The 72,089-nt window shown below is 40.1% G+C and overlaps 1 long non-coding RNA gene across 1 annotated transcript in view; it reads right to left on the reverse strand.

The window, feature by feature from the left end:
* LOC126416699 (uncharacterized) overlaps positions 1–312 on the reverse strand; it is a 13,340-nt gene extending 13,028 nt beyond the window's left edge. Inside the window, exon 1 of the long non-coding RNA XR_007575499.1 lies at positions 1–312. This exon is cut by the window's left edge and continues 1,273 nt beyond it. This is a non-coding gene — a long non-coding RNA (uncharacterized LOC126416699).
* Positions 313–72,089: the final 71,777 nt, after the last annotated feature.

A 72,089-nucleotide genomic window follows, 5' to 3' on the forward strand; every position in this document is an offset into this window, starting at 1 on the left:
CAAATGCAGCAATTCGTGAATTATGAATGGAAAATATTTATGCAGTCTACCTGTAACACAATTAATGGGAGAGAAGTGCAGTAACATTTTTAGTCATCCATTAATTCACCACCAAGTGCCTAAAACACAATTACACGGTTTTACAATACACAGCAGCAGGGTGCCACTTTTTACAGTCCAGTCCCTTTCCCACCAACACCACATAAGTAACTGACAACATAATAGCTCACTTAACACCTTCAAATAAATAGGCCTACTCCCTTTCCAAACAGGAAATAACTTCACTATATAAACACAAGTTCTGGTTATCACTGTTAGCATTGAACCGCGATTCTTATACATATATTTTAACAACGCGTTTCAAGAGACAATGCTCTCATCATCATATCTTGAAACGCATTGTTAAAATATATGTATAAGAATCGCGGTTGAATGTTAACAGTGATAACCAGTATAACGAAAACTGCTACCTCGACTCCATAATGGATTATATTAAACACAAGTTCATCAAAGCTATTTTGTCTATCAGCAAAAGATAAGTGGACACGAAACACAAGGCAGTTACAGCCTGTCTGTAAACAGAGAAGTGAGCATTACTCACAATGGTGGAAGTGATCTTTCTTAGAAGAACACTACGTCTTCTGAACAGAACCATAAAGAACCAATTTCTCCTGTAGCAGTGTAGCACAGTATGCAGAGATTAAAGTAGATTCTGTTCACATTCATTACCTGTATTAGTGTTATTAGTACCTTATATTCACATTCCATGTAGTGTTAATGCACGTTGTGCAAACTAAACCCTCCTCAAGCGTGTCTGTGCACTGTGTCGGCAGTGATTCATATAGTGCACTACAGAGGGGCCATATAAGTTTGTGATATACTCTGTAGTTGCTTCTTGTGACGCAGTGGACGAGATAGAGTGGAGAATCACCAGCTCCACCTTCAGATTTGCAGACCTATGGAGGTGGGAAGTGCACAAACACAGTGCAGTGAGCTACCTTCACTCACACTCTACTCCACACACCTCCCACAGCCCAGCCTGTTTCACCCCTGGAACACAATTTATCCATTAGTATGCCTCTACTGCACTTAGATATGGTACACAATTTAATAGTTGTTTTTAACCCGTTCCAAATTATTGGTCCAAGAGGAAGAAAAGTACAGACCCTTTTTGTAGGAAATTGAATGTAGTGTAATTTTGCACTGGAGAACAATTTTGCCAGAAGCCGAGGTTTTCGATTCGTTGGAGAAAAAATAACACACAGGTAATGAATATGAAGGAAGGTGATCCGGAAATCTAAAAGTATGTATCTAAAAAAAGGAAATTGACAAATCAAATGACAAAATGAAAACCATATGGAAATATGTTAAAAGCGAGACAGGGAAAAGCCTGTCTGCCAAAGAAGTGATTAGCTTAAGAACTGGGAGCCTTTCGGTGGATGCTCCCGAAATGGTGGCTAATATCTTTAACAATCATTTCCTAACAGTCACCAACCAAATGGGATGCCAGGGTTCTGTAAAGAATGCTACAGAATACTTGCATAACACCTTAACTAACAAAATAGATGAGAAGCATCTTCGAAAAACTACAGTGATAGAATTAGAAAAAATGATTGTCTTTAAAATGTAAAAATTCTGCTGGAGTTGACAACACTTCCAGCAAGTTACTGAAATATTGTTGTAAAGAAATAAGTACAGTCCTCTGCCATATTAGTAATACATCATTGGAAGCAGGTGTTTTTCCCGACAGGCTAAAATATGGGCTTATAAGACCAATTTATAAAAAGGGAGAAAAGACTGAGGCTACAAACTATCAACCAATTTCATTACTCTCAGTTTTCTCCAAGGTACTAGAGAAATTGATGCATAGCAGAATGGTTGAGCATCTTAGTAAATATAATATCCTCAGCAGTAGCCAGTTTGGCTTTTGGAAAGGGGTATCAACCGTGGATGCAATACATGCCTTTGTTGACAATGTTATGGAAGCCATAAATAATAATATGACGACGGTTGGAATATTTTGTGACCTGTCAAAAGCTTTTGACAGTTTAAGTCACCATATTCTCTTGAGTAAAGCCAAGACCCTAGGAATGGGTGGAACCGTAGGCACGTGGCTTGAATCCTATCTGTGTGGTAGAAAGCAGAAAGTAATCGTGGAAGGACTGCATGGTGGCCAGGTATCTTCAGAATGGGGCTCCATTACTGCAGGAGTACCTCAAGGCTCAGTACTGGGCCCACTGCTCGTTCTAATATTTATAAATAACTTAGCACTATGTACAGAATATGGGAAAATACTCATGTTTGCTGACGACACCATGTTATCAGTTAATAATCTCTCAGGGAATATGTCAAATGAGGCTGCAAATAAAGCTTTTGCAGATTTGACAAACTGGTTTGGAACCAGTGGCCTTACAGTCAACCTAAAAATGACAAATTACATTCACTTCTCTTCTAACACAAATGTTACTAATGAAATGAACCTAAAAATGGGTGAGCACGAGATTTTGAAGGTTGAGTCCTCCAAATTCTTGGATCTGCATATAGATAGCAAAGTGGCACCACCATATTCAAGATCTGTGCAAAAGGCTAAGCTCAGCAACATTTGCCTTAAAAATAATTTCAGACACTAGGGAAATGAGCACAATAAAAACTGCATATTTTAGCTATTTTCACCAACTTATGGCCTATGGTATAATATTTTGGGAAAATCAACCAATAGCAAAAAAATGTTCCATGCACAGAAGCGAGCAATCAGAATTATGTGTGGAGTACACCCTAGGCACTCGTGCAGGGATCTGTTTAGAGCTCTACAAATCCTTACAACACCTGCCCAATATATTTTTTCCCTGATGTGCTTTGTTTCAAAAAATAGCATCTTATTCAAAATCATACCACAGTTATAACACCCAAAGAAAACTGGATATCCATTATGAGCTAAAAACGAAAAGCATGGTCCAGATTTTTAATGCCCTCCCACCGCTCATTAAAGAACTGGTTGGAAACATGCCAACGTTTAAAGAAAATCTGAAGCAGTTCCTTTTAGATGAGTCTTGTTACAGTATTGATGAATTTCTTAGCAAAATCTCTTGTTTGTGCTTAAAACTTACTGTGTGACCTTTACAATTGATTAATCATACTCCGTAAGTACAGTGTAACTTAATACAATACCCAAATTTATGTATGTCTGTATATGACGCCTGTATAACTTAAGAACAATACCCAAATTTATGTATGACTGTATATTCTTTCAGATGTCTTGTATCTTAACTAATATTAAGGGTATATGGTAAACTTCACAGTTTCTTTAATCTAATGATAAGATCAATGTATATGTGCACAAAACAATAATCTGTAAAAACCTTGACTCGTTCTATATCCAGGGATATGTTCCCATATGGATCTATGGAACACGAAATAAATAAATAAATCCACATCCACCCCAACGCTCACACCGCACCGGCCACGATTTTTTGTGTTCAACACACTACCTCCTAGCACTGTGCAACAATATGCGAATGCAAGATTTTTTGCCTTCACTTTGCTTGCTTAACGACGGGCGACAGTTAAAGGAACGCGATGTCATCACTAGCCCTGTGCAGGAGGGGGAATAACTGCCAGTAAGCGGAAATAAAAATGAGTAGACTGGCTGATTCACTCTGCAGTACATGATTGATAGCTTTTCAGGTGAGAATACTTCCGAACATATTACTTCTTGTTACGCATGGTTAAGGTCAATATATGGTCTGTAACTAAATTTAAGAATTACTAATATATTTTATGTAAAGGGTATGTAACATGATAATGCTCACAATGGCAGTTATCCGCTGATATCGGATTACCTTCGGCTAGAGTGAAAATTGATAAATTTCAAATGCTTTCAGCGTTATTGTCCTGACAACGGAGTGTGAGAAAACATTTGAATACTAGCATTGCCAACACGATAAATGAACACACATGATGTATGTACTATACGATAGTTCTATATAAATTGCTTAACAACTCATGTTTGAATACCGATTAATTGAATTATTGTGTGCGTAGTTGACATGCTTTACAGAACTTTTTTCAAAAAGAAAGGTTTGCAAAGCGGTGTTTCACTTTCTATCTCTCGCTCTGTTTCTCCGATAATATTGTATATACTATTCGTTACTGTCAAGGTGTGTTTACTAACTACTAAGGCAACTCACAGTTGCGGGATGTGGTGTGCATAACAAATTATCTTGTACGTTATTTGTTGAACCTCGCTATTTCTGCAACTATAACAAATATAGTACTCGCTCAAATTGCGGTGCTGCTGATGTACTGAAAATGGTCAACAACATGTTCCTGTAACATGCATAACTTTGTAACTGTAATAACGAAAACGATTCTCGTAGCAGAAGGTTATTTCTTCCTTACAAACAAAAATATTTGGGAAGTTTTAAATTTTTGAGTTTTTAAAGCGTGTTGCCAATCCTTGCACCACTTCGAAATCTTATTAAGATGTGACAGAACATGGGATTATTTTTCAGATAGTAGACCTATTTCATAATTATTTATTCACCCATGGATTATTTAGTACAATAGTATAGAACCTGTCGAAAACATAACAGAAGTAATATACTCTACATAAGGCATTAACAAAATACGATACTGCATAAAGTCGGCCAGGACCAGATCAAAGGAAGCATCCCAGCATTCATGTTAGCAACAAGGGGAAAGATGAAAAAACAAGTCAGTATGGCCCGATGAGAAACAAATCCCAATGTTTTGAATGTCAGTCCGGTACAATAAGGGTAATCATAAAATACATCGCGTATATTGTGACTGCAACAGCTACAAAAAGTGAATCAATGAACACGAAATGTTGAAAATAAAAACACCGTCGAAAAATTGAAAATAAATGACCAAATTATATGAAAGAATGACGTATTGTGTATTTTGCATTTTTCTGCAATCAATGATGTAGGTAAATCATTAAACTTCTATTCAAAACAATGCTCAAAAAATTGAGCACATTATGTAACACTGCTAAAAGATGTAATGCATGAACACTCGAAAACCTACCATTATAATCATCACAATTAGGTTAGTACCATATCTCTCCTCAGCAGAGGTGTATTACACAGCATCTGAAACAGAAAACCAACAGCAGAAACATCCTTGCAAAGAAAAACACAATATAGATGGTATATCATTAACACGATCAAAAGAACCCAACAGTGAATGAGGGCCTAGGAATCCTATACACTAACATATTCATTTACAATGTAGAAACACTTCTCAGCAAGAAATAATTTTAACTCTGATCTAAAAGCAGTTTCTGTCTCCAATCTCTTTATGTATGTTGGTAGGGCATTATGAAGAGTAGCACCCAAGTGGTTCACATATCTTTGAGTGTTCAGCCATGTGTATTGTGCAAGACTCTAACATTTTCAGGCTTGGGTGTGAAAAACAATATGGCATTTCATTGTCATGCCAGGTATGGCCCTTGCTCAGATATGAAGATGGTAAGAGCTATGTTTCAATGTTTCCAATTAGATGTTACTTGCACAAATAATTTCAATCCCTTCGATGTGAATATTTTCACAGGGTCTATCTTAGGGCAAATATTTCTGAAAGACAGAGATACCAAATAACGACAGACACAGTTGTAACAATCACTAGGAAAAGAACTGCAGCTTGGACAGCAGAAATGGTGGCTACCATAATAAATTTGGAATTTTACATTAAAATATAAGACACATGTTAGATATAAAAGATGTACTGCTCCTACCAGTACAGTAAAGATATTTCTACAGATGTGCTATGCATAACGAACACCATGTGGAACTCGCAGAGCATGAACAGAGGTCTCTAAATTGATAGTTTAGTTTGTTATCAACCTTTGCAGAACTTACATGATAAAGGAATTACCATAATACGATATATTGTATATGCACAGCCCAATTTTACAAACTAATATAATAAATATAAAATTAACATTTTACAACCCATTAAAAAATGTGATACAGTGAACTAATGCATTGGTCTTCTAGATGCTTTCTGAATAAGTAAATAATGCTTCCAGAATGACATTTTCACTCTGCAGCGGAGTGTGCGCTGATATGAAACTCCCTCGCAGATTAAAACTGTGTGCCTGACCGAGACTCGAACTCGGGACCTTTGCCTTTCCGAGGCAAGTGCTCTACCCAATGAGCTACCCAAGCTTGTGGGTAGAACACTTGCCTCGGAAAGGCAAAGGTCCCGGGTTTGAGTCTTGGTCTGGCACACAGTTTTAATCTGCGAGGGAGTTTCAAGTAAATAATGGTTTGAAATGCATGCAGTACACTTTGAGAAACACATTTATCACACCATTTGAAATTAAAAGAGTATAAAAACAAAGTATAAAATTTACAATGAGAACAGAATGATTCATATGACAATGAAGAAGATACAAGTATTTGCCAGTAATTTAGGGTTAAACACATTTACACTCCTGGAAATGGAAAAAAGAACACATTGACACCGGTGTGTCAGACCCACCATACTTGCTCCGGACACTGCGAGAGGGCTGTACAAGCAATGATCACACGCACGGCACAGCGGACACACCAGGAACTGCGGTGTTGGCCATCGAATGGCGCTAGCTGCGCAGCATTTGTGCACCGCCTCCGTCAGTGTCAGCCAGTTTGCTGTGGCATATGGAGCTCCATCGCAGTCTTTAACACTGGTAGCATGCCGCGACAGCGTGGACATGAACCGTATGTGCAGTTGACGGACTTTGAGCGAGGGCGTATAGTGGGCATGCGGGAGGCCGGGTGGACGTACCGCCGAATTGCTCAACACGTGGGGCGTGAGGTCTCCACAGTACATCGATGTTGTCGCCAGTGGTCGGCGGAAGGTGCACATGCCCGTCGACCTGGGACCGGACCGCAGCAACGCACGGATGCACGCCAAGACCGTAGGATCCTACGCAGTGCCGTAGGGGACCGCACCGCCACTTCCCAGCAAATTAGGGACACTGTTGCTCCTGGGGTATCGGCGAGGACCATTCGCAACCGTCTCCATGAAGCTGGGCTACGGGCCCGCACACCGTTAGGCCGTCTTCCGCTCACGCCCCAACATCGTGCAGCCCGCCTCCAGTGGTGTCGCGACAGGCGTGAATGGAGGGACGAATGGAGACGTGTCGTCTTCAGCGATGAGAGTCGCTTCTGCCTTGGTGCCAATGATGGTCGTATGCGTGTTTGGCGCCGTGCAGGTGAGCGCCACAATCAGGACTGCATACGACCGAGGCACACAGGGCCAACACCCGGCATCATGGTGTGGGGAGCGATCTCCTACACTGGCCGTACACCACTTGTGATCGTCGAGGGGACACTGAATATTGCACGGTACATCCAAACCGTCATCGAACCCATCGTTCTACCATTCCTAGACCGGCAAGGGAACTTGCTGTTCCAACAGGACAATGCACGTCCGCATGTATCCCGTGCCACCCAACGTGCTCTAGAAGGTGTACGTCAACTACCCTGGCCAGCAAGATCTCAGGATCTGTCCCCCATTGAGCATGTTTGGGACTGGATGAAGCGTCGTCTCACGCGGTCTGCACGTCCAGCACGAACGCTGGTCCAACTGAGGCGCCAGGTGGAAATGGCATGGCAAGCCGTTCCACAGGACTACATCCAGCATCTCTACGATCGTCTCCATGGGAGAATAGCAGCCTGCATTGCTGCGAAAGGTGGATATACACTGTACTAGTGCCGACATTGTGCATGCTCTGTTGCCTGTGTCTATGTGCCTGTGGTTCTGTCAGTGTGATCATGTGATGTATCTGACCCCAGGAATGTGTCAATAAAGTTTCCCCTTCCTGGGACAATGAATTCACGATGTTCTTATTTCAATTTCCAGGAGTGTATTTAAAAGGCAATTTTTGAATTCACTTTTAAATTTTCTGTCATCTTCCATTCCCTTGATGCAAACTGGAGGAGCATTGTCTTTCTACAAGCAGATTCTTACTGATATGTGTATTGTAATTATGAAAATCAGAATTTGTATGTAAACTACTCATATGTGTTCTTGTAAACAGTACACTTTTGAATATGTAAAAACATGGTACTGTAGGTATTTTTAACTACTGGTTTCTCAATTTGGACCAGCAGTGTTTGTGGAGAGCTGCGTGTAATAATTCAAATGGCTCTTTTCTGTAATTTAAAAATGTTTTACAGATGAGATTTTGTTACACCCCAGAACATTATTCCACAAGATACAATAGAATGGAAATGAGCAAAATATACTGATCTTACACACTCCGTGCTACAGACTGCACAAATTATTCTCAATGCAAAACTTCCAAAATGGAATTTTTGAGGTGTGTATATGACATGGTCTTTCCAGCTCAAGTAATTATCAATGCACATGCCCAAAAATTTTGTAGACATTACTTTCTCTGTCTCTTGGTCGCTCAATAATAAACAGAGGTCATCCTTCTCTTTTATTTCACTGTACTGTATGCAGATTGTTTTATTTAAATGAAATGTTAACTTGTTAGCATGAAACCACTGCTGCACACACTTCAGAACATTTTCAGCTGTAGTGGATAAGGATTGCCTATCATTACTTATAATTATGCTTGTATCATTATCAAATAGTATAATTTTGGTCGAAGTGTTGGGGCTTTTAATGTTATTTATATAGATCGAGAATAATAGGGGGCCAAGTGAACTGTTGGGGCTTTCAATGTCATCTGTATGGATCAAGAATGATAGGAGGCCAAGAACGCTACCCTGGACTCCTGCTTCCACTTTCTTAGCATGTGAGATGCACTTTATTTTGTGCCTGTTTTGAGATGAGAGGAGTTCCACAACCTGACTTCTGCCTGGAGACGGGATTAAATCAATTTCCTCCCAGTTCATCTGATGTGTATTGTCTCCAGTTTGTCAAGGATAATTTGGTGGTTTACTTTATCAAAGGCCTTAGAAAGATGTAGGGTAATTCCTGCCACCCTTTTGTTATTGCCCAAATTTCTAACAAGTTAGTATCACTTTACTGTAGGTGTAATATGAGGAAAGGAGGAATGGCCATATACACGAAAAGTGGAATATACTCCCAGGCCAGTGAACTCACTAAGTACTGCACTGAACAGCTGTTTGAAAGCTGTGCTTAACCTTGGAAAGATACAAGATACCAGTCCTGGCTGTATATGTAGTGGCTCCCCAACAGCAAATGTTTTAAACTTCATTAAACAATTAGAGGGGCTGCTAAAGATAGTATTAATAACAGGGAAATGATTGTATGTGGGGACTTCAATATCAGTTTCATCACATATATTTTGTACTGAGGACACACAGAATTAATGATGTCCAGCTTTGCTTTGACACCCTCAGTAATATTCCCAACAAGAACAGACGGACATAGTGTGATAGCATTGATAATTTATTTCTTAAGGCAACTGTATTTTGTGAAATATATATAAGCCTCATTATTTACTCATTCCCCCGTCAACCACTTAGTGCAATAGTATCAGACATGTCAGAAACATTACAGAAATAATATACAGAGTGATTCTTATTAACATTTGAAAACTTCTGAAGCGACGTAGATGACACTGAGACAATTCATTTGATATAAGACGCACAGAGTTGCAAATGTCGGGAGATATCCCAAAAGTGGATGGCAGTCATGTGATGTGTCCGGGTAACATAACTAACCACTTGTGCAGTCATTGGGCTTGTTGGTTCTACACTTGTTGGTCCAAGGGCTCTGTTACACACTACTCCGCTAGTGTACTCTGTATTCATTCTCACATTACCAATGTGACACAGTAGTACTTGCAGTAGTGGTAATCCAATATGATAATTAATCATTTTACATTTACAAAAACAGAGTAGTCTGGCGGAGTGATGTATAGCAATGCCCCCTATGGGCGAGGGTGTGTCGTCTGGTGATGTCACATGTTCAACATTTGCCATTCCAATTTTGGAGTATTTCTCAACATTTGCGAGGACACACGTGTTGTATCAAATTACTTGTCTCTGTGTCATCTACGTCACTTGGAGGGTTTTAAAATGTTAATAATAATCACCCTGTATACAGATAAAATATTAACAAAATAGGATAATATAAAATGAGAATAGGGCAGGAAGTGGTTTATCTGGTAACCTTAATCAAATAGCAGCAATAAAGCATTAGTCCAGTTTGAAAAAAAAGGGGAAAGTAAAATTTCATAGATATGTATGTAAATGTCAACTCACAGTACTAATAGGGAATTCGTGTGATGAGAAATGGGAGAAGTTTACTATGAACACACATTATATGAGAAATTTGTTTTCTAGAAATATGCCTACATCTTTATGAATCCAATAATCGTGTACACTGAGTCGGGGAAAGATACGTTTGAAGCCCAGAGAAAGGCGGGCCTACATTTGGGATCAAAATATCCTCCAGTATGAAGATATAGCTTTATTTAATGGAAAGGACTAGCTCTAATAAAGACTTTAAAATGTATTACAAGAAGTATTGAAAAATTCTTCACTTTATCATGTTGCTGTTGTTGTGGTCTTGAGCCCTGAGACTGGTTTGATGCAGCTCTCCATGCTACTCTATCCTGTGCAAGCTTGTTCATCTCCCAGTACCTACTGCAGCCTACATCCTTCTGAATCTGCTTAGTGTATTCATCTCTTGGTCTCTCTCTACGATTTTTACCCTCCACTCTGCCCTCCAATGCTAAATTTGTGATCCCTTGATGCCTCAGAACATGTCCTACCAACTGGTCCCATCTTCTTGTCAAGTTGTGCCACAAACTCCTCTTCTCCCCAATTCTATTCAATTCCTCCTCATTAGTTATGTGATCTACCCATCTAATCTTCAGCATTCTTCTGTAGCACCACATTTTGAAAGCTTCTATTCTCTTCCTGTGCAAACTATTTATCGTCCATGTTTCACTTCCATACATGACTACACTCCATACAAATACTTTCAGAAACGACTTCCTGACACTTAAATCTATACTCGATGTTAACAAATTTCACTTCTTCAGAAACGCATTTCTTGCCATTGCCAGTCTACATTTTAAATCCTCTCTACTTCGACCATCAGCAGTTATTTTGCTCCCCAAATAGCAAAACTGCTTTACTACTTTAAGTGTCTCATTTCCTAATCTAATTCCCTCAGCATCACCCGACTTCATTTGACTACATTCCATTATCCTCCTTTTGCTTTTGTTGATGTTCATCTTATACCCTCCTTTCAAGACACTGTCCATTCCGTTCAACTGCTCTTCCAAGTCCTTTGCTGTCTCTGACAGAATTACAATGTATTCAGCAAACCTCCAAGTTTTTATTTCTTCTCCATGGATTTTAATACCTACGCCGAACTTCTCTTTTGTTTCCTTTATTGCTTGCTCAACATACAGATTGAATAACATCGGAGATAGGCTACAACCCTGTCTCACTCCCTTCCCAACCACTGCTTCCCTTTCATACCCCTCGACTCTTATAACTACCATCTGCTTTCTGTACAAATTGTAAATAGCCATTCGCTCCCTGTATTTTACCCCTGCCACCCTCAGAATTTGAAAGAGAGTATTCCAATCAACATTGTCAAAAGCTTTCTCTAAGTCTACAAATGCTAGAAACATAGGTTTGCCTTTCCTTAATCTTTCTTCTGAGATAAGTCTTAGGGTCACTCACATGTTCCAACATTTCTACAGAATCCAAACTGATCTTCCCCAAGGTTGGCTTCTATCAGTTTTTCCATTCGTCTGTAAAGAATTCGCATTAGTATTTTGCAGCTGTGACTTATTAAACTGATAGTTCAGTAATTTTCACATCTGTCAACACCGGCTTTCTGTGGGATTGGAATTATTATATTCTTCTTGAAGTCTGAGGGTATATCGCCTGTCTCACACATCTTGCTCACCAGATGGTAGAATTTTGTCAGGACTGGCTCTCCCAAGGCTCTAATGGAATGTTGTCTACTCCGGGGGCCTTGCTTCGGTTTATGTCTTTCAGTGCTCTGTCAATCTCTTCACTCAGTATCATATCTCCCATTTCATCTTCATCTACATCCTCTTCCACTTCCATAATATTGTCCTCAAGTACATTGCCCCTGTACAGACCCTCTATATACTACTTCCACCTTTCTGCTTTCCCTTCTTTGCTTAAAACTGGGTTTCCATCAAAGCTCTTGATATTCCTGCAAGTGGTTCTCCTTTCTTCAAAGGTTTCTTTAATTTTCCTGTAGGCTGTATCTATCTTACCCCTAGTGAGATAAGTCTCTACACCCTTACATTTGTCCCCTAGCCATTCCTGCTTAGCCATTTTGCACTTCCTGTCGATATCATTTTTGAGATGTTTGTATTCCTTTTTGCCTGCTTCATTCACTGCATTTTTATATTTTCTCCTTTCATCAATTAAATTCAATATTTCTTCTGTTACCCAAGGGTTTCTACTGGTCCTCGTCTTTTTACCTATTTGATCCTCTGCTGCCTTCACTATTTCGTCCCTCAAAGCTACCCATTCCTCTTCTACTGTATTTCTTTCCCCCATTCCTGTCAATTGTTCTCACTTTATCATAAAAAATGCAAAACCCACATACTGTGCAGAAAAAAGAAGTTCAAAACTGTAGAAACAGGGTAAGGCCAAGCAAATGATATAAAACTTGAATCATTGGCTACTGAATTCAGTGAATTCTTCCTAACAGCAGCTGAAAACACAAGAGTGAGAAAATGATCCCTTAATTGCACACCCTCAGATTTACTTAGCCAGGCATTTGTAAATCACCTGTTAGAAGGACCACAGAAATCATTAAGTCACTAAAAGTAGTAACTCTTCTGGCTATTTCAATTGCTCAGGAAAATTATTAAAAACTTGGCAGTGCCGTCCTTGATTTATCTTTGTAACCAGTCAATGATTGAAAATGAATCACCTGAAATCCCTGGAGTATTCAGTAGTAATACCCATTTACAATCATGGAGATAAGTATCTAACCTTTAATTGTTGATCCCTCTTCCTCATTTCTGTGTTCTTACAATTTTTTTGAGAAAATGGCTAACAAGAGAATGTTTAACCTTCTTTGTAAGATTAACCTCTTAATAACAGCTGAGTTTGGCTTTCATAATGGGTTGTCTACTGAGAAAGCATTATATGATACCCAAAACTCAATTCTGGTCTAAGTAAAGTGTCGGTTAGACCGTCAGTGAGAGAGCACTTCGATTTCCTGCTGCTAATAAGGCGAGTACACCGTTCGCTTGTTACACATTTTTGCGAGCTTCAAACAGGTACAACTTATTTTCAGTTATCTGGGTAGTTACTATTTTATTTTTGTAATTTCTTGCGTGTTTGAGTGCCTACTAGACACAACTGTTTATTTTAATAACAGTGTAGTGTACAGTATCGCCGTTGCTATCGACCCTTGTATCGTACAGGCTTTTGTTTGTTTGGTTAGAACAGCTCAGTGTCGGTTAGACCGTCAGTGAGAGAGCACTTCGATTTCCTGCTGCTAATAAGGCGAGTACACCGTTCACTTATAGGGTAAACATAGTCATGTGTAGGGACTGTGGTTGTTGTGAGCGGACGCAAGGAGAATTGGCCACTCTTCGGGGGCAGGTGGAGGCTTTGTCTGTTAGGCTCATTGAGCTCGAGGCGCAGGCGTCGGCTCGTAGTGGCGTTGGGGCAACTGTGGTGAGACCTATGCCTACTTCGGTGGCCTTGGAATCGCACGGAACCCCTGATGTCGCTGCGTCTTCCGGCAGTGAGCATCTTACCGGTCAGCCATCACTCCAGGGTGAATGGCGGACAGTGGTGGGCTCGCGCGTGCCTGGCCGAAAGGCGAAGGTGGGATCTGGCCGCGTGGCAGCTGCCTTACCCCTTTCCAACAGGTACGGGGTGCTTCCTAGTGGTGATGACATCGTTTCCGAGCCACCACAGGATGCCTCGCCTGTTGGGCCAGTGGCCGATTCTCCGGCAAGGTCCCGACAGTCACAGAGGGCGGGCCTATTAGTTATAGGGAGCTCCAACGTTAGGCGGGTTATGGAGCCCCTTAGGAAAATAGCGGGTAGGTCGGGGAAGAATGCCAGTGTGCACTCGGTGTGCTTGCCGGGGGGTCTCGTCCGTAATGTGGAGGAGGCCCTTCCGGCAGCTATTGAACGCACTGGGTGTGACCGGCTGCAGATAGTAGCACATGTCGGAATGAATGACGCCTGCCGCTTGGGTTCTGAGGCCATCCTTGGTTCCTTCCGGCGGCTGGCTGATTTGGTGAAGACAACCAGCATCGCACGCGGAGTGCAAGCTGAGCTTAATATCTGCAGCATAGTGCCCAGAGTCGATCGCGGTCCTCTGGTTTGGAGCCGTGTGGAGGGTCTAAACCAGAGGCTCAGACGACTCTGCGACTATAATGGTTGCAAATTCATCGACCTCCGTTATTGGGTGGAGAACTGTAGGGCCCCCCTAGACAGGTCAGGCGTGCACTACACACCGGAAGCAGCTACTAGGGTAGCAGAGTACGTGTGGCGTGCACACGGGGGTTTTTTAGGTTAGAGGGACCCCCCCTTGGGCGAAACGATAAAATACCTGACGGCTTACCAGAGAGGACATTATCATCGTTGATAAAGAACGTCCGTCCTCAGAGACCAAAAACAGGAAAAGTCAACGTAATATTGGTAAACTGCAGGAGCATCCAGGGCAAGGTTCCTGAATTAGTATCTCTTATTGAAGGAAATAGTGCGCATATAGTATTAGGAACGGAAAGTTGGTTAAAACCGGAAGTGAACAGTAACGAAATCCTAGACACAGAATGGAATATATACCGCAAGGATAGGATAAACGCCAATGGTGGAGGAGTATTTATAGCAGTAAAGAATTCAATAATATCCAGTGAAGTTATTAGCGAATGCGAATGTGAAATAATCTGGGTTAAGTTAAGTATCAAAGGTGGGTCAGATATGATAGTCGGATGCTTCTATAGACCACCTGCATCAGCAACCGTAGTAGTTGAGCGCCTCAGAGAGAACCTGCAGAACGTCGTGAAGAAGTTTCGTGATCATACTATTGTAATAGGGGGAGACTTCAATCTACCAGGTATAGAATGGGATAGTCACACAATCAGAACTGGAGCCAGGGACAGAGACTCTTGTGACATTATCCTGACTGCCTTGTCCGAGAATTACTTCGAGCAGATAGAGAACCAACTCATGAAGCTAACGTTTTAGACCTCATAGCAACAAATAGACCGGAACTTTTCGACTCCGTGAATGTAGAAGAGGGTATCAGTGATCATAAGTCAGTAGTTGCATCAATGACTACAAGTGTAATAAGAAATGCCAAGAAAGGAAGGAAAATATATTTGCTTAACAAGAGTGATAGGGCACAAATCGCAGAATATCTGAGTGACCACCATCAAACGTTCATTTCTGAGGAAGAGGATGTGGAACAAAAATGGAAAAAATTCAGAAACATCGTCCAGTACGCCTTAGATAAGTTCGTACCGACTAAGGTCCAAAGCGAGGGGAAAGATCCACCGTGGTATAACAATCATGTACGAAAGGTACTACGGAAACAAAGAAAGCTTCATCATAGGTTTAAGAGTAGTCGAATCATAGCTGATAAGGAAAAGCTGAACGAAGCGAAAAAGAGCGTAAAGAGAGCAATGAGAGAAGCATTCAACGAATTCGAACATAAAACATTGGCAAACAATCTAAACAAGAACCCTAAAAAGTTTTGGTCATATGTAAAATCGGTAAGCGGATCTAAATCCCCTATTCAGTCACTCGTTGACCACGATGGCACCGAAACAGAGGACGACCGAAGAAAGGCAGAAATACTGAATTCAGTGTTCCGAAACTGTTTCACTGCGGAAAATCGTAACACGGTCCCTGATTTCAGCCGTCGCACGGACGCCAAAATGGAAAATATTGAAATAAACGATATCGGAATTGAAAAACAACTGCTATCACTTAGTAGCGGAAAAGCATCCGGACCAGACGAGATACCCTTAAGATTCTACAGTGATTATGCTAAAGAACTTGCCCCCTTTCTATCAGCAATTTATCGTAGATCGCTGGAAGAACGTAAAGTACCTAGCGACTGGAAGAAAGCGCAGGTCGTTCCCATTTTCAAGAAGGGTCATAAATCAGATGCGAATAATTATAGGCCTATTTCGCTTACGTCAATCTGTTGTAGAATAATGGAACATGTTTTGTGTTCTCGTATTATGACGTTCTTAGATAATACAAATCTCCTTCATCATAACCAACATGGATTCTGCAAACAGAGATCATGTGAAACTCAGCTCGCCCTATTTGCCCAAGAAATTCACAGTGCCGTAGACACTGGCGAGCAGATTGATGCCGTATTCCTGGACTTCAGGAAGGCATTTGATACGGTTCCGCACTTACGTTTAGTGAAAAAAATACGAGCTTACGGAATATCGGACCAGGTTTGTGATTGGATTCAGGATTTCCTAGAAGAAAGAACACAACATGTCATTCTTAACGGTTCAAAATCTGCAGATGTAGAGGTAATTTCGGGAGTACCGCAGGGAAGCGTGATAGGACCTTTATTGTTTACAATATACATAAATGACTTAGTTGACAACATCGTTAGCTCCGTGAGGCTATTTGCAGATGACACGGTTGTCTACAAGAAAGTAGCAACATCAGAAGACTCGTACGTACTCCAGGAGGACCTGCAGAGGATTAATGCATGGTGCGACAGCTGGCAGCTTTCCCTAAACGTAGATAAATGTAATATAATGCGCATACATAGGGGCAGAAATCCATTCCAGTACGATTATGCCATAGGTGGTAAATCATTGGAAGTGGTAACGACCGTAAAATACTTAGGAGTTACTATCCGGAGCGATCTGAAGTGGAATGATCACATAAAACAAATAGTGGGAAAAGCAGGCGCCAGGTTGAGATTCATAGGAAGAATTCTAAGAAAATGTGACTCATTGACGAAAGAAGTAGCTTACAAAACGCTTGTTCGTCCGATTCTTGAGTATTGCTCATCAGTATGGGACCCTTACCAGGTTGGATTAATAGAAGAGATAGACATGATCCAGCGAAAAGCAGCGCGATTCGTCATGGGGACATTTAGTCAGCGCGAGAGCGTTACGGAGATGCTGAACAAGCTCCAGTGGCGGACACTTCAAGAAAGGCGTTACGCAATACGGAGAGGTTTATTATCGAAATTACGAGAGAGCACATTCCGGGAAGAGATGGGCAACATATTACTACCGCCCACATATATCTCGCGTAATGATCACAACGAAAAGATCCGAGAAATTAGAGCAAATACGGAGACTTACAAGCAGTCGTTCTTCCCACGCACAATTCGTGAATGGAACAGGGAAGGGGGGATCAGATAGTGGTACAATAAGTACCCTCCGCCACACACCGTAAGGTGGCTCGCGGAGTATAGATGTAGATGTAGATGTAGATGTAGATGTAAACAACAAAAATTACACTTTTGAAATTTTCTGTGATCTTGTGGCAATTTTTGCTTGTGTTTTATCAGAAAACTCTACTAGGAAAACTAAAATGGTATGGTGTTAAAGGCCTTCCTGTTGCATACAAGGAGTCTTACCCTAACAATAGAAAACAGAAGGTTACATTTCCAAATGATACAACAAGAATAAGGAATCATGGAATGAATAATTCAGGGAAACATTAAATATAGTGTGCCACAAGGATCAGTGCTCGAACCCTTTCTATTCTCGATCCACGCAAATGATTTATGCGGGATACTGTAGGACTCTTCAAAAACTTTAGTGTCTCGTGATGACACAAGCATATTGATAAAGTACCAGACACAGCAAAGAGAATAACTGTTTCACAGCCAACAGTACAAAAACTGATATTACACTGTTCCATTATAAAACTGACTTACAGGGACTGTGAGTATAGATCAGTGGCTGTACACTGGTTGAAGGTGGAAGTGTGAGGTGTGAAATTCCAAGGAATCGAGATGGATAACAACAGAGGTGGATTTGATAACTGAAAAGCCCGCTGCTACCTGGATTATTCTGAGAATGACTTACATATCTACATCTATAATCCACAAATCACCATGAGGTGCATAGCAGGGGTACGTCCCATTCTACCAGTTCTTAGGGTTTCTTCCTGTTCCATTCACGTACGGAGCACGGGAAGAGTGCCTCTGTGTGTGTGCAGTAATTGTTCTTATCATACCCTCAGGCCACCTCTGTGAGCAATACATAGGGTGTTGTAGTATATTCCTATAATAATTATCTAAAGCTAGCTCTTGAAACATTGTTAATAGACTTTCTCGGGATAGTTTACATCTATCTTAAAGAGTCTTCCGGTTCAGTTACTTCAGTATCTCTGTGACACTCTCCCACGGATTAAACACACCTGTGATTGTTCATGCTTCCCTTCTCTGTATATGATCAATATCCCCTGTTAGTCCTATTTGATATGAGTCCCGCGCACTTGTGCAATATTCTAGAAGTGGTCGCACAAGCAATTTGTAAGGTATCTTCTTCAGAGACCAATGGCGCTTCCCCAGTATTCTAGCAATAAACCAAAGTTTACCCTCTGCTATACCCACAGCTGAACCTATGTGATCATTCCCAGGTATTTGTATGAGTTGTCTGATTCCAACAGTGACTCATTGATGTTATAGTCATAGGATACTATACCTTTTTGTTTAGTGAAGTGCACAATTTTACATTTCTGAACATTTAGAACAAGTTCCCAATCTGTGCACTACATTGAAATCTTATCAAGATCTGACTCAGTATTTATGCAACTTTTCTCAGATAGTGCTTTGTTATAGATAACTGCATCAACTGTGAAAAGACTGATTTTACTGTTAATATTATCTGCAAGGTCACTAATATACACTGTGAACAGCAAGTGTCCCAACACACTTCCCTGGGTCACACCCAAAGTTGAAGTTACTTCTACATCTGACAATGACTCTCCATCCAAGATAACATGCTGCATTCTCCCTACCAAAATGCCCTCCGTCCAGATAAAAATTTCACTCGATATCCTATTTGACCGTACTTTTGACAATAAGCCTGGGTGTGGTACTGATCAAATGTTTTTGAGAAATCAAGAATAATGCATCTACCTGATTGCTTGATACAAAGCTTTTACTACATCATTTGAGAAAAGTGTGAGTTTGGTTTCACATGATTGATGTTTTCATGCTTTTTAGCATTGAGGAGGTCATAATGTTTGAGCTCAGAATATGTTGTACGTTTCTACAAAAATCGATGTCACGGATATTGGACAGTAGTTTCGTGGATCACTTCTACTACCCTTCTTGTTACATGGGTGTGACCTATGCCTTTTTCCAAGAACTGGGCATGGTTTTTTGGTCAAGGGATCTACAATAGATTGCGGTTAGAAGAGGGGCTAACTCAGCTGCAAATTCAGTATAGAATCTACAGGGACTCCATTGGGCCCTGGAGCTGTGTTCAGTTTTAACAATTTCAGCTGTGTGTCAACACCACTGTCACTAATACTTATTTCACTGACTCTTCTCAATGGCTTGAGGATTAAATTGGAGCAATTCTCCTTGGTTTTCCTTTGTAAAGGAACGTTTGGAAATGGAGTTAGTCTTTTCAAATTTTGCTTTGCTACCCTCAATTTCAGTCCCTGTCTCATTTGCATAACACCGGAATTTCTTTGGGTTGTGTAAAAGATCATTTGAAAGTATTCTGTGACAGGAGTCATTGAAGGCGTCACACATTGCTGTCTCGAGAGCCAAATGCGTCTCTCTAGCTATAGCACTATGCTTCACTTTACATCTGTTTTGCAGTGGTCTTGTACTTCCAATATGGTTTTATGATATGATCTTCTGGGACAAGGCACCTAATGTCTAATGTGAAAAAGTACTTATTCTGCAAAAGCATGCATTGATAAACATTGTTTGCACAGGAAGTATGTCAGCAGTCAGCCACAATTCAGTCTGTACATTCTTGCAGATCTAGACTTCAGCTGCAGTGCAGCTTTCATCAGTGTATATGATATGAGTCAAGTAGACAAACTTTGAAATTTTGTTATTGTAGTTTGAGTGCATTCTCTATGAAAATATATTTGCAATCTATGTTTTCTCTGTTTTCCATTAGTATTGCTTTCTTTATACACAGTCTACTGACGTTAATCTGACCACTACCCACATTCGACATTGACACGCAATAAGCACTCGAGGACGGCACGTTGTGGTGTGCGTACTGTAAGACCTTCAGTACACACACCATCAGATTATTTGGCTTGTCGCTCTAATGAAGTAGGCGAGTGTCAGCAATATGTCTCGTGGTCTTATCGTGGTGTGTTTATCTTCTGCCGTTAGGTCAGACAATAGAAATGCCACTTGCACGCTTAGAGTAGCAGATTGACGGTGACCAACTTTAAACAGAACTTGATTAATTTTCACACACATTTATTAAAATAAGAACAAACATAAACATTATGTAACTTGATTCTGGATGCTATTTACAATTGACAATCTGAAGTTCCTTTGGTCTGAGTACGTTAATCTTATTCTCACATATCTCTGATACTTGACAAAGTGTCTATACATTTATATTCATGGCTATGTACAGGCGCAGACTGAAACTTGACTATAGACTGGTACAGACTAATGTAGACTGGTACAGACAGGTGCAGATAAATGCAGACTGACTAATCAGAGGTCTGTACACTCGTTATAATACCTCACGCGTTCAGGTAATCACTGTGCGAGTGTGATCCGCGAGGAGAAAAGGTTCTACGTTAGCAGCAATCTCACTGGCTGCATTACATATTAATACGCGGATCGGCGGAAGCAGAATTTGGTCCGTCTCTAAGGCAGCGCCATCTCATAGTGCGGAGACGGACGAGCGCTGCGCCTGCGCTGTTGTGCTTAGCGGGGAGCGCTCTAGTGGGAAAGCTGTGTACGCGCTGACTACGCGGAACTATGTACACACACATAAAATGTTGGGGTGATACGAAAAATTGTGTATTCATTGTCGTAATGCAGAAATGGAGTGATCTATCTGGCATCCAGAAGTGCATGATCATAGGCTTTTGAGCCGAGGGTGGAAGCATTTTTGAAACAGATAAGTGTGTAAACTGTTTGTATGCTACCGCGATTAAAGTATACCATGTGCGGCAAAATGGCACTAACCAGAAGTGGCGCCAAGGCAACTGTGTTGCACCACAGGTTGCCGTAGGTGACAGGGGTGAAAAATAGCTGCGGAGATGTGTACAGGTGAATAAACGTGTAAGTGTCGAGCAAATGACCACCCGGATGAACCCACGGGCTACCACCGGTGTCTCCTCGGCGATCGTTCAGCAAAAGTTGGTGTGTATGGGGCTCCACAGCAGGTGCCTGGTTCGTGCATCTATGCTGACTGCTGTTCATTGGATGAAGGCTGGAATTTGCACACCAATACCGCAACTGGATGTTCACCGGGTGACGTCAGGTGGCCTTTGTGTACAGTTTTGTAAGTGTGAAAGCAAACGAGGAGAAAGCATTACGGTCTTGTGGAATGTTTTTGCGTCATTCCCAGGGCGGTATTGTCGTGGAAGCCACAGTGAATCGACAGAATTGTGCACCTATCCTCGGGCCCGTGTTTAACCGTATATACAGCTCATTTACTCTGGTAGATATGATACTGCGTGAAGAGTTTGACAGAGCACTGAAGGACCTGAGTCGAAACAAGGCCCCCAAAGTAGACAACATTCCATTAGAACTACTGACGGCCTTGGGAGAGCCAGTCCTGACAAAACTCAACCATCTGGTGAGCAAGATGTATGAGACAGGCAAAATACCCTCAGACTTCAAGAAGAATATAATAATTCCAATCACAAAGAAAGCAGGTGTTGACAGATGTGAAAATTACCGAACTATCAGTTTAATAAGCCACAGCTGCAAAATACTAACACGAACTCTTTACAGACGAATGGAAAAACTGGCAGAAGCCGACCTCAGGGAAGATCAGTTTGGATTCCGTAGAAATGTTGGAACATGTGAGGCAATGCTGACCATATGACTTGTCTTAGAAGCTAGATTAAGGAAAGGCAAACCTACATTTCTAGCATTTGTAGACTTAGAGAAAGCTTTTGACAATGTTGATTGGAATACTCTGTTTCAAATTCTAAAGATGGCAGGGGTAAAATACAGGGAGCGAAAGGGTATTTACAATTTGTACAGAAACCAGATGGCAATTATAACAGTCGAGGGGCATGAGAGGGAAGCAGCGGTTGGGAAGGGAGGGAGACAGGGTTATAGCCTCTCCCCGATGTTATTCAATCTGCATATTGAGCAAGTAGTGAAGGAAACAAAAGAAAAATTTGGAGTAGGAATTAAAATCCATGGAGAAGAAATAAAAACTTTGAGGTTTTGCGATGACATTGTAATTCTGTCAGACAGCAAAGGACCTGGAAGAGCAGCTGAACGGAATGGACAGTGTCTTGAAAGGAGGGTATAAGATGAACATCAACAAAAGCAAAAGGAGGATAATGGAATGTAGTGGAATTAAGTCGGGTGATGCTGAGGGAATTAGATTAGGAAATGAGACACTTAAAGTAGTAAAGCAGTTTTGCTATTTGGGGAGCAAGATAACTGATGATGGTCGAAGTAGAGAGGATATAAAATGTAGACTGGCAATGGCAAGGAAAGCGTTTCTGAAGAAGAGAAATTTATTAACATCGAGTATAGATTTAAGTGTCAGGAAGTTGTTTCTGAAGGTATTTGTAGGGAGTGTAGTCATGTATGGAAGTGAAACATGGACGATAAATAGTTTGGACAAGAAGAGAATAGAAGCTTTCGAAATGTGGTGCTACAGGAGAATGCTGAAGATTAGATGGGTAGATCACATAACTAATGAGGAGGTATTGAATAGAATTGGGGAGAAGAGGAGCTTGTGCCACAACTTGACAAGAAGAAGGGACCGCTTGGTAGGACATGTTCTGAGACATCGTGGGATCACCAATCTAGTATTGAGGGGGGGGGGGGGGGGGGCAGCGTGGAGGGTAAAAATCGTAGAGGGAGACCAAGAGATGAATACACTAAGCAGATTCAGAAGGATGTAGGTTGCAGTAGGTACTGGGAGATGAAGAAGCTTGCACAGGATAGAGAAGCATGGAGAGCTGCATCAAACCAGTCTCAGGACTGAAGACCACAACAACAATATTCTGGGCACAATGACATCTACCGGCAGGACAATGCGACATCTCATTGTGGTTCGAAGAGCCCCAGGATGAATTTGCCGTACTCGGTAGACCGCCGTACTACCCGAATTTAAACCCGATCGAGAATCTGTGGGACCACGTCAGTCGGGTTATTCCTGCTGAGAAACCCAGCGTAGCTGACCACAGCACGTGAATCGGCACAGTTCCACACCCCCATCGGTACCGTCAGAAACCTTACTGACACTCTTTCTGCACATCTCACAGTGATTTGTGTCATAAAAGATGGTTACTCAGGTGTCAGACAGGTGGTCACATTAATGTATCTCTAACATAGTGTATAATAATGTCCTGTGTTTGACCATACAGTTAACAGAATAACTACTAGTTTCTGCACAACTGGATAGTGCTGCTGCTCTGAAAATGTCGACTGAATTGACAAGTAACTGCTCCAGTTGCTAAAAAGTACTTACGTTTACTTCATGACCAACTTTGGCTCTTAGCCACACGGGATTAGCCAAGCGGTCTAGGGTGCTGCAGTCATGGACAGTGCGGCTGGTATCGGCGGAGGTTCGAGTCCTCCCTCGGGCATTGGTGTGTGTGTGTGTGTGTGTGTGTGTGTGTGTGTGTGTGTGTGTGTGTGTGTGTGTGTGTGTGTGTGTGTGTGTGTGTGTGTGTTCCCATAAGATTTCACACACATTTGAACATTTTTTTTTTTGGCTCTTACATTGAAACAATTTTCTAGTAGAATCTGAAAACTGTATTGTGGTGAAGTAAAATCAAGTTTGAAAATTGCGCTACATTGAAGCAAACTCAAAATCGTATGACTTCCCTTCAACGTAGCACAATTTTCTGGTTCCATTACAAAATGAGTTCAGTATAAACCCAAAACCAGTCCTCGAGTAAAATGTAGAACTTTTTATCAACTGGAGTGATTACTCATCAGTCAGAAATAATTGCTGCTAATGAGAAATTTGTGATCAGGCAGAGTAGAAAATTTTTGTTTCAGCAGCCGGAAGTAGTCGCCGCTGACAGGTGGCGACACACCACTGCGGCTGCAGAGACGGAGCAGAGGTTCGCACCGGCCACGTGGCACGGCGAGGCTGCAGACCGACCTCATTACCGGAGGCTGCCGCGGCGAGTCGGAGAGAGACTGCCGGTCCGATACACGCCGCTGTGCCGGAGCTCACCTTCGACAGTAGTAGGACAGCTCTGAGAATGGTTGCAGGAGATGGTCAGGGGAAGAATATTCATGATCTCCCAGATGAAATAATACTAGATGTATTTTCATTCTTCAGTTTTAATGAGCTTATAGACATCTTGCAAAATGTGTGTGTGCGATGGAAGAGATTGGCACACGACCCGGTGCTCTGGCGTGACAAAGAGTATATCGTCAGAGGAAGGTAAGCAGTTATTGTTAATGTTCTGTTGTTGCTGATAGAGTCATCAGTCCAAAGAGTGGCTTCAGGTAGCTCGGTTGCTAAACTATCCTGTGCTTAACTCCGTTTTCAAATGTTCCTTTACAAAGGAAAACAGAGGAGGATTGCCACAGTTTAATCCTCATGCCACTGAAAATGTGAATGAAATATTATTGGTGTCAGTGATGTTGAGAAACAGCTGCAATTGCCAAAATTAAACAAAGCTCCAGGGTCTGACGAAATCGCTGTCAGATTCTATACTGATTTTGCAGCTGAGTTAGCCCCTCTTTTAACTGTAATCTATTGTAGATCCCTCAAAAGTGAGGTATCTTGAACGGAATGACATCCTCGATGCCAGCTAGCACAGATTTCAACACACTGATCATGAGAAACGCAACTCGCACTTTTCTCACGTGACATACTGAAAACTTTGGATCGAGGCAACCAGGTAGGTGCAGTATTTCTCAGTTTCCACAATGCATATGACTCGTACCACACCTACACTTATTGCCAAAAGGATGATCGTATGGGGTATCGAGTGAAATTTGTGAATGGATTGAGGACTTTTTGGTAGGTAGCACACAACATGTTATTTTAGACGGAGAGGCTTCATCAGATGTAGAAGTAACTTCGGGTCTGCCCAGGGAAGTGTGTTGGGACCCTTGCTCTTGATGCTCTACATTAATGTCCTTGCAGATAATATTAATAGTAAAAATCAGGCTTTTTGAAGATGATGCAGTTATCTGTAATGAAGTACTATCCGATAAAAGCTACATAAATATTCAATCAGATCTCGATAAGATTTCAGTGTGGTGCAGAGACTGGGAACTTGCTCTAAATATTCAGATATGTAAAATTGTGCACTTCACAAAACGAAAAATGTAGTATGCTATGACTATAATATCAGTAAGTCACTGTCGGAATTGGCCAACTCGTAAAAATACCTGAGTGTAACACTTTGTAGGGATACGAAATGGAATGCTGACATAGCTTCAGTGATGGGTAAAGCAGTTGATAGAATTGTGGTTTATTAGTTTCATAACATACATAACCATTTGATCCAGGTACAGGAGACACATCAAAAGTTGGGTAAAATTTACTGTAAACATAGAAAGCTGATCTTTACATACAGAATCATAATAATAATACAATTTTGTTTTATATGCACAAAAGGCAGAGATAATAATGACAACAGTAATAAAAATAGTATCTAAAAATGTAACACTAAATTGCCCAAACTCAAATTATCATGTCATCCTCTAAAAATCCTTCTATCGAGTCACAGTAGCATTTCTCTCCCAGAATCTGATGTAGCATTATTTTTAGGATCTCTGGCTTAACATTAAATATATTTTTGCCCATTAATTTATTATATATTGTCATCCTCATATACTGTGGAGCATGTTCATATTATTTCAATTTGTGTTTAGGGAGCATAAAATTATTTTTATTTGTTGTGTTGTATGTGTGATTAAAATGATTTTCCTCAAATAATTTTTGCCTGCTGTGTAGAAAGATAATAATTTCTTAAATGTATATGGAGGGTAGAGTTAGGATTTGCAGTTATCGAAATAATGGGTGACAAGATTCTGTTTTCTGTGTGGTACACATGTATCTGATATTCTTTTTCTGAAGTTTCAGTATATGAGAAATATTAAAAATAAATTATACCATACCTAATGACAGATTCAAAATAACTACTGTATGCTATTTTTCGTGTAGACGTGTCAGTAGAATTTGCAAGTATCTGCACTGCAAATGCAAAACTGCTTAGTTTATTTGATAAGGAGTCAATATGTGTGTTCCAGTTCAAGTTCTTGTCCACATTTAGTCCTTGGAATTTGACAGTGTCAACTTCTTCGCAAGTTGATTATTGTGTGTTATTTTAAGCTCTGTGCATTTTAAGTGTTTGGTTTGGAAATGTACCATATGGGTTTTTGCAATGTTCAGTTTCAACCCATTTAACTGGAACCAGTTTTCTAGAGTATCCAGTGTGCTCACAATGAGGCTTGGAATTTTTTCTGCATCGCCATCTTCGATTAAAACAGAAGTATTGTCTGCAAACAGAAGTGATGGGGAATTGATATTTGTGGAGAAGTCATTTACATAGAATAGGAACAAGATTGGCCCCAAAATGGAGCCTTGAGGCACACCTTGTGATACAGTATTCCACTTCGGAAAATAACTCACCACATTTGAAGTGACAGTTACCCTTTGTTTTCTGTTCTGCAGGTAAAATGTAAGCCATTTGAGAATATTGCCCGTAATTCCATATTTATCTAATTTATAGATGTGCAAGGGATGTTTTACAGAGTCGAAAGTTTTAGTAAGATCACAGAAAATACCAGCAACTTTACTCCTCTGGTCCAGTGCTTTGCATATCTTTTCAGTAAAGTTATTTATTGCATCCAGGGTGTTTTTTCCTGGTTGGAATCCAAATTGATTATTTATAATAATATCATTTTTTACAATAAAATTTTGCATCTGATTTGCAACTACTTCCTCAAACACTTTCAATAAGATTGGAAGAATAGAAATAGGACAATAGTTTCCCATTTCTTCCCTCGACCCTTTCTCGAACAGAGGTGTGACTTCAGCATACTTCAACACATCAGGAAAGCATCCCTGTTCAAAATATTGCTTAATTATTTTAGTTAGTGGAGATGCTATTATGTGATACAATGCTTTTATCACTTTAGTCGGTATCCCATCCCACCCAACTGAATATTTTTAATGACAGTATAATATTTTCCACATGCTTTATTGAGACTTTTTTAAAATCTGTGAGATACTCAGCTCTTTGCTGGAGTCCAAAGGGGTTTACTTTGCTCTGATACTCTACTGTATCAACATCTGACTTTGCCATACTTATGAAGAATTCATTTAAACACTCCGATATTTGAGCTGGGCTTACAATAAGGCTATCATTTACTTTAATCCTAGATATTCCATTTCTATTAATTCTAACACGTAACTCTGATTTGACAACAGGCTGCACTACCTTTGTTTCACTTTAATGTTGTGAAATGAACTTATTGTTTGCCATTTGTTTGGCTGCTTTCGCAACTTTTTCGAATGTAGCTTTATAATGTCATACATATTCAGTAAAATACCTGTTTTTATTATATCTCATTTCATTGCCTCTTCCTAACACTAGAAATTTTTATACCCAGAGTTATCCATTTAACTTTACCAGTGATTTTGTTACATGTGGTTCTAAGTGCGAACCATGGATGAAGGGTATCAGACGGATGCCATATTCCTTGACTTCCGGAAAGCGTTTGACTCGCTGCCCCACTGCAGACTCCTAACTAAAGGACGAGCGTATTGGATTGGTTCCCAAATAAGTGAGTGGCTCGAAGACTTCTTAAGTAATAAAACCCAGTACGTTGTCCTCGATGGTGAGTGTTCATCGGAGGTGAGGGTATCATCTGGAGTGCCCCAGGGAAGTGTGGTAGGTCCACTGGTTGTTTTCTATCTACATAAATGATCTTTTGGATACGGTGCATAGCAATGCTGTGGTGTACGGGAAGGTGTCGTCGTTGAGTGAGTGTAGGAGGATACAAGATGACTTGGACAGGATTTGTGATTGGTGTAAAGAATGGCAGCTAACTCTAAATATAGATACATGTAAATTAATGAAGATGAATAGGAAAAAGAATTCTGTAATGTTTGAATACTCCATTCGTAGTGTAGTGCTTGACACAGTCACATCGATTAAATATTTGGGCGTAACGTTGCAGAGCGATATGAAGTGGGACAAGCATGTAATGGCAGTTGTGGGGAAGGCGTATAGTCATCTTCGGTTCATTGGTAGAATTTTTTGAAGATATGGTTCATCTGTAAAGGAGACCGCTTATAAAACACTAATACGACCTATTCTTGAGTAATGCTCGAGCGTTTTGGATCCCTATCAGGTCAGATTGAGGGAGGACATAGAAGCAATTCAGAGGCGGGCTGCTAGATTTGTTACTGGTAGGTTTGATCATCACACGAGTGTTACGAAAATGCTTCAGGAACTCGGGTGGGAGTCTCTGGAGGAAAGGAGGCATTCTTTTCGTGAATCGCTACTGAGGAAATTTAGAGAACCAGCATTTGAGGCTGACTGCAGTACAATTTTACTGCCACCAACTTACATTTCGCGGAAAGACCACAAAGTTAAGATAAGAGAGATTAGGGCTCGTACAGAGGCATATCGACAGTCATTTTTCCCTCGTTTTGTTTGGGACTGGAACAGTGAGAGAAGATGATAGTTGTGGTGCGAGGTACCCTCCACCATGCACCATATGGTGCATTGCAGAGTATGTATGTAGATGTAGATGTGGAAAAGTTTCATTAAACACCCCAAGAAAACTGCTTAAATATTTGTCAAAGTTACTACTACTTGAAATACAGTTGTCATAAAGCCATTCAACCTCTCTTAACTTATTTCTAAATACAATTAATTTTTTTCATTGGAGTTACTTTTCATAGAGCTTCTGTTGCATGCAATTTCTTTGTTAATTTTTGGTAATTCTATGAATAATGCAGAGTGGTCAGAGTTCCTTAGATCTAAGCAAAATTTATGGACATCTTCAAATACACAGTTGGTTAGGATATTATCAATACAAATGGCTGACTGTGCATTTACCCTAGTGGCTTGCTTAAAGTTTACTTTGAAGCCAAAAGTTTTTACTGTCAGTGAATTTGGACACATCATTGCTTTCACCTAGGATATTATTGTTGAAGTCACCAGCTGTTACAACCTTTTTTCTTTTTATTTTTTTAGATTTTCAAGGAGGCATTGAAACTTGGACAGAAAAGTTTCAATTGCAGCTTTCTCTGATACTCTGTAAATAGAAACTACTTTGATATTTAGGTCCCTTAACTCGATACAGCAGTTCTCAAATATACTGTCTTCATTCAAATGATTAAAATTATTTCTTATTGCATATTTTATTTCAGAATGTGTAAGTATGCAAGAGCTTCCACATGATTTCTCACATCTACAAAAGCTGTTTGCTACTTCAAAATTTTCGATTTTGTTAAGAATTTTGATATTGTCACATGTAAGCCAATGTTCATTGAGGCAAATAACTTTGATATTTTTATACTGCAAAAGAATAATTTGTAATTCGTCCATTTAATGACTTTTGTTTTGAAAGTCAGCACTTAGACCATTTATATTCAAGTGCATTATGTAGGAACATTCTTTCTTATTTATGGTTTCAAGCAGTATTTTCTTTCTTGGGTATCATTTCGGTTTTGTCATTTTTGTTACCAAACACTGTTTCTCATCCCCATCATTCCTTATAAGTTTCCCCCTTTATTCAGAATTTTACAACTATCAGTGAACAATTTACTGTGAATTTTTGATCCTAATCTGTTAAAATGAAGACCATCTTTACCCAAGCATTTATTGCTTAAGAACTTATTAGGATTTACATACACGGCTCCCATATCATTACAGCTTTCATTTATATCACTATTTATTCTCGCTATTTAACTATCACTCACAGATCTTCTGTAGACAATACCACTCACTACCATTCTAAACATCTTGTAGACGTATCTGTCAGATCAAATTAAATTTTTTGTTTTGTTTACAATTTCCTCTTCAGTGTTGCTTGTAAGGGAATTTGTACCTACGTGGATGAATATCCCCTTGTAATTCTTCCGAGATGCCTCTGCTGAACCATCCTTCGAGTTATATATGTTGTTAAAACGTTTCTTCAGTTGATGGGTCTTGAAACCTGGGCGAATGTCTATTGTGGAATTTGGCACTGCCACATTTTTGAGCAGAGAATTGCCCATAACAAGGAAATCACTGTTTTCGTTCTGTTTTACATTACTGAGGTGCTTTGAGTTCTTTTTTCTGCATGTTACACTTGCCCGTTTACATTAAATTGGAGTTTTTGTGATTTCTGTGCTAGTTTCTTCTGTAGGTGTTGCAGGTGCATTGTTTTGAACAGATGTAATAGTCCGCGTGTTTTTGATGTTATTTTCGTCAATTGCCACAGCTATTTCACAAAAACATTTTCTTCCCCTTTCAGGTCCCAATTTTTTTTTGCTTCTGCACTGATAGTTCTGCTTTTAAAGTGTGAATGTTGTTCCGTAGGATTTTGATAATTTCTTCCTGTGAGCTCATGGGTTATTGGTAGAATAGTGGGGGAAGTGCAATCAGTCTAAAAAGGAGATCGCTTACAAGTCACTTGTGTGACTGATTCTAGAATATTCCTCAAGGGTGTGGGACCCATACCAAATAGCACTAACAGAGGATATTGAATGAATAGAGAGAAGAACAGCATGACTGGTCACAGGTTTGTTTGGTCAGTGGCAGAGTGTCACAGAGATACTGAAAAAACTTAACGGACTCTCTAAGACAGGCGTAAATTATCCCGAGAAAGTCTACTAACAAAGTTCAAGAACTGGCTTTAAATGATTACTCTAGCAAGAGACTACAACCCCTTATGTATCGCTCACATAGGGATGGTGAAGATAAAATTAGACTAATTACTGCATGCACAGAGGCCCTCAAACAATCATTCTTCCCGCATTCCATATGTGAATGGAACAGGAAGAAACCCTAATAACTGGTACACTGGAATGTACCCTCTGCCATGAACCTCACGGTGTTTTGTGGAGTGTAGATGTAGAGGTAGAAGTCTCTTCACATTTATATAAACACAAAAACCTACATACGAGGGTAATCCCAAAAGTAAGGTCTCCTATTTTTTTTATAAGTACATAGACCTGTTTATTTCTACAATGGTTTACATCAGTTTACAGCTTGAACATTTAGCTATTTTTCAACATAATCACCATTTCTGACGATGCATTTTTGTAGATGCTGTGGCAGTTTTTGTATGCCCACATCATACCAGCTCACTGCCATGCTTTTCAGAAAATTATGAACCTCTTCTTACACCTCACCATTGGAGCTGAATCACTTTTCGGCCAAATGTTCTTTTAACCTAGGGAATAGTTGATAGTCACTGGCCGCCAAGTCAGGACCACAGGGTGGGTGGGTGATTATGTTCCATGAAACTGTTGCAGGAGAGCAAAGGTTTGCCGAGCAACGTGTGGGCGAGCATTGTCACGGAGAATGTGTACGCCCTTGCTTGACATTCCTCTTCTCTGGTTCTGAATTGCCCATTCAAGTTTTTTCAGAGTCTCACAGTACCTGTCAGTGCTAACTGTGGTCCCAGCTCTGACCACAAGGTGAAAGGAGAGGTTCATAACTTTCTGAACAGCACGGTGGCGAGCTGGTATGATGTGGGCATACAAAAACTACCACAGCGTCTACAAAAATGCATTGACAGAAATGATGATTATGTCGAAAAATAGCTAAATGTTCAAGCTGTAAACTGATGTAAACGATTGTAGAAATAAACAGGTCTATGTACTTACAAAAAAAAATAGGAGACCTTACTTTTGGGATTACCCTTGTACATTTGAATTTGCTCATTGTATTCAAGTTTGGTCTTCTGTATGACTTTTACCCATTCACCACACTTTCCTCCATTCCTTGATGCCTCAGAATGTCTTAACAACCTGTCCCTTCTTTTTGTCAGTTTGTCCCAATTAAATACAGTTAACTACTCTGACAAGGCTTTGACTTCCCTAAATTGTGCCCTGAAATGGGGTTCATTCTGTCTGACATTTTGCCTGCCACCCTCCCAATAACGGCTGAAAGCAAGGGGAAACTACAGCCGTAATTTTTCCCGAGGGCATGCAGCTTTACTGTATGATTACATGATGATGGCGTCCTCTTGGGTAAAATATTCCGGAGGTAAAATAGTCCCCCATTTGGATCTCCGGGCGGGGACTACTCAAGAGGATGTCGTTATCAGGAGAAAGAAAACTGGCGTTCTACGGATCGGAGCGTGGAATGTCAGATCCCTTAATCGGGCAGGTAGGTTAGAAAATTTAAAAAGGGAAATGGATAGGTTGAAGTTAGATATAGTGGGAATTAGTGAAGTTCGGTGGCAGGAGGAACAAGACTTCTGGTCAGGTGACTACAGGGTTATAAACACAAAATCAAATAGGGGGAATGCAGGAGTAGGTTTAATAATGAATAGGAAAATAGGAATGCGGGTAAGCTACTACAAACAGCATAGTGAATGCATTATTGTGGCCAAGATAGATACAAAGCCCACACCTACTACAGTAGTACAAGTTTATATGCCAACTAGCTCTGCAGATGACGAAGAAATTGAAGAAATGTATGATGAAATAAAAGAAATTATTCAGATTGTGAAGGGAGACGAAAATTTAATAGTCATGGGTGACTGGAATTCGAGTGTAGGAAAAGGGAGAGAAGGAAACACAGTAGGTGAATATGGATTGGGGGACAGAAATGAAAGAGGAAGCCGCCTGGTAGAATTTTGCACAGAGCACAACATAATCATAACTAACACTTGGTTTAAGAATCATGAAAGAAGGTTGTATACATGGAAGAACCCTGGAGATACTAAAAGGTATCAGATAGATTATATAATGGTAAGACAGAGATTTAGGAACCAGGTTTTAAATTGTAAGACATTTCCTGGGGCAGATGTGGACTCTGACCACAATCTATTGGTTATGACCTGTAGATTAAAACTGAAGAAACTGCAAAAAGGTGGGAATTTAAGGAGATGGGACATGGATAAACTGACTAAACCAGAGGTTGTACAGAGTTTCAGGGAGAGCATAAGGGAACAATTGACAGGAATGGGGGAAAGAAATACAGTAGAAGAAGAATGGGTAGCTTTGAGGGATGAAGTAGTGAACGCAGCAGAGGATCAAGTAGGTAAAAAGACGAAGGCTGGTAGAAATCCTTGGGTAACAGAAGAAATATTGAATTTAATTGATGAAAGGAGAAAATATAAAAATGCAGTAAGTGAAACAGGCAAAAAGGAATACAAACGTCTCAAAAATGAGATCGACAGGAAGTGCAAAATGGCTAAGCAGGGATGGCTAGAGCACAAATGTAAGGATGTAGAGGCCTATCTCACTAGGGGTAAGATAGATACCGCCTACAGGAAAATTAAAGAGACCTTTGGAGAAAAGAGAACCACTTGTGTGAATATCAAGAGCTCAGATGGAAACCCAGTTCTAAGCAAAGACGGGAAAGCAGAAAGGTGGAAGGAGTATATCGAGGGTCTATACAAGGGCGATGTACTTGAGGACAATATTATGGAAATGGAAGAGGATGTAGATGAAGATGAAATGGGAGATACGATACTGCGTGAAGAGTTTGACAGAGCACTGAAAGACCTGAGTCGAAACAAGGCCCCCGGAGTAGACAATATTCCATTGGAACTACTGACGGCCGTGGGAGAGCCAGTCCTGACAAAACTCTACCATCTGGTGAGCAAGATGTATGAAACAGGCGAAATACCTTCAGACTTCAAGAAGAATATAATAATTCCAATCCCAAAGAAAGCAGGTGTTGACAGATGTGAAAATTACCGAACTATCAGCTTAATAAGTCACAGCTGCAAAATACTAACACGAATTCTTTACAGACGAATGGAAAAACTAGTAGAAGCCAACCTCGGGGAAGATCAGTTTGGATTCTGTAGAAACACTGGAACACGTGAGGCAATACTGACCTTACGACTTATCTTAGAAGAAAGATTAAGGAAAGGCAAACCTACGTTTCTAGCATTTGTAGACTTAGAGAAAGCTTTTGACAATGTTGACTGGAATACTCTCTTTCAAATTCTAAAGGTGGCAGGGGTAAAATACAGGGAGCGAAAGGCTATTTACAATTTGTACAGAAACCAGATGGCAGTTATAAGAGTCGAGGGACATGAAAGGGAAGCAGTGGTTGGGAAGGGAGTAAGACAGGGTTGTAGCCTCTCCCCGATGTTGTTCAATCTGTATATTGAGCAAGCAGTAAAGGAAACAAAAGAAAAATTCAGAGTAGGTATTAAAATTCATGGAGAAGAAATAAAAACTTTGAGGTTCGCCGATGACATTGTAATTCTGTCAGAGACAGCAAAGGACTTGGAAGAGCAGTTGAATGGAATGGACAGTGTCTTGAAAGGAGGATATAAGATGAACATCAACAAAAGCAAAACAAGGATAATGGAATGTAGTCTAATTAAGTCGGGTGATGCTGAGGGAATTAGATTAGGAAATGAGGCGCTTAAAGTAGTAAAGGAGTTTTGCTATTTGGGGAACAAAATAACTGATGATGGTCGAAGTAGAGAGGATATAAAATGTAGGCTGGCAATGGCAAGGAAAGCTTTTCTGAAGAAGAGAAATTTGTTAACATCCAGTATTGATTTAAGTGTCAGGAAGTCATTTCTGAAAGTATTCGTATGGAGTGTAGCCATGTATGGAAGTGAAACATGGACGATAAATAGTTTGGACAAGAAGAGAATAGAAGCTTTCGAAATGTGGTGCTACAGAAGAATGGTGAAGATTAGATGGGTAGATCACGTAACTAATGAGGAAGTATTGAATAGGATTGGGGAGAAGAGAAGTTTGTGGCACAACTTGACCAGAAGAAGGGATCGGTTGGTAGGACATGTTCTGAGGCATCAAGGGATCACCAATTTAGTATTGGAGGGCAGCATGGAGGGTAAAAATCGTAGAGGGAGACCAAGAGATGAATACACTAAGCAGATTCAGAAGGATGTAGGTTGCAGTAGGTACTGGGAGATGAAAAAGCTTGCACAGGATAGAGTAGCATGGAGAGCTGCATCAAACCAGTCTCAGGACTGAAGACCACAACAACAACAACCCTCGCAATCTCTGCAATATCCTTTCAGACCTCATTCTCCTTCTGCACCTGTCTCCCTATGCTATTTCTCCTACTCCTGTGGTTGTCTTCACTGTAAGACTTGCACCCTCCTACCACCACCTGTACTAGCCCTGTAACTGGCAGAACATGTACAGTCAAAGAGAGAGCCACCTGTGAAATGACACACATCATGCACCAGCTGTTATTTAAACACTGTTCGGCCTTTTACATTGGCACAACTACCACCAAGTTATCAGTTAAGGTGAATACGCATAGGCAGAGGGTGCACACCGGCAACACGCACTATCCTGTTCCAGAGAGTGCTCTACAGCGTCGAAGTGGTGACCTCGGTGTGATTATCAGAGTGTATTTTTTTGTTATATTTTCAAAAACTGATTATTTTTGTTTATTAGTTTAAGTGTATTATCTGATGTACCCATTCCATTTTCATCATTCACCTGTAGAACCAGATTTCAAAAACTATTATCTTTGCCTCATCTATACTATTTATTATCCATGGAAGACTACTCTCCAAATGAATGCATAACAAAATGCTAGCTAACACATACACTTAGATTAGATGATAACATACTCACTTTTTCAGAGACACATTTCCTTCTTTTGGCAGTACTAATTTTATACCCTCTTTATTTCTGATGACTTAAATTACTTTCCAGTCCAGATAGTAAATGTATCTACAACATATAGAAACTAATTTTTTTAATCCAATTCCCTCCAGCATCACCTGACTTGATCAGATTGCACTTCATTACCTTTGTTTTATGTTGTAAGGATCAGTCCATATGAAAAGATCTAATGAGAGTTGCTTGACCATTTTTAAATATTTTGTTGTTTTTTTTTCATGTGATTAACCTTAATTTAAAAGTTCAAAACAGTTTTTTAAAAAGATTTACCTTGCACCCTTACTGAATGGCACCCATTTTTATTTGTGAGTGCACAACGGTTTTTCAATTTGGAGACACTAGCATTAATTTTAATATCTCTGCACTAGACTAAGTTACAACATTGCAAATGACATGAGTGTTTTTAGAAAAATGTCCTCTGCAACATCATTTATTACCCAAAACACCCTAAATTAAAAAATAACCAGTCAAAATTACTTCCAAAGTTTGGTATTGAAAACTCAGAAAATCCACTTTTTAGACCCAAAAATAACAACCAAGGAGTGATTATCAGAGTGTATTTTTTTTCTCTAGTTAGATATCATAAACTCCTAGCCTTAAATAGAGCAAGAACACTGACAAAGGTTTCCTTAAATTTTTATAAATTTTTGAAAATCATTATTTTTTTTTAAGGTTTGGAGCTATTTATCTCTGGTGAGACTGAATATAAAAATTTGTTTTGTTCACTTATTGTACACTTATATGATAGCAAAGTACTGTAAAAATTTCAACATTGATATTTGACTGTGAACAAAGATATGAATTTTTGAATACGATGAAATAGTTGATATTGTGCCCGTTTAAATGGTTTATTGTTCCATTGTAATAAAATTTAGTTGCCACAGTGGTAACACCGGTTCCCATCAGATCACCGAAGTTAAGTGCTGTCGGACCGAGCTAGCACTCGGACGAGTGACCTTTCGGTCTGCCGAATGCTCTCGGACCGAGCTAGCACTCGGACGAGTGACCTTTCGGTCTGCCGACAGCATTCGGCAGACCGAAAGGTCACTTGTCCGAGTGCTGTCGGCAAGTGGGGTGCACTCGGCCCTCGCGAAGCAAACTGAGGAGCTACTCGATTGAGAAGTAGTGGCTCCGGTCTCGGAAACTGACATTCGGCCAGGAGAGCGGTGTGCCGACCGCGTGCCCCTCCGTATCCGCATCTGATGACGTTGCCTGTGAGCTGAGGATGACACGGCTCGCGGTCAGTACCCTCGGGCCTCCGTGGCCTGTTCGGGGTGGAGTTTAGTTTAATATATTAAGTTAACACCATCATCCTATATTTAGTTATTATTATTTATTTTAATAACAAAATATTCAACAATAGGAGCTTTTGCTTTGGTTCTATGTTAAAAAAAATTGCCCATTTACACCTAGGTTTATTCTCAAAAAAAGTAGCACATTATTACAAGTTCAAAATGATAAAAGTAAAATAATAAACATGAAAAATTTCCCTATTGTTGGTAAGTCTACTATTTTGTGCATGACAAGTGTGTACAGGGGCTTGGTAGCCAGAGTTACAAGTCTGTACTGCAGCCCAGTAGTCGGTGACATAAACTGTGTTCCCCCACTACATTTGCTGGGTATGGTATTGTTTTAGCCGGTCTGTCCAGAAACCTCTGTTAGTGTGGATCTACATACTTCATTGAGAGCATAGAATATTTTATGTACTTTTGTTTTTAGTGTAATTTGAAATCAACTAAAATAATTTTAAAATTTAATAATAAATAAATTTGAAAGCCTAATTGGAATGCAATAAAATGGATGAACAGTGCTCTAAGTTAAGTGTGTCACAAAACAGTGTATGGTTCAGTTTCAAAAAATGTAAAATATGTTAGTGACTTTGACGAAGATAGACAAACTTTGTCTAAAATAACAAGTAGGGTCTTCTGTATCACCAGTTTCTGAGTATCTTAAGGGAAAATATGTTCTGACATACAATCACATTTCTGGAAAAAAAAAAATGCTCTGATCCATTCAAAGTTTATAAAAAGCCAGTTACTAAAGGTTCGAGGGAAATAAAATTTGAACATTTGTCCTTGCTAAGTGAGAGTAAAACAGCTACCCAAATGAAACTTAATGTAAATCCTGGAAATTCCCCATGCCCAAATTGTTATTCAAAAATATTTGTGATGAATCCAGGACCAAAACTGTGTAATCTTGTAAATGACATTTTGGTTCCTAATGAAAAAGCTATTAGCAAATTGGATTTTGTTTTTCCTGATGTAGAAATATCTTGTGCCTCAAAAATAAGAAAACTGAATTGCAGAAAAATAAAAGCAGCTATTGAAAGCAAGGTACAATGAATTTCAGACAATATTAGAAAAGACTTAGAGCCATGTTTATGTCATCAAAATGTCAGACTGGTGACTATGGGTGCAAAACCCAATGATGTTATCTACAAAAAGTTACTAGATTTAACAGGCTGTGACACTAACAATGATGACTGCATGATGATTTTGTATGATAAATGCTACAATAATGAAACTGCTCTCGAATTGTTTAGCGAATCTGAGGAGGAAATGCCCGACAGTGCTACCTTGAGACAGTGGGTCACAACTGCAGTGCTGAAATGCTTAAGTGATTAAATCTCAGGAAGAGTACTTTGAATCTTTAATTGATAACTTAGAGAATCACAAAGTCACCACTATGTTTCTAAATACCAAACTAAGTTTTTACTTTACGTTTGTGCTTCATGATGCAATACAAGGGTACCACTGGGTCAATGACCAGGTGACAGTGCATCCATTTGTTCTGTACTTTAAAAATGAGGACGAAATTTGCAGTTCATCAATTTGCATTGTAAGTAACTGCTTGGAGCACAGCACTTTGGTTTTCCATGTGTATGTAACAAATTACATAAAAGAAAAGTTGTCCAAGGCTGAGAAGCTCATACACTTTTGAGATAGAAGTGGTAGTCAATACAAGAACAAAAAGAATTTTCAAATCTTTGCAACCGCAAAGTAGATTTTGGGTTGGAGACCGAACATTGAAGTAGGAGGTACAACAAAATGTGAAGTGAGTAAATCCAGCATACAAAGAAAGACCACAGACAAATTTCTTACAGAAGAGGATATGTATGCCTTTTGCAAGCATAATATTAAAGATATCACCTATTTTCCCATCAAGAAAGAAGAGATAGTGCTTCATATAGAAACAACACTTCATATCAGATCTGAAAACTGTATAGCAATTAAAGGAACAATGCAATTCCACTTTCACTAATGAAATATTAAATGGCTGGGTAACTGGAAGTCACCCGTTGGGATTTTTTGTGACCTATCAAAGGCTTTTGATTGTGTAAATCATGGAATACTTCTAGATAAGCTCAAGTACTGTGGTATGAATGGGACAGTGCTCAAATGGTTTAAATCATACCTAACTGGAAGAGTGCAGAAAGTTGAAATAAACAGTTCACATAATATGCAAAAAACTGGCGATTTCTCAAACTGGGGAACAATCAAGAATGGGGTGCCGCAAGGTTCGGTCTTGGGTCCTCTGCTGTTCCTAATATATATTAATGACTTGCCATTCTATATTCACGAAGATGCAAAGCTGGTACGTTTTGCCGGTGATACAAGTATAGCTATCACACCCAACAGACAAGAATTAACTGGTGAAATTGTAAATGATGTTTTTTAGAAAATCATTAAGTGGTTCTCTGCAAATGGGCTCTCATTAAACTTTGACAAAACACAGTATATACAGTTCCACACAGTAAATGGAATGACACCATTAATAAATATAGACTTCAATCAAAAATCGGTAGCTAAGGTGGAATATTCAAAATTTCTAGGTATATGCACTGATGAGGGGTTGAACTGGAAAAAACACACTGAGGATCTGCTGAAACGTTTGAGTTCAGCTACTTATGCTATTAGGGTCATTGCAAATTTTGGTGATATACATCTCAGTAAATTAGCTTAACGTGCCTGTTTTCATTCTCTGCTTTTGTATGACATCATATTCTGGGGTAACTCATCATTGAGTAACAGAGCGTTCATTGCACAAAAGCGTGTAATCAGAATAATTGCTGGAGCTGATCCAAGATCATCCTGCAGACACTTATTTAAAGAGCTAGGGATCTTCACTATAGCCTCACAATACATATATTCACTTATGAAATTTGTTATTAATAATCCGAATGAATTCAAAAGTAATAGCAGTGTACATGGCTACAACACTAGGAGGAAGGATGATCTTCACTACTCAAGGTTAAATCTAACTTTGGCTCAGAAGGGGGCAAATTATGCTGCCACAAAAGTCTTTGGTCACTTACCTAATAGCATCAAAAGTCTGACAGATAGCCATATAGCATTTGAACGGAAATTAAAAGAATTTCTTAATGGCAACTCCTTCTACTCATTAGATGAATTTTTGGATATAGTAAGTGGGTCATTCTCCCCCAGCCCCCTCCCCCCCCCCCTAAAAAAAAATTAAAAATATTGAGTGTCATGTAATATTTTATGTAATGTCATATCTATGACACATTCCACATTATTACGAAGTGTCGTATTCACAATCTATGGAACAAGTACTAATCTAATCTAGATTCCTTGGAATTGCAGAATACTAAGTTCGATGTTACATAACATCAGATACCGAAATTTACCAGGATCATTGTGTCAGTAAAAGTACTTCTCTGTCTTTAACACTGAATGACACAGGAGCATGTGTGTGTGATAGACAATGGTGGCATGCAGAGGTTGAAAGTCATAAGTTTGGAAAATAATTGTGTTTCTGTGCATTTTTACCACCCTGCTGGCCCAATAACACCATTCAAGAAATCGAATAGTGACAAAGTTTCTAAGGACTTCAGGAAGGCAGGAAGGCTGTGAGGGACACACGTGTATTCAGGGGATTCCTTGACGACACTGATCATTATTTAATCTGCAGTGAAATTGGGATTGCGAAGCCGAAAGTGCAGGAGTTCAGGTCCATATGTAGGAGGATAAGAGTGGACAAACTTCAGGATAAGGAAATCAGGCACAAGTACATAACAGCGATCTCAGAAAGGTACCAGTTAGTTGAATGTAGTCAATTACAGTCATTGGAAAAGGAATGGACAAGGTACAGGGACACAGTACTAGAAGCGGCTAAAGAATGTCTTGGAACAGTAGTGTGTAAAGGTAGGATGAAGCAAACAGCTTGGTGGAACGACACAGTCAAGGCAGCCTGTAAAAGGAAAAAGAAGGCGTATCAAAAATGGCTACATACTAGAACTCAGGTAGACAGAGAAAGTTATGTTGAAGAAAGAAACAAAGCCAAACAGATAATTGCAGCATCCAAGAAGAAATCTTGGGAAGACTTTGGAAACAGGTTGGAGACTTTGGGTCAAGCTGCTGGAAAACCATTCTGGAGTGTAATTAGCAGTCTTCGAAAGGGAGGTAAGAAGGAAATGACAAGTATTTTGGACAGGTCAGGAAAACTGCTTGTGAATCCTGTGGATTCCTTGGACAGATGGAGGAAATATTTTGGAGAGTTGCTCAATGTAGGTGAAAATACAATCAGTAATGTTTCAGATTTCGATGTACAATGGGATAGGAATGATGATGGAAATAGGATCACATTTCAGGAAGTGGTGAAAATGGTCAATAGATTGCAGTGCAATAAAGCAGCTGGGGTGGATGAAATTAAGTCGGAACTCGTCAAATTCAGTGGAATGTCAGGTCTTAAATGGCTACACAGGATAATTGAAATGGCCTGGGAGTCGGGACAGGTTCCATCAGACTGGACAAAAGCAGTAATCACACCAATCTTTAAACATGGAAACAGAAAAGATTGTAACAACTACAGAGGTATCTCTTTAATCAGCATTGTGGGTAAAATCTTCTCAGGTATTGTTGAAAGGAAAGTGCGACTATTAGTTGAGGACCAATTGCATGGAAATCAGTGTGGGTTTAGGCCTCTTAGAGGTTGTCAGGACCAGATCTTTAGCTTACGGCAAATAATGGAGAAGTGTTATGAGTGGAACAGGGAATTGTATCTATGCTTTATAGATCTAGAAAAGGCATATGACCGGGTTCCTAGGAGGAAGTTATTGTCTGTTCTACGAGATTATGGAATAGGAGGCAAACTTTTGCAAGCAATTAAAGGTCTTTACATGGATAGTCAGGCAGCAGTTAGAGTTGACAGTAAATTGAGTTCACGGTTCAGAGTAGTTTCAGGGGTAAGACAAGGCTGCAACCTGTCTCCACTGTTGTTCGTATTATATATGGATCATATGTTGAAAACAATAGACTGGCTGGGTGAGATTAAGATGTGTGAACACAAAATAAGCAGTCTTGCATATGCGGATGACTTAGTTGTGATGGCAGATTCGATTGAAAGTTTGCAAAGTAATATTTCAGAGCTAGATCAGAAATGTAAGGACTATGGTATGAAGATTAGCATCTCTGAAACGAAAGTAATGTCAGTGGGAAAGAGATATAAACGGATTGAGTGCCAAATAGGAGGAACAAAGTTAGAACAGGTGGACAGTTTCAAGTACTTGGGATGCATATTCTCACAGGATGGCAACACAGTGAAAGAACTGGAAGTGAGGTGTAGCAAAGCTAATGCAGTGAGCGCTCAGCTTCGATCTACTCTCTTCTGCAAGAAGGAAGTCGGTACCGAGACTAAGTTATCTGTGCACCGTTCAATCTTTCGACCGACTTTGTTGTATGGGAGCGAAAGCTGGGTGGATTCAGGTTACCTTATCACAAGGTTGAGGTTACGAACAGGCTTAGATGGTGGGGTCATGTTACACGCATGGGAGAAGCAAGGTTACCCAAGAGACTCGTGGATTCAGCCGTAGAGGGTAGGAGGAGTCGGGGCAGACCGAGGAGAAGGTACCTGGATTCGGTTACGAATGATTTTGAAGTAATAGGCTTAACATCAGAAGAGGCACCAATGTTAGCACGGAATAGGGGATCATGGAGGAATTTTATAAAGGGGGCTATGCTCCAGACTGAACGCTGAAAGGCATAATCAGTCTTAAATGATGATGATGATGATCATCATGATGATTTCAGTTCTTGAACTTGCCACAACAACTGGGAGGTCTTATTCTATATCCCTCAAGCTGTCTGAAGAAATAAGTGGTCTTAACAGAAACTACTAGGATTCAGAAGCACCACATCTTGAAAAATTACTGAACTCAACATTTGTATTATGTTGAAAAATTTTAAATAAATATTTTCAGTTAACGTACTTTAGAGTTTATGCATATAATTCAGTACCTTAACTTCAATTTGATTACGTCTAGCCAATATCACACATGAATTAGGCAACAGCCATAAGATCAATTGTAATGTGATGGGAATTATTTCCTCATTTTCAAAAATTCGTATCTATGTTCACAGTCAAATGTCAATGTTGAGTTTTTTACAGTACTTTGCTATCATATAGGTGCACAAAATGTGCAAAAATCAATCAGTCCCACCAAGGATAACTAGTCCCACACTTTACAAAAAATTAAGATTTTCAAATTTCAAATATTTATAAAAATTAAGGAAACATTTGTCAGTGTTCTTGTTCTGTATAAGGCTCTATATAAGACTAGTAGTTTATGATGTCTAACTAGAAAAAAAAATTGTTTCTTGGTTGTCATTTATGGGCCTAAAAAGTGGCTTTTCTAAATTTTCAATACCAAACTTTGGAGGTTATTTTGACTGGTTATTTTTGAATTTAGGATATTTTGAGTAATAAACAATGTTGTAGAGGAGACTTTTCTAAAAACAATCATGTCAGTTGCAGTGTTGTAACTTAACACAGTGCAGTGATATTAAAATTAACCTAATGTCTCCAAATTGAAAAACCACCATGTGCTTACAAACAAAAATGGCTGCCATTCGGTAACGGTGCAACGTAAAATTCGTTTTAAAAACTATTTTGAACTTTTCAATTACAGGGTAATCACCCATAAAAAATCAAAATATTTAAAAATGGTCAAGCAACTAACTTAATTTTTATTGGATCACTTCATTAGGACTGGCCCTAAAGTAAGCTGCCAATTTGTGCAACAATTTGAAATCGTATATAGGTATCTGACTGGATATGTTTTTGGATAGCACTCAATTCGAAGACTGCGTAATCTGCAAAAAGTCTGAGATTCTTGATGTAGCTGTTACTTCCTGGTCTCCAAATTGAAAAACCATCATGTGATTACAAATAAAAATGGCCACCATTCAGTATCAGTGCAAGGTAAAATTTTTTTAAAAACTATTATGAACTTCTCAATTACACCTGCATAGCATTAGTTCATCCTTGTACTTCCCATGTTAATCTCCCAGACTTCATCAGTGATATTGTAATAATTACTTTAATTGTAAAATGTGATGTAGAACAGAAAACATTTTTTAAATTTTAAACTTTTCACACAATTTGCAACTGAAGATGCGATATATATTCCTATACTTTATGTACATTGATAACTTGTACTATTCAAATGTTTTTATCGTTGCTCATAAAAGATTAATATCGAATTCAGAAATGCATCTCCCTTCCAGTTCACCATTTTTATTGTCGATATAACAGTTCTTGAGAACATTGCACATCTCCAGGGCAGGATGGCGACCCACGAAATGCTTACTGCCATGTCCGAGCAGCTGTTTCCTCTCACTAAGTTGCTGCAACTGCAGTCCCATGCCGAAGATGCATGTCATCTCTCAGTATCCACTACACAATTTGCACCACACAAGGAAACAGCTACTAAGGTAGCAGAGTAATTCTGGAGTGCACATGGGATTTTTTTTTGCTAGGCAGTAGTTTGAGGTGCTCTGACGGACACTCACCATTCAATAAGCATCGAGGGGAGTCAAACGGCGTTCAGAATAAAGACATTTTGCCTGTCAATTTTATGAGTAAACTGTCGAAGTCTTCGTAATAACGTACCTGAATGTACTGCCGTCCAGGAAAGTTCTCACTCTCAAATTATTCTTGGGCTGAGAGGTAGCTGAAACGTGAAGAGTAAAGTTAAGAGATATTTAGCTAGCTGTGGAGTGTATATTGGAAAGACAGATTAGAGGCCATAGGAGAGGAAGTATTCGTTGCAGTTGACAAAAATGTTGTCTCTGAGGTCGAAGTGGGTGTGACAAAGAAGTCACATATAACAGGTGTAGGTGAAACCAAGTTAATTGTTGGATGTTTTTACTGTCCACCCAATTCTGCTGTGACACTTCTAAGAGTCATTAGAAGAAAATGTACCTTCATGCATAAATACTCAGATCGTGTAGTACTAACTGAAGGTGATTTTAACCTACCGAGAATAGACTGGGATGTCTGTCGATTCATTGTGGGAATATACAGACATCCAGTCATGCGAAACACTTGTGAACATGTTTTCTGAAAATTGTCTCGAGCAGCTAGCTCGGCAGCCCGCATGCAGTGGAAATATCTTAGACCTTGTAGCAATAAACAGTCTTGACCTTATTGACAGAGACAGTACAGAAACAAGGATTAGCGATCGTGATGTCATTGTAGCAATTATGAGTACGAAAGTTATTAATTCAGTCAAGAAGGCTAGGAGAGAGTTTCTGCTCAATAGAGCATATGGGCAGTTATTAACATCTCACTTAGACTGTTTATTGGCATCATTTACTTCCAGTACCATGGATGTTGAGGAATTATGGCCAAAGTATAAGCCTATTGTAAATCGTGGTCTGGAGAGTTACATGCCTAGTAAGCAGAAAACAATGGAAAAGACCCACCACGTTTTAATAACAAAATTCGTCGGATGCTGTGGAAGTAGAGGCTGTTGCACTCTCGGTTCAAAAGCGAGTGCATAATTGACGACAAGTGAAGGTCAGTAGAGATTCGTGTGTCTGTGAGATCTACACGCGAAGCATACAACAACTACTGACATGATACTTTAGCGAGAGATCTGGCAGAGAACAGAGTAGAAAGATCGAACCCGTAGTGTTCGGATACAGTATTACTAGTGTCCTGGTCGACACAGTCGAGTCATTTAAATATCTGGGCGTGACATCGCATACCGGTACGAGCTGGAACGAGCGTGTGAGAACTGTAGTAAGGAAGGTGAACGGCTAACTTTGATTCATTGGGAGAATTTTAGGAAAGAGTGGTTCGAATGTAAAGGAGACTGCATATAGGACACCGGTGCGACCTCTTCTCGAGTGCTGCTCAAATGGTCGAGATCCGTACCGGGTCGGACCGGAGGAAGACGTCGGAGCAATTCAGAGGTGGGCCGCTAGATTTGTTGCCAGTAGGTTCAGACAATATGCGAGTGTTATGGAGATGCTTTGGGAACTCAAATGGGAATTCCTGGAGGAAAGCCAATGTCATTTTTGAGAAACACTATTGAGGAAATTTAGAGAACCTGCATTTGAAACTGACTGCCAAACGATTGTACTGCCGCCAACATACATTGTGCATAAGGACCACGAAGATAAGATACCAGAAATTAGAGCTCACGAGGAGGGGTATCGACAGTCGTTTTTCCCTCGCCCTATTTGTGAGTGGAGCAGGAAAGGAAATGACAAGTAGTGGTACACAGTGTCCTCCGCCACATACTGTACAGTGGCTTGTGGAATATCTGTGTAGACATAGATGTAGATATGGCCCACCAAATGTGCAATAAAAATAAAACCAGCACACAATATGTGCCTGTTTATATTAGACTTACACTGAGGTGACAAAACTCACGGAATTGCAATGTGCACGTATACAGGTGGGGTATAAAAGGGCAGTGCATCGGTGAGCTGTCATTAATACTCAGCCGATTCCTGCCGAAAGGTTTCCGACATGATTATGGCCGTACGACAGAAGTTAACGGACTTTTAATGTGGAACAGTAGTCGGAGCTAGACGCGTCGGACATTCCGTTTCAGAAATCGTTAGGGAATTCAAAATTCTGAGATCGGTAGTGTCTGGAGTGTGGCGAGAATACCGGATTTAGGGCATTAACTCTCACCGTGGACAACACAGTGTCCGATAGCCTTCACTTAATGACTGAGAGCAGTGGCATTTGCTCAGAGTTGTCATTGCTTACTCACGAGCGACACTTCGTGAAATAACTGGAGAAACGAATCGGGGACATACGACAGACGTGTCCGTTAGGGAAATTTGGCGTTAAGGGGCCACGGCAGCAGACGACCGATGCGGGTGCCTTTGCTAACAGTACGAGACTGTCTGCAGTGCCTCTCCTGGGCTCGTGAGCGTATCGGTCGAATGTTAGATTATTTGAAAACTGTGGCCCGGCCAGACGAGTCCCGATTTAAGTCGGTAAGAGCTGACGGTAGGGTCTGAGTGTGGCACGTAGCCCACGTAGTTGTGGACCCGAGTTGTCAACAGTGTGTTGTGCGAGCTGGTGGTGGCTCCACAATGGTGTGGGCTGTCTTCACACGGAACCAAACTGGTCCATTGGAGCAGTTCTGTTTGGCTACTAGGAGACAATTTACAGCCATTCATTGACTTCTTTTTTGCAAACAGTGATGGAATTTTTATGGATGGCAATGTACCATATCACTGGACCGCATTCCGGACAACTCGAGTGAACAATTCGGCCACCTGGAATGCCTGAAATGCAAATCTCGTTGAACATTTGTGGGACGTAATCGAGAGGTCGGGCTGTGCACAGTACTGTGCTGTGGCAACACTTTTGCAACTACTGTGTAAACAGCTACAGAGGCAGCGCGGCTCAGTACTTCCGCAGAGGAAATGTACGTAAATGACCTTGTGGGTGACATCGGAAGTCCACTGAGGCTTTTTGCGGATGATGCTGTGGTGTATCGAGAGGTTGTAACAACGATAAATTGTACTGAAATGCAGGAGGATCTGCAGCGAATTGACGCACGGTGCAGGGAATTGCAATTGAATCTCAATGTAGACAAGTGTAATGTGCTGCGAATACATAGAAAGATAGATCCCTTATCATTTAGCTACAAAATAGCAGGTCAGCAACTGGAAGCAGTTAATTCCATAAATTATCTGGGAGTACGCATTAGGAGTGATTTAAAATGGAATGATCATATAAAGTTGATCGTCGGTAAAGCAGATGCCAGACTGAGATTCATTGGAAGAATCCTAAGGAAATGCAATCCGAAAGCAAAGGAAGTAGGTTACAGTATGCTTGTTCGCCCATTGCTTGAATACTGCTCAGCAGTGTGGGATCCGTATCAGTTAGGGTTGATAGAAGAGATAGAGAAGCTCCAATAGAGAGCAGCGCGCTTCGTTACAGGATCATTTAGTAATCGCGAAAGCATTACGAAGATGATAAATAAACTCGAGTGGAAGACTCTGCAGGTGAGATGCTCAGTAGCTCGGTAGGGGCTGTTGTTGAAGTTTTGAGTACATACCTTAACTGAGGAGTCAAGCAGTATATTGCTCCCTCCTACGTTTATCATGCAAAGAGCCCCTGAGAATAAAATTAGAGCCCACACAAAGGCATACTGACACTCCTTCTTTCCACGAACAATACGAGACTGGAATAGAAGGGAGAACCAATAGAGGTACTCAGGGTACCCTCCACCACACACCGTCAGGTGGCTTGCGGAGTATGGATGTAGATGTAGATGTAGATGTAGAGGACTCCAGTGACTTGTCGAGTGCATGTCAACTTGCTGCACTGTGCCGGGTAAAAGGAGGTCCGTCAGCAATTTAAAGGGTATCCTATGACTTTCGTGGCCTCAGTGTATTATTGTATGTTCTGTTATTATAAATTACTTTTATTTAGAGTATCATTTGTTGGTAAGAAGTCGTAGGGATATGTCTCACTTCTGTGTAGTGTTAAGCCCATTACAGGCTACTGTTACTATTGTGTGCCAGTTCATTAATGCACTTCCCTCAGTCACACTTGAAGTTACTTCTACACCTGCCGACGGCACTCCATCTGATATAAAATGCTGCATTCTCCTCACTGAGAAGTCCTCAGTGTGGTCACAAATTGTAGTTGCTCAGCAATCGAGCCTGCACTAAAGTTTGGGCCACAATTCTGATAGTATACAGTTATGAACTTCTGAATGTACAGCTTTTATACTTTGCATGCTTTGGTTGTTTCTCTCTCACACCACCTAATGCCCGAGTGCAAAATACTGTGTAGCGAAGTAAGTAAGAATTTCCTCTTCGTCATGCTTCTGAACCGACAAGTGATAGTCATGTCGAGATGTACAGTTTTTAATCGGCAGCTGGTGCCAGAGCTCTCTTTGTTTTGCTGTGCTTTGCTGTGACAAGTTTTATGTTGTGATTCACAATTGCTGTGTAAATTAATGAAATGAGTGTGTCATTAAGTAGACAGCATAGTACTACTTTATTATCAACATAACTTATTTGCATTATTTTCTTTTGATTGGAAAGCTTGCTGTTAAAGTGAAACAGTTGAATTATTCTTCAACATGGTTGGCACAATTAAATTGTAAACTGAAATTCGTTTACTCCATTTCATAAGAATTCACTTGCTTAGGTTTTTCATTTTGATTTTGAATTGAACATACACTGTGATCAAAAGTATACAGACACCCCTAGAAACGTATGTCTTTCATATTAGGTGCAGTAGGTGCCACAGTATGATTTCATTTGTCTGAGATGCCAGATGTGAGTGCAAGTTGCATTTGTGTTTGTGTGTGTGTGTGTGTGTGTGTGTGTGTGTGTGTGTGTGTGTGTGTGTGTGTGTGTGTGTGTGTATGCGTATGCGTACACATGTCTATTGCTGACAAAGGCCTTAATGGCCGAAAGCTATAATTGTGTGAATCTTTTTGTTGTGCCTATCACAACTTAGCATCTCTGCTATATAGTGAGTAGCAACTTTCCTTCCCTAATATTGTTAACTCTGAAAGCATACTCTGGTTGGGATTTGTGGGGAAGATACAGATGACAAGATGCCCAAATGAATAATGAAAGACAGGTTGTGTTCCACCAGATGGAAGGGCTGACCGAGAGCTAGATGGCGGGATACTGTATCCACTGACCTTACTGAGATAGAGATCTGATGGAGGAGAAAAACAGAGAACAGATACGTATGGAGGAAGAGTATTGAGGAGCTCGAGGTCCACCGAGACCTGTAGCGCCAAAACGAAGAGGAAATATGTTTCATTTTATCAGCCTCAGTCCTTCTCACTGCACACAATACACTCCCTTGCACAAGAGCCCAATTTGACTGTGTTTACATCCCAGTATCAGTATCTGTCCACCTTGCCTCTCAACTCCAGCATATTTGACAGATATTTTTATGAAAAATTTCAACACCAGTATTTATGAGTGGTATAACGCCATACTCGTCTTTTTGAGATATTTTGATTGCCATTTAAAAAAAAGAGGTTTTGATTGCCATTAAAATGTATGCTGTTCCATTAAAACAAATTATGATTGGGAAAAGGGTTAACTGTGTTCACTCCATAACAAATTTAGATGCCCCTGTGCTTACTACCAATTGCTGAAAACCTCATGTCAGTATCTTGAAGCTGAAGGGGGTGTGCCTTGCATGAATCAAGCTGTTTATAATATTCTAGCAAAGTTTTGATAGAATTTAAACTCTTTTTAGATTAAAGGAGACTAGTCACTGAAAGTGTATGTCCGTGTGTGTGTGTGTGTGTGTGTGTGTGTGTGTGTGTGTGTGTGTGTGTGTCAGAATCACAATTTTATTGTCTCATGACATACATAATTGATTTAAAGTAGAGGATGCTTGTAATTGTAAATAATGTACCAGAGGTACATACAATGTAGAAAGAAACCTAATCTATAAAAATCATCACAAATTTGTTTCATTATTCTACAAAAGGAATCTTCCCCGTCATTCAGAAATTCCATGCATGAACAATAACATTTTTGCACTAGGATGGTGCATAATTTTATCTTCAGTGAACCTAGTTCCATACTGAGAAAGTTTTTCATTTTTAATTTATCATAAATTTTTATAGCTGTTTATTGAGGAGCCTGGGAGTAGAGATTTAGCCTATGATATAGCAACAGAAAATTATCTTCGTTTCTTGTGCCATATATAAATTGAAAATGGTTTCCCATAAATAATTCTGGATTGATATGGGCAAAGACAAACAGTTCATAAATGTAAATACATGAAGTAGTTAAAATTTTTAGACCTTTGAATAAAGGTCGGCATGACGCTGTAGGATCAATAGTTCATATATTTATACTAATACTTTTTCAAACTAATAATATTCTATTTACACTACTTCTTCCCCCCCCCCCCTCCCAAAAGATTATACTATATCTTATAATAGATTCAAAAGAGTTGTGGTAAACAACATTCCTAGTGAAACTTCCTAGCAGATTAAAACTGTGTGCCAGACCGAGACTCAAACTTCACAGAAGCTTTTCTGTGAAGTTTAGAAGAGAGGAAATGAGGTACTGGCAGAATTGAAGCTGTGGGGATGGGACGTGAGTCGTGCTTGGGTAGCTCAGTTGGTAGAGCACTTGCCAGCAAAAGGCAAAGGTCCCGAGTTCGAGTCTCGGTTCAGCACACAGTTTTAATCTTCCAGGAAGTTTCATATCAGCGCACACTCCGCTGCATAGTGAAAATGTCATTCGGAGAACTTTCCTAGTGTCCGTGTCACTTGCATAGAACAGTATTGTCATTGAGATAGGCTTATATGAGAAGACCGGGATAATTTTTTTTTCTAAAAATACCCCAAGGAATTTGACAGATTCTGCTTCTCCAAGTTCCTCATTTTTATGGATAATTTGGAAGTCCATTGATTTTGGTTTTTTAAACTGTAGTATTTAGTTCTTTTCCTGTTCAGTTGTAATCCACTTGCACCAAACCAGTGTTATAAACTATTTAGGGTGACATTCACACAGTATCTAATAATAGAATTAAGTAATTTCAGTACACATCTTATTTTTGAGGTAAGAAAAAACCTTCAATGTTGTACCGACCGAAAGCAAGTAAAAAGTGTGCAATATTCTAGCATTATCCTATATCCACATCTGCATCTACAGAGTGTCCCAGGATTTGGGAATGTGACAGAAACGATCATTGTAAACAAAAAACGTCACATAAGCATGGGCTCTAAAGTACATACCATAAGAGCTATGAATACACCCTGTATATTGTGTAACAAGTCCCTTGTACTGCAAGCTCTCTGCTTTCCGCATTTTGAGAGGTGGTGGTATGGATCAAAACAAATAAAAAATTTCCAGTAAGCAGGGGCTCTTAAGTGCATAGCTTAAGAGCTACAAACATTTATTCAGTAGAAGAGATGTTTTTCAAAATAGCAAAGATGAACCAGTGGTCATTGCTTTTAAGGTATGACCATAGGCACATTTTACAGCCCATTCCTACGAAATTTTTTGCTTCAATCGATCATTCCTGTCGTACCTCCGAATATTGACTGTTCCTGTTGGGATATGCTGTACGAAGGAAGGATCGATATACTGGTGGACTTCCGGGAGGTTGACTTCTGGGAACGTACGCACTCGTAATTTTAAAAGTAAGCTATTCTGTGGTACACGACACTCCTCTCGCAGTGTTTACCATTTGAGTTGACTGGACATCTCCTCGATGCTTTTGCACTTACTAAATGAACCTTTACGAAGAAGAACCTACAAGATGTGAAACGTAGAGAAAATGTACATTGTTGCAACACAAGAAGCATCAAACACATATACACGCCTTACCACAGACTATCAAAATCAATAAATAGCTATGAAGTCACAGGGCACAAACTATTTAATAAGCTCCCACATGCTATACAGGATCTTCCTGAACATACATTCAAAGAAAGACTGCATGAATGGTTTATTGCCCACCCGTTCTATGATATCAATGAATTCTTCAACTGTAAAATGCAGTAATCCAACAGATGACCCACTGTACATTTATTGTAATATAAGCTAAAATATTTCAGTAGTCAATACCTTATCACACTGTATTATAAATTGTAACTTCATTTGACGTTGTCAATTGCTGTAATGGCCTAAAGACAATAAAATCTTTATTATTATATGACAAAATGTTCTGCTCTACTTTTGGGTATTGTCTGTTTCTTCTATCAGTCCTATTTGTTACAGATCCCAGACTCACGAGCAGTATTCAAATACAGTGAAACCTCGCACAGTGAGCACAATTCGTTCCAGAATCTTACTCGTAGTGCAAAACACTCTTTAAGGGAAATAATTTATCCCATATAAAGTGATGTAAAATACGATAATGCGTTCCGTGCAGAAAAAGTACTAAAAGTTTTATCTTCCTTGTGCCATTTGTTCAAAGAAAATTATACATACAGTATTACGTACATGATAGGGACAGGGAATGTGAAGTAGGTGGTGACCTGGTAAAGATAGCTACCCAAACATAACACTATGTGCATTTCGTGCAGCGTTTCAGCATCACAATTGGCCTCATCTTAATGCGGCTGTTAGGCACGTTAACATGGTGCTGGAGAAGGCACTGGTGGCAGAGGGGATGGGTCACCTTGCAATTGTGCCAGTACAGTCTTATCAGTAGATCAGGTTTCACTAGGCATGGCCTGCACCTCAAAAGATATAGGGAGGGGAGGCTGGCAAAGCTTATAGGTGACAGTGTAGTGGGAGGGGGTGGTGGGATCACTCGTGGAAAAATTCCTGTAGTAGTTGGTGTTAGAGCTGCACCTTTTTTAGATTGAAGTCAGCTGATAGGTATACCTGCTTAAAGGAAGCCCCTCTAACTAAGGAATCACCGTCAGAGGACGTCATGTTCCCGAGTAGAGAAGGAATTAGCGTATTTCATCAAAATGTAAGAGGTATTAGAGATAAAGTTAGTGAACTGCTTATAGATGTTGACTCTGAAATTATTGGTATATGAGAGCACCACATAAATAATTTGACAATTCAGAGGCTTCTTTTACCAGGATACAGATTAGCTGGCTGTTTTTCAAGCAGTTCCTTGCAGGATGGGGGAGTGGCTATGTACGTAAAAAATAGTATTCCATTCGAGTCCATAGACGTATCACGGCACTGCACTGAACAGATATTTGAATGTTGTGCAGGGGCAGTTGAATTTAATGAAACTAAACTTGTATTTTTTCTTGCTTATAGGTCCCCCAACTCCGACTTCAGAGCATTTCTGCTCAAGCTAGTGAGGTTTCTCGATTCACTTTATAATAAGTACCAGAAATTAGTTATACATGGTGACTTCAGTGTTAATTTTGTATATGATTGTGCAAGAAAAATGGTGTTGGTAGATCTCCTAAATTCGTGTGATCTGATACAGACTGTGTTTTTTCCTACTAGGGTGCAGGGGAACAGTAGCACAGCCATAGACAATATTTTTATTCATTCTTCATTACCAGATGGGCATTCTGTTAGTAAAAGGGTGAATGTCCTTTCAGACCATGATGCACAAATTTTAGCTCTAAAAGGCTTTTGTACTCAAACGAATGTCACATATAATTACAAACTGTGTAGAAAAGTTAATACAAGGGCAATTGAGAGTTTTTTAAAACTCGTCAAGGAACGAGAGTGTCAGGATGTTTATAGTGCCGATAACATAGATGATGAATATAACGCTTTCCTTAACACATTGCTCCTGCTCTTTCAGAGCTGCTTTCCATTAGAACGTTCTACATGGAGTACTAGCAGTAAAAGGCAGCCTGGGTGGCTGACTACTGGGGTAAGGATATCATGTAGAACAAAGTGGGAATTATATCAAAATGTTAGAAGTAGTCACAAACAAGCTACAGTTGCCCATTGCAAGCTGTATTGTATGGCGCTTAAAAATATTACTAGGAAGGCAAGAGTATGTGGTGCGCAAATAGAATAGCTAATTCACAGGATAAAATTAAGACCATATGGTCAGTTGTGAAGGAAGTGTCTGAAGGTTGACAATATAAAGTCAGTTCGTAGTAAAAATATTTCTGTTACTATTAAATCAGATATATGTACAGTATTTAACAATCATTGTCTGAGCATTGCTGGTGAATTAAATAAAAATTTAATTTCTACAGGGAATCATATAATTCTCTTAGAAAATGCCTTTCCAAGGCTGATGTCTGAAATACTCCTCTGTGATACTGACAAGGGGGAGATTTAGTAAATAATTAAATCACTGAAGACTAAGGATTCTCATGGATATGATGGAGTTCCTTGCAGAGTATTAAAGTACAGTGATGCACATGTAAGCCCTGTACTTAGCCATATTTGTAATTTTTCCTTTAGGTATGGTCAGTTTCCTGAACAATTAAAATACTCACAAGGGAACCTCCACATCGCACTCCCCTGAGATTTAGTTATAAGTTGGCGCAGTGGATAGGCCTTGAAAAACTGAACACAAAACAATTGAGAAAACAGGAAGAAGTTGTGTGGAACTATCAAAAAAATAAGCAAAATATACAAACTGGGTAGTCCATGTGGAAGATATGCAACATCAAGGCTAGTGTGAGCTCAGGAGCGCCGTGGTCCCGTGGTTAGCGTGAGCAGCTGTGGAACGAGAGGTCCTTGGTTCAGTTCTTCCCTCGAGTGAAAAGTTTTTTTTCTTTATTTTCGCAAAGTTATGATCTGTCCATTCGTTCATTGACGTCTCTGTTCACTGTAATAAGTTTAGTGTCTGTGTTTTGCGACCGCACTGCAAAACCGTGCGATTAGTAGACGAAAGGATGTGTCTCTCCAATGGGAACCGAAAACATTTGATCGCAAGGTCATAGGTTATAAAGGCACATTTGCATGCCGAGCGTGAGTTTCCTCGGAAACGCGAGATATTAATTAAATAAATAATCAGTGACAAATAAATAAAGCCTATGGCACACAACTGCAGCGCTGTGTCGCTGATAAAACAAAAGTACATTTTCGTTAGTCGTATGTTTGATTAAGAAAGAAGAGCTCTCGTTGAAGTGGTGCGAGAAGCACGTATTTTAGTTTATTGTCTGGCACACCGCCATATTTCATGATATAGAAAATTACTGCGAGTTGCAACCATACTAGGCACTCGATTCTGTAAAGAATTTATATTTATAAAAGTAAGTAGGATTATGAACTGTAGGCTTATTCATTGAATATATCTGATTTAACTAACTGTGTAATTTTTTGTTTAGTAGACAATCACCTCTGTACGACGTTTTGGCATGGCTGGCAAATTATTGTAATATTGAGATTTAGATTATGAGTCCGCACCTACCGCAGCAGTCTTTGGAAACGATTTAATTACGAAGTCCGATTATTTCAGTTTTATTTCACGGTCAACTACGAGTAACATTGCCTTTACGAAAAAGCCATTGTCAAGCGTCTGATACCGAATAATCAAAACCTGACGACTCATAGGAGAGCCAATCAGACAGATAAAAATAATTAATATTTTATTTTATTTTATTTTATTTTATTTATTTTATATTGGCGACTGCGTGTCGGACTTGTTATTTTGTCATTTGTTACATTGTTCTCTTTGTTTCATGTGAAAAATCAACCTTCTGGTCCTGGACTTGACTATATGAGAAATAAAAAAAAAGCAGAAGATATTTGCCAATTACAAAATTTTGCGGGAAGACGCAAAGAAGCTTCCAGCAAAATAAGGTAAGACGCAGCATCTTTGCATTAGCAGGCTTGACCAGACGTATAATTCAGTGTATTAGCTTTTCAGTAAAATTCTGTAGTGTTTCTTTTCCGCATAACAGTTTCAGTGATAAATTCCATTCTCAGTATTTTTCCTTAAACAATAACGTATGCAACAATACCAATACACGAGTGTACAATATGGCCGACTTCTGTACGATATCATGTAACATGGCCAGCAGCCATTACCAATAATCTCAAATTCAGTTTATATTTTTAAATTAACAGACAGCCATTGTTGCTACGACCGATTCATGCTCAACTGCATTTTATTTTAAAACCAGTGTCAAACATTAATTTCTTGAAATATATAGCACGTGTGGCATGGTAATAACTAGAAAACAATACGCAAAAATGGAACAGCAAAGACGTACTATTCAGACGCAATCCGACTCGGACGAGAGACAAATGTTAGAAAATGACTTTACGACAGCAACCGGTAGTGACGATACATCAAATATTGACGCAAGTGTCAACGGAAATTTTGACAATAGGCCGTCCACCACAAAAATTTCAAAGTCTCAGTCAGAGCCCATGTTAATACATGACGTCACGTCTAATGACGCGGCGGGGGCAGAGACCTTGCAAACAGTAAACATTGCCAACATGTTACAAATGCTAATGAAACAAAACGCAGAAAATATGGCAACCTTAAGGATGCAGAACGCGGAAAACATGGCAACCTTAAAGACACAAAATGAACAGTTAAAGACACAAAATGACGAAATTAAATCTGATGTCATAGCAATCAAGGCATGTAATGACACTTTGTGTAAACGTGTGGAACTTATAGACGCCACACTGACCGAACAGATGACTGAACTCAGTACGAAATTTTCCAGGCTTAATACGAGACAAGAAAAGACTACAAATGACGTAGCACTTTTACAGACACAATTAAAAAACCTTAATGTCACGTGTGAAGCTCTTACTGAACAAATTCAAACATATCCTTCAGTACACGACAACCTTGAAAAACGAATTACTGACGTGCAGAATAAATTTGACGATGTTGAACAACACCTGACTGACATCTTACAATCTGATGCCACAGCTCATTTTCAAAATATTAATAAAGAATTTCATGATTGGGTAGAGAACAAAGACAAACATTTTGATAGATGCATACGTGAAAATTTACCAACAATTGTGCATGACTCCGTAGCGGAATACATCACTAATAACAAACAGCTGATTAGTGACGCAGTACAATCCGTCACTGCACCCATGAGACAATTCACCGATCAACTACAGTCTGAATGTAACGAAAATATCAGTCAAAATGTACAGTTCAGAAACCAATATACATTCGAGTATGACGCACACATACCGCACACCACAAACACACAAGAACAAAACACACCACGACTACAACACATACCACGACGTGCAACCACAAACACAAGCTATTATCATGGTAAACCACAGCAACATTATCGTAATTACTCGCCAGCTGAGCATTGCAGTAATTACAGTGGAACAAATCCATATCATAATGCAAAGGAAGACGAAAGCTTAATAAAACACAGGCAATTTCAGGCTTTTATCCCAGAGAAACGAACCATTCATCCGGTGATTTTTCTCAAATCTTTTAGTAACGCATTTCCACGCACTTGGAGTGACCGGAAAAAGATTTCATATATTGTCGGTTACATCCAAGGCGATGCAGCTGTCTGGGCATACAGTCAAGCTGACGTATGTACCACGTACAGTGAGTTTGAGCGTGCTTTTCTGAACAAATTCTGGTCGCAATCCGTCCAGGAGCGACTCAGAAGACAAATTTTAGAACCTGAAACTTTTAACAGTAAAAATGGTAACTTACGCAGATATTTTGAAAAATACTTGAACATGGGACATTTTTTAGACGAACCAGTCGCAACACGTGATATACTCCGAGCGTTGAAGGCCAAATTGCCTTTCAACATTAAGGAAAAACTTCTACATATCCCGGATGACGATTCAGATTATTTTTTAACAGCTTTAGATTCGGTTGACATGTTACTTGAAGATCAGCGCTTCGCGCGGCAAAACAGCAGCCACAATGTTTACACTAGTGGTATGCAAAACATGCAGGCTTGCCAACACAATTCTGGCGCGCCCACAGTTGGATACGCGGTACAACAAAAACAGCAAACTCACATGCCGTCTCAGTACGGAAATCAAAATCAACACGCGTATTCCAATACGAACAATAGTTACAACAGTAATAACATTTCATGCGGCAATCCATACAAAAGGCACCGCGGTAATAACTACAACGGTAACAACGGATACAAAGGTAATAACAAAAACACAAACAGAAATAGAAATAATAATAACTACGAGCCAAGACAGCATCAAGGTTGGACTCGTAACGATCAGTACTTTCATTCAAACTCTGCTTTACCACAGCAGCCACCAGGTCAAAATTGGAGCATACCTTACGACCGACAGGTAAGTTATAATGCGCAACAGCAACAACAACCGCAAAAGTTTGGAGATCATAATAGGCAATATCCGAATGTGAATATAATAGAAATGACACCTGATGCACAACCTCAATCTGTGTCAGTACCTAGTACAAATGATAATCCAACAAACTAGAAACAGTCACTACTTTGCCCCAGGTCGTGGCTGAAGAATTCTTGGGGGGCGGCTTCAATGTTAATCAGTTATTTGACACCACACTTGAACAACAGAATAATGATATGCCGAGTAATTCTAAACAAAAACTACCTGTTTTATTTATAAGATACAACCACAATAACAATATATCAGATGAACTTTTACAAGACAGTACACAATGTCGTTTAAACACAAATGAAATTGTTTTAGCATCCACTACTGGTGTAGTAGGTGGGATTCCAACTACTATTATCCTAGATACAGGTGCAGCTGTGAGCGTTTTATCTTTTAATTTTTATAAAAAGATGTGTGAATTGGAACCTGTGCCTGAGTTTCCTGCCCAAAACTGTAAAATAACTACTGCACTAGGTAATAAGTCATGTAGGGTTACGAAGCAAGTTTTTGTAAACGTTAAAATAGGTAATGGAACCGTACAATGGCCATTCCTGGTTGTACAAAACCTTGTGACAAATTGCATATTAGGAATAGATATTATGAGCGAGAAGGACTGCATTATAGACTTCTCCAAAGGTAAATGTATTTTAAATGATAAAGGCAGTGTAATTATTATTGATTTGGACAGGAGAACTCTAAAGCATGACAAACACTGTACAGGGTACAAGGTACAGTTAGTACTTGACAAAGACATTCAAGACATGCAAACACACTCATCTGACAGAGAGCTAATGGACTTGAAAACATTGCTTGATCATAAGATAAGTGAAGCTACAGCTCTCAGTGTACATGAACGTATAAAACTACAGGAAGTGTTATCCAAATATTTACAAGTTTTTACCAAACGATTAGGTGTTATCAACACGTATGTGTACAAGATTGAAGTTAAGCCTCACAAGATCTTCTACCATGACATATAACGTACCGTTATCTCAACGACCTGCTGTGTGGCAAGAACTAAAACAAATTACAACATAGATTATAAGTAGTATAGAAATTTTCATTTCAGCGTTCCAGTGACGCAGTTGAAGACAGAAGAACTTTTCTTTCAACGCCGCGGCACCACCGAGAAGACTGAATATTAAAGTAAAATTTATGATTACGTAGCTGTGAATGATATATAAATTTTTCACGGAACATTTGTGACTGTAGGTACCACTGACTTGCTATGACACCTGACGAACCGACAGACGTCATCTGTGAAGCGATCTTTTACTTCGAGAAATAGATTAGACGCACATCTTTCAGCAAGAAAAGCATCTACCAGTAGTCAAGGCCACACAGACACACTACACACACGCACAAAACGCGAGAAATCGAACATTTTCTCTCTCTTACTATTTTGAATATTTATTGAGTAGTGAAAACGCCTGGTCTTGCCTACTGATGTAATGAATGTTGTGTCTAACCTATCTTAATTTCAGATGACATCACAAAAAACATCGATAATATCCCAGCAAAACCGCTAAAGAGGATGTAAATATCTGCAATTCATGTAATCAAATATGACACAATGTAATAACCTATAGCTATGTAATGATGATGTAAACATGTTTATGTGCAACTGTATTATGTTTATGCTAAGAAAATATGTGACGTGTGTATGTATTATTACTTATGTTTTTTTTAAACTGATGTATAATGTAACTGTTACTGTGTGAAAATTTGAACGATAACGAGTGCCAAAATGTGAAAAACTTTAAAAAAAAAAAAAAAAAAATTGCGTAGTGAACCACTATTCACGGACATTAACGTACATTACTAAGTCTGCAACTACGCAGAAACCTATGTGAAAGAAACTGTTAATGACATTCATGATGCATCGTACCTTTGTTAACGCGATGAACGATTTCTTCGATGAGTAACCACGAACATTTAGGTGAGCTATATTTAAAAAAAAAAAACTGAATATGTGAAGTGCATAATTCGTGCATCGTCTAGCGACATTACTACAGTACCCAACTTCAAGATGTTAACTGGATTAAATGGACACAAAGTGCCTGTCCAGAAAACAACACGACGGGTGGAAGAATTTTGGTTGGAACTTCAGGGAATGAAATGTTCTCGAAATGTGACGGACACGCTTACCTGGACTGTCCAAGGATCGACGCCAGCTATGTGCCGTCCGAGGTTCTGCAACCAAGCTTCCACGGAATATCGAAAACGAACTGCATATGGACTAATTACTCGACGGGTCACGTCTGATCTGTAATAAACAATGCTTTTTGTCACAACGAACTGCATCACAACGACTATAATGGAAATAGGAAATGGACATGCTTATGTATCAATCACGTTGTTATACAACGATGTTACTGTGATCAAAAAAAAACTTTACCACGACGATACTAACCTGTAAAAAATTATTGTGCAGCAGATGAATATGAACTGAGATAACGACACCATGTGTATAGGTCAACGCACCTGAAAAATACGGACATTTTTCTTTGAAGCATTTCATTGCAATGCTATGTAACTAAGAACATTCAACAATCTAAAGTTGTATTGTATTATAACAAATATTGTAATTTTAAAACTAAGTTACCTGTCATAGAATGTAGTCTTCATATGTAATCTTGGTGGAATATTTTCTTTGTGCAACGACTAAGAAATGCGCGCGCACACGAACAATATGAACTGCAATACTGTGCCGCGTGATCTAAATTTACGAAATAACGGCAGTGCCGTAGTTACACAGACGCTTCTGCGCATGCGCGCACTCTGTTTTGCCAACATAAGAACTTTTTCGGCGCACGCGCGTCATTCAAATTTTGTGTATAATATACAGTATAATGTAAGTCATGTAAATAGTTGTAGATAACTTAGATTTTCTTGTGCCTTTAGGTGAATTGCTCGCCTGCAGGTGTGTCCTTTCGCCTCGCAATTCAGGGGGCAATATAAAGGCACATTTGCATGCCGAGCGTGAGTTTCCTCGGAAACGCGAGATATTAATTAAATAAATAATCAGTGACAAATAAATAAAGCCTATGGCACACAACTGCAGCGCTGTGTCGCTGATAAAACAAAAGTACATTTTCGTTAGTCGTATGTTTGATTAAGAAAGAAGAGCTCTCGTTGAAGTGGTGCGAGAAGCACGTATTTTAGTTTATTGTCTGGCACACCGCCATATTTCATGATATAGAAAATTACTGCGAGTTGCAACCATACTAGGCACTCGATTCTGTAAAGAATTTATATTTATAAAAGTAAGTAGGATTATGAACTGTAGGCTTATTCATTGAATATATCTGATTTAACTAACTGTGTAATTTTTTGTTTAGTAGACAATCACCTCTGTACGACGTTTTGGCATGGCTGGCAAATTATTGTAATATTGAGATTTAGATTATGAGTCCGCACCTACCGCAGCAGTCTTTGGAAACGATTTAATTACGAAGTCCGATTATTTCAGTTTTATTTCACGGTCAACTACGAGTAACATTGCCTTTACGAAAAAGCCATTGTCAAGCGTCTGATACCGAATAATCAAAACCTGACGACTCATAGGAGAGCCAATCAGACAGATAAAAATAATTAATATTTTATTTTATTTTATTTTATTTTATTTATTTTATAAGGTCAACCAATTCCTCCACAGGAAAACACGTCCGATATATTCTATATGACACTGGTGACGCCATGTGCATCACATGACAAGAGTATGTTGTCGATCCACCTAACTTGTGCACTTGGCGAATGGGTAAAAAGATTCTACCTTGCCCGATTTAGGTTTTCTTGTGGATGTGATAATCACTCCCAAAAAAGTGATGAAAACATAAGAGTTTGTCTCATAAACTGCAACAAATGAATGCAACGGTTTCACAGTCACACTGTTTTCCTGTGCTCTGTCAAAACATATGTTTTTAACATTTTCAAATTTTTCCGTGTGCAGACTGTCAAATCCTGCATATGTCCAAGCAAATCTGAACATGTTCTGGAATTTTGGAGAGAGAAGTTGGTTATGTGTAAGTGCCTGAACTTTGATAATTGTCTGAAAATAAAAAATTAAACTTTACACTGGAGGGAAGACTTGCACCAAGGACCTCTCGTTCCGCAGCTGCTCACACTAACCACGGGACCACGGCGCTCCTGAGGTCACACTATCCTTGATGTTGCCTATCTTGCACATGGACTACTCAGTTTGTATATTTTGCTTATTTTTTTCATAGTTTCACACAACTTCTTCCTCTTTTCTCGATTGATCTGTGTTCAGCTTTTCAAGGCCTATCCATTGTGCCAACTTTTAACTAAATCTGAGGGGGGTGCGATGGGGAGGTTCCCTTGTCAGAAGTAAAGCTGCTTTATAGAAAGGGATAATGTAGACAGTTTTAGACCTATTTCTATGCCATCAGTGTTTGCTAAAGTTATTGAAAAGGCTGCTTATGTAAGGATAATTGATCATTTTATGTCACACGATTTGCTATCAAATGTACAGTTCGGCTTTAGAAATCATTTAACAGCTGAAAATGCTATATTCTCTTTTCTCTGTGAGGTACTGGATGGGTTAAACAAAAGGGTTTGAATGTTAGGCATATTTTTTGATTTAACTAAGATGTTTGATTGTTTTGATCACCGACTATAGCTCCATAAGTTGGTCCATTACAGAATAGGGAGAGTAGCTCAATTGGTTCATCTCTTACTTTAGAAACAGATAGCAAAAGGTCATTACTCACAATGTTGAGAATGTCTGTGATGTGGGATCTGAGTGGGGTACTGTCAAATGGGGGGTTGCCCCAGGGATCAGTGTTGGGGCCGCTCCTGTTCCTTATTTATGTAAATGATATGCCCTCTAGTATTATGGGTAATTCTAAAATATTTCTGTTTGCTGACGACACTAGCTTGGTAATAAGGGATGTTGTGTGCAACAATGGCTTGGTTTCAAATAGTGCAGTTCATGACCCAAGTTCATGGCTTCTGGGAAATAAACTAACACTAAATCACAGTAAGACTCATTTTTAGAGTTTCTACACGTAATTCAACAAAACCTGACATTTTAATTTCACAGAATGGGCTTATGATTAGTGAAACTGAACAGTTCAAATTTCTGGGTGTTCAGATAGATAGTAAACTGACGTGGAAAAGCCCACGTTCAGGATCTCGTTCAAAGACTTAATGCTGCCATTTGTACTATTCGAATGGTATCTGAAGTAACTGATGGTTCGACATGAAAATTAGTCTACTTTGCTTATTTAAATTCACTTATGTCATACGGTATTATATTTTGGGGTAACTCTTCTCATTCTAAAAGGATATTTTTGGCTCAGAAATGGGTGGTTTGGGCAATAAGTGGTGTAAGTTCACGAACCTCTTGTCTGCCCCTGTTCACTAGTCTGGGTATTTTGACATTGGCTTCTCAATTTATATATTCTTTACTGCTGTTTCTTGTTAGCAATATCAGATTATTCGCAATATCAGCTTATTCGCAAGAATAAGCAGCTTTCACTCAGTTAATCCTCGGCATAAATCCAACCTGCCTTTGTATCGTACTTCCTTGACTCGTAGGCAAAAAGGTGTGCAGTATACTGCTGCATCCATTTTCAATAAGCTACCACAAGAATTCAAAAATCTTAGCAGTAATCCACGCACTTTCAAATCGAAACTGAAGAGTTTCCTCACGGGTCACTTCTTGTATTCTGTTGTGGAGTTCCTTGAAAAATTAAGCTGATTCTTATGTTGTATTGTTGACTGCGTTTACTTAAACTTATGGACTGACTTTTTTTGGGGTGACGATTTTCAGTGGACGATGCAACCAATTCCCACACTTTCAGCATTTCTCGTATTGGACCAGAAGATTGCTGCTTTGCTGTTACTGCCGCCTCCTCTTTCTCCTGTTCCTCCTCCTTTGAAGAACTCCTCTCCACAACTCCCTGCCGTGAAACACACTGCAACTCTATAAGCTCTTCGGTGCTCATTTCTCGGCTGTAATCTTCCACAAGCTGATTGATATCACTGTTGTCCACTTTTAGTCCCGTGCTCTTAACAAAGACACAATCTCATTGACTACAGGCTCCACAGGTACTGACTCTATTGCCTCCGAGTCACATTCGACAGTGCACTCTGGCCAAAGTTTCTTCTGAGTAGAAGTGAGATTTCTCTCGGTAATCCCATCCCACACCTTTTTGGTGATCTTGACACAGGTAATCGTGTGTAAGTGATATTTCCAAAACTCTCCGAGAGTGAGATTGGTAACTTCAGTCGACTCAAAGAAATGCCTGAAGAGTGCCTTAGTGTAGGGCTTCTTAAAATTAGAAATAATTTACTGGTCCATAGGCTGGAGTAACGGATTTTGATGAATTGAAATTCTTCAAGGAAGTGGTCTTGTAGGCCTGGAGTATTGGAGAATAGGCAGGAGCGTTGTCCATAATGAGCAAGATACAGAGTGGTAGATTAATCTCGAGAGAATATTTTTTCATCGAAGGACCGAACACTTCGTCGATCTGATCACAAAAAAGATCGTGTGTCACCCGAGCCTTGTTGTCGGATCTCCACATCACATTTAACCTGCTCTTGTGCCCTTTACACTTTTTGAAGGCTTGAAGAGTTTCTGAATGGTAAACAGGGAGAGGTTTAATTTTCAAATAATCTCTCGCATTGGCACAGAATAGCAGTGTGAGATCGGCTTTGGTTGTCTCACACCTGGGTAATGCATTCTCCCCTGCTCTTACAAAGGTATGCTTCAGTATATTTTTCCAGAACAGACCTGTCTCATCACAATTAAAAACCTGCTGTGGCAGATAACACTCAGAATCTACGAGCATTTTGAAGTTTCTGATGAAAGCTCTCTGCTGCCTCTGTGTCCGCCATGCAGTGGACGCTAGTTCTTCTCTTAAACTTCTCGGACCACCCACCGCTTCCCTTAAACACTTCAGTGAATCATTCTCACCTTTTCACAAATTATGTTCTCATTAATAGTGTTTTGCAATTGCTTTTCATTTATCCATTTTATCCATATAAGGAACAACCTGTCAGTATCGTCCAGAATACGAAACCATTGTTTGGATGTTCATGTCACTCACTTTGCAGCCTGTATCTCCTTAATCTTGTCCCGGTTCTTGAGGATAGTGCAAATAGGTGATGCTAAATCAGCAATGCTCACACCACGTCTGCATTTTTCAATTATTTTACGTTTCATTTCTAAGGTCATTTTCTTACTCTTACGATCATATTCCTGCAGCTTTAGCTTCTGGGACATTTTTAAGAAGCTTATTAAAATTTGTGCATAAAAAACACTGTGGGAACACTATTTTAGAAAAAATGTGTGATCGCAAGCTGCAGTAAGGTGGGTAGCAGAAAGAGCGCTAAGCCCGGACTGTGGTATGTACTAAAGACATTACTGATATGCTGCTGCTGACAATGAAAGTTGCTCATATTGGCAACTGTTTCCCCCACCGCGTGCATACGGCTGGTGATGTTGCACTAAATCGTCGTGACTCGTGCTTGTTATGCGTGTCTGTTTTTAATAATTTGTTTAGCTCATTATGTGAATTGCACATTGTGGGAGCTGCTTATTAAGTGAGGTTCCACTGTATTGGCTGAACAAGGACTTTTGGACTAGCTCCTTTGTGGGTGGTCAGCTAATCTCAGTGTGGCATCAACGTTTTCCTACACTTAGTTTTACAAGGATATTCTATTTTAAAATGCTCTGTGCACATATTCCAATATAATAAATATGGCTGCTTCCAGGGATTGTTTGGCAATTGTGTAATTGTCCAGTAATGGGTCTTTCTGTTTATTTATGCGCAATATGTTAATTTGTTTACTTTGGGGGTCAACTAACAGTCACTGCACCAAGTGTCAGTCCTCTGCAGTCATCATCTGCAAACTGACTGATAGGCCTCTTGATGTTCTCCACAAGGTCATTTATACACTCTGTGGATAGTTACGGTCCTACAGCACTCCTTTGGGGTATCAACTTCCTTTGTTATAATGCTATTGCAATTTTGGCTTACATGCCTTTGTCACACTTAAGATTCAGTGCCGTATTGTTGTTATTGTTCTGATTTTCATTCCAAAGATTCGTGTGATGCACTTCCCCCTGCCACTCTTTCCTGTGCAAGCCCCTACGTCTCCAAATAGCTGCTACAACCAATGTGATCAATGTGATGTGCATTCCAGCCCAAGATGCTGGATTGGTGGTCATGTGTGCATGGTGTGTGTGTGTGTGTGTGTGTGTGTGTGTGTGTGTGTGTGTGTGTGTGTGTGTGTGTGTGTGTCTTTACTGACACAGGCTGTGGCCAAAAGCTATATGTGTGAGTGCCTTTTAATCTCATCTGACTGCAACCTGATGTGTCTTCTTTATGGTAACTAGCAGTCCGTCTCTTCCTACATTGTTGGTGTTCGTACCTCGAGTTTCGATTGTTTGATATATGAAAAATAACAAGTCTTCGCTTCAGCTTACGACCTTAGTGCACATCGACAGCAGGAATTATTACCCTGTCACAACTAAATTTTTCTGTACCTTAACTATGTGTCTGAACAATTTCTTTTATTTCATCATCTGTGGAGCTAGTTGGTATATAAACCTGTACTACTGTGGTGAATGTTGGCTTCATATCCATTTTTGGCCTGCATGGACTCCTATTTTGTATGCATTATTAAACCTACTCTTGCACTACCCTATTTGATTTGTATTTATGGTCCTGTACTCACCTGACTGAAACTCCTTTTCCACTTGCCACAGAACTTCACTAATTCCCACAATATCCAACTTCAAATCATCCAGTTCCCTTTTTAAATTTTCTAACCTACCTGCCCAATTAAGGGATCTAGCAGTCTACGACCTCACCTGTAGATTGTATGTTTGGTTTTTCACGATGACGACATCCTCCTTATCGGACCCACGTGGAGACCCGAATGGGGAACTATTTTACCTCCAGAATATTTTACCCAAGAGAATGCCATCATCGTTTAACTACACAGTAGAGGTAGCACGCCCCCAGGAAAACTAACAGCTGTATTTTCCTGCCGCATTTAACTGTTTGCAGTACTGGCACAGTGAGGTCGTGTCGGTTCTTGTTACAAGACAGTGGCTTATAATCCAAAATTGCAGTAGCACAATAAAAACAGTTACAGCTAAAAGTGAAAATGACATCTTTTAAGAACTCCCTTGGGATATTTCAGAGGTTACTAATATGTCTGAAGGTTTCTCTTTACTAAGAATGGCATACTATGTTCCATTTGTTAGGAGCTCTTCTGTTCAGTCACAAAACTGGTCCAATATTCCGTACGCTCATCTTTTGTTTATTAGGCTACAGTGTGGAACCCTGTCAGACATCTTCCAAAAGTCGAGGAACGTCAACCTGGGCACCAATATTTGCTGCCTTCAAGATCTTGTGGATTAATTCACTATAAATGGACTACACAGTTAACGAGAGTAGTTTTACGCACGAAACTTACGTCAAAGTATAAGAATTCGATCATTATGTGTTTCTCATTGTGCGCCTCTCACACTGCAGGGCACAGAATGGGAGGAGCTGCTGCGGTGTCACCTGCTCCGAGTGCGCCCACTGCAGGTGTGAGAAGACGGACAGAGAGGTCTTACGGACAGCCGGTATGATGCCACAACTCCGGACACTTACGATGATGCGTGGTACCAGAGCTCGCATCTTACGTAAGATCTGCAGGAACTGTCCGAATCTCACAACTTTGCAGCTTCACGGCTGTCAGAAGATGAACTACTCGGTAAGTTGAACCTTCAGCTATGGTGTGAGATATAAATGAGGGCCCACTTGTGCGAGTACTGTTTTTAACCAGATGGACAATTCCTGTTTTCTGTACTTTATAGTGAGGGATTGGACGGGTTAAAAGATACGTGTGCTTCTGAGAAACAGAAAGTGCACGTGATTCAAAATGTAGCAATGTGGGACCTCTCATCTTGCTTTGAGATCACTCTTAGAGTTCATACATGGTATGTTTCTTTTTTTTCATTTTTTAATTTATTTTTGGACTACAGTTACCTGTTAAAATTATATTGTAGGTTACATTTCTCATATTATCGTTAACTAGCCTTTTCCCTGTGGCTTCGGTCACATACACTTTTGACACATATATTACACACACGTCCTCCTCTCGCTCGCTGTGTCCACTTCTTCCTCTCCCTGTCTCCCTCATCCTCCCACCTCTTCCCTACTCCCACCTCTTCCCTACTCTCTCTCTCTGCCCATCTCTTCCTCCCCTTTTCTCTCTCAGCTTCCTCTCCTCCCTTTCTCACCGTCAGTCTCTCCTGTGCCCCCACCCCACCTTGCTCAGCTGTGCCACTGCAAGTCGTGCAGATACTACTCACATGACATGCCAGTCATGCAGGGCAGCCTACATGTCAGTGGTAGGAAACCCTTTTGTGCCCATATAACCACTCCTGTGGAAGCTAGGAAGTTCTAACTGCCATAGTGCTGAATGTGATACAGCAAGCAGCATGTCTTCCAAATTTGGGTGAAATTGATTAAGATGCAATTGACAATTTGCTTATTTCTGTAGTGTGAGAATTTTTGATGCAATGACCAAACTCGGCAATCACGGTTAATAGAATAATAAAAAGTAGCAACCGGGATCACAAATTTGTTTTATATCTGGTGTCAGTAATTGGTTTCAGTCATTAAACCGACTTCAGACTGAGACCCCAGATGATGGAGGAGCCTGTGCCAAGCTCTGTTGTGTGATGCCTGTTGCTGTCTGGGACAGATACTACTTGATACTGGCTTCTCTCCTCATCTGGAGTCTCACTCTGAAGACAGATGTCATGTTCTCAGCTGTAATTTTTTATCATTACGGTAGAGTGTAATTAGTCTTGTCGAGGAAGCAGCTTCTCGTACAGCTTAGCTGCAGCGTGCTACCTCGGATGACAGTGAGGGAAACCAGACACGGATCAGCTCTGTGCAGCAGATTAATGACCAGTTCTTCTGTTTTTGTTTTAGGGTGCAGGGTCATACGCACCCGTGTCAGAAATGTAGAATGTCGGTGCCAATGACGAAGACACCCCTGACATCACGGTCAGTTCGAGAGCTGTCAGTATATGCAAAGGTACTATTGTGAATTTCCGTGTGAAGGTCGTGAAACTGAAGGCGATAGAGCGAGGCTGGAGGTAGTGACTTTAGGAAGCGAATGGAGGCTGAGGCGAACACGGGCCGCTGCGTGAAGTCGAGCTGGTGAAGGGTTCACACGCGTCAGGAAAGTGGCAGGTATTGTGAAGTTAAGCTGTCGGAGGAAGAGCCGAAAGTGAACTCCGGGAGGTAACAGAGAAAAGGGACGTGCCCCATGCTGGCGATCAAAGGAGTCATTGAAGAAGGAGGCATAGGGTGGGTGGCCTGCACGGCAGACAAACGGTGTGCTTACCTGCTGAGGAGAAAGTAGGATAGCGGTAGTTTGGCAGCTTCAGCATACAGACTCTCAGCCGGTCCAGTGAATAGGTGCCAGTGACCAAACAGATGCCACAATGGTGAATAGTATTGAAACAGGATAAGAGGGACAGATGTGCAGATGCAAAAACGAAACACCCCTAGTCTAGTTTTGAATGGAAAAGGGACCGGTACAAACAGTGGAGGGTGGTTCGATCTGCTCCCCAGGAAGTACCACTGAGGACACGTACAACATTGAGGGACTGCATACAGTGGGCTGTTAGGTAAGACACGTGAGAGGACCGAGAAAGTTTCCATCGAGCGTGAGACCCAATAATTTCATAGTTTCAACAAACTGAAGAGGTACAGGTCTGAGGTGCAAAGATGGCGGAAGAAACCCGTTGCGCCACAAGTTTGTCAACAGAAGAACAAAAGCCACTGTCCGTGCTCTACAAGTAGAGACGATCGAGACATCGCTGAAGATGCTGCTCGATGAGCCGAGTCAGTGGAGAACTGGAATAGATGCAAAATCGTCGAAAAAAAGGGAGCCAAAGATGTCCAGTGGGAGTCAGGCCATTATGGGACTAATGGCGACAGCGAAGAGGACGACACTTGGGATGGAACCTCGAGGCACACTGTTTTCCCGGATAAAGGTGTCTGACAAGGCAGAACCCTCACGTACTTTGAAAACTCGGTCTTTTAAAAATTCCTGAAGGAAACGGGATATGCGGCTACCGAAGCCCCACCTGTAGAGAGGACAGAGGATACCGGTCCTCCAGCAGTTGTCGTAGGCTTTCTCCAAATCGAAAAACATGGCCACAATCTGGGAGTTCCGCAGCAAACCGTTCGTGACACGGGTGGACGAAATGAAGAGATGGTCGACTGCAACTAAATCCACAGTGTGCAATGTTTAGTAAATTGCGAGAATCATATGTTCTGTCACCTTGCAAACACAGCTGGTGAGAGAAATGGGGCAGTAGCTAGAAGGAAGGTCCTTACCGGCCTTAGATATGGGTATGACAGTGGATTCATGCCAGAATCTGGGATGTGATGTCATCAGTCATACGACCACACCACCGCCTGAGACACCGATCCGCCGGATGTGATTCTCTCAATAAATGGAACAGAAGAATGTCTGTGTTAGCCAAAGAGTACACAACCAGTCACAGTACTTACGCTTGCCACGAGGCACTGCTGGGCCATTTCGTGTGCAGCAGGAGAGTAATGCAGTTGTGCCAGTCCACAGTTCGTAGCCGCGCTCAGTGGTCAGCCAGTGCCGACGTTAGTCATCATCTGCAGCTCAGTATTGCTGCCATTGAGTCTTTGTTGCTTCATTCCAAGTTAGTCTTCAAATTCACTGGATTCGACATTTGAGATTACGAGACATTAAGTCATCACTGCACGATTTTTGACATGTATATTATGTCATTCTACAGACGCTTAGTCTAGTCGCGCCTTCTATAATTGATGACCAACTGATCGTGGACTGCAGCAAAGTTAAGTAATAACTTCTTTCTTATTTTGTACTCCTGCTAATTAATTGTGTTTTCCTGTTGTAGCTACCGAGCAGTCTTGGCATAGTTGAACCCACGTTTCCACCTCCTCGGCTACCTCATCTTCGCCACCTCGTGTTGACGGACTTGATTATGGTGGAAGATCGAGAGCCGTTGTGGGAAATGTGCCCTCTGCCCAGATGCGGTCGTACATGTTAAGCAGAAAGTGCTTGCCCTGCCCGAGCCTCCTCCACTCATTTCCGACGGATGAGAAGGCAGGAAAATGGCAGCCCAAGGTGTCGGAGATAGCAGTAGGG

This window comes from Schistocerca serialis, chromosome 8 (assembly GCF_023864345.2).
Source record: "Schistocerca serialis cubense isolate TAMUIC-IGC-003099 chromosome 8, iqSchSeri2.2, whole genome shotgun sequence".
NCBI classification, from domain to species: Eukaryota; Metazoa; Arthropoda; class Insecta; order Orthoptera; family Acrididae; genus Schistocerca; species Schistocerca serialis.